This window comes from Spea bombifrons, chromosome 2, assembly GCF_027358695.1.
Source record: "Spea bombifrons isolate aSpeBom1 chromosome 2, aSpeBom1.2.pri, whole genome shotgun sequence".
Lineage (NCBI taxonomy): Eukaryota > Metazoa > Chordata > Amphibia > Anura > Pelobatidae > Spea > Spea bombifrons.
The window spans coordinates 115,261,644-115,333,732 of NC_071088.1; the positions used below are offsets into that span (position 1 = coordinate 115,261,644).

A 72,089-nucleotide genomic window follows, 5' to 3' on the forward strand; every position below is an offset into this window, starting at 1 on the left:
ATTAAGCGGTTGGTGAATTGACTTACAGCACGTTTCTCCGATTATATGCCACATTTGTATGGACTGACAGGGCATTGCCATTCCTGCTATCAGTTTAGGCTTCAAGAACATTGACTGGAAGGAATTCTAAAATCAGTAAAAAAAAAAATTATAATAATACCCCATTAGTCTGCAGTGCATATCATGTATGTATGTATACACACACACACATATATACACATATATATATATATATATATACATATATATATATATATATATATATATATATATATATATATATATATATATATATATACACACATACACACACACACACACACAGTATGAGCGCTCTCAAATGTGTGAATGCATGTAGATACCTGTCAATACATAAAAATGTAACTTAATGTAAATGTTTCTGAATTACTGAACGTGTAATGAGGCTTAGCACTAGCGGTAGGCTGTGTGCACACCTGGAAAATATGGATGTGACATTAATTTAACAAGAAAAGTTCCAATGATGCAGAAAAAAATGCAAGGCATTTCAAAAGATAAAAAGATAAAAAATGTGAAATAGATCTTTGGAAATCTCCGTATTATCTACGGATTATTTTTTAAAGGATTGCAACATCTCCGTGTTACAGGAAGGAGGGACAAATAAATCAGTTGAACCCTCTGGATGGGACAAGTGCACGCTGACCACAAAACAGTAGAAACCGGTTCCTTAAGTGCAGCCCAGAACTCCCATTTAACTGTTATTGCTGAATAATAATAAGAAGAAGAAAAATCCCATTGATCCGAAACGGGTTTATACACAGCACATGGTTCCTATAGACATCAGCAGCTAATGTGAACAAAATGTTTGCCTATCCTGTAACTCCATTCCCACCCTTTCTCAGCCCCCTTTTTTTCTATGCCTCATGACCCAAAGTCTCCTTTCTAGTAACATCGTTACCCTAGCAGTCACGCTCTTTCCATGCCATCATCAATTTTTGGCAGTAACTATCTGTCAGTGCTTCCCATAATCAATTATTGATAATTCTCATTTCCCAAGGAGACTCCCCAATATTTTAACTCCCCAGCATTTAGTCTTACTACCCCCCCGCCATAATATACTTTACCTGGGAACTAAATCACCCTTCACCTGCCACAATGCCTATCTTCCACAGTAATTGGTCCCTCTACCTAGTCATACTCTCCTCTATTCTTTTTCCCGGATATATATAATTTCTATTATCATCTGTCACTGCTCCATCTCAGTCCCAGAACCGTATCACTGGAGTGTGCCAGTGTGTGACATCATATTTCGGCATTATCTCCATTACTCAAACAGTTGGGGCTACGAGGGATTACGGACAGATATTGGTGTCTGCTTTTTACTATAACTTAAATAAAATCTCAATTTTAAACTATGGTACTCAAAACAGGAAGGTTACTAAACAACTCACTAATCATCAAATTATTAGAACAAATGGCAATTACTTTATTACAGCCCAAAGCATATGCAGCATATTAGAATTATACTAACTAAAATACCCAAGAACGGAACACAAACATCGCCTCGATCAAATTTCTCAGTAAAGTGCAGTAACCCTAAAGGGAAATTTAAATACGAATTTCACCTGTACAAAAGTTACATTTGTAACTTTACAAAAAATATTCTAGATTTAAAAGCGGAAGTTGTCGTTCACTTGCCCAGCTATTAGGATGGAGAATTTCTTTTTTTGCATCCAAGCAGACAAGTTAAATATCAAAGTGCCCACAAAGATGTTCTTATAGCCGGGTAAACGTTACTGCAACGTCTGTGTCCAAACTTTTACTTTTTAAAGAAGTCAAGCGTATCAAAATATCAATAGTAAAAATATCAAGTTGGATTCTCGTTGGCTTCTTGGTGCATCGAGCAGATCAGAACACAACTATGGGTACAAATAACGGTCAGTGACAGCTAGAAATCTTACCCTACTTACATCAATTGGATTTTGTGAAGCAACCCTCAAGCCCTCATATCAGTTGCAACCCAACATTTATTTAAAAAATCACTAGGAAAATGCAGCAAGTTTATATAGAACTGTTTTTTTAAGTGAATGTATGTTAAGGTCACCCAATGATCATACTTTGTAAAGGTTTCTGTAGCTTTCTGTGGGCACAGGGCAGAAGGATGAAGAAGTCGTGTGGTCTTCTTTATGTCGGTTAGGTAAAACACATACCTAATTCACATGGAGATGACTCGGATTTCTTGCCTCCCATGGCCCTCTCTTGAAGAATGTTCTCCTGCTGCCTTTGGTACTCTGCCACTATTTGACTGCTCAAGTGGCTTCTCCGATTAGATAACAGCTCTTCCGACTGGGCTTCATTGGTTGGCACTCTTTCCTACGATTTCAAAAGCACATTGAGAAGCCAATAGAAAGTATGCAAACATTATTAAGTGATTTTTCCAGTAATTAATCCAAGACATCGTAAAAAAATGACATTTATTCTAGAACTAATGGGAGAGTAATCCTAGACCTCGTTTCTTGAGCCAGGAATGGAGGAATTTTTCAAGTGCTTCAATTTTCTGAAACAAAGCATTCTACACTATACATGCAATCTTGCAGAATAAATTCTATACACAAGTTATAGCCGCCTATTTCAGCATTGCACAATCATATAAAACTACCAGTTTTTATCATGGTAAGAAAAACATAGTAAAGAGATATAAACAAAAAGCTGGTTTATGGATCTGTATTATTTGTTATGCCAAGAAGGTTTCAACCTTTTAATTATATGTGGGATTGGCAGCATAATGCGAAGCTTCTTGTTATAGGTCCCAAAAGGGTTACAGGCATGTTTTAAGCAATCAGTATACAGTTAGGAAACAGAAAACCAAAATAAGATGAGCCAGGCTTATTACGAGGGATTACGGTGATTGTGTTTTCTTGAAATTGCACCAAGTTACAGGAAAAGCCACAATACAATTGTATTTATAAAAATAAAATATATAGCCAATTATTTTTATCTCATTCAATATCAGATATTAGCTTCCTTGATAACATTCAATAAGATTGGCAGATGGGGACAATCAATTACATAAAAAAAAAAAAAAAAAAAAAAAAAAAAAAAAAGGTTTGATGGTCTGATTATAAGACGAGTGGTATTTTTCAGAGCATTTGCTCTGGGGAAAAAAAAAAAAACCAACATCTTATAATCGAGCAAATACGGTGTGTGTATATATATATATATATATATATATATATATATATGTGTGTATATATATATATATATATATATATATATATATATATATATATATATATATGTGTATATGTGTATATATATATATATATATATATGTGTATATGTGTATATATATATATATATATATATATATATATATGTGTATATATATATGTATATATATCTATATATATGTGTATATATCTATATATATGTGTATATATCTATATATATATATATATATCTATATCTATATATATATATATATATATATATATATATATATATATATATATATATATACACACACACACACATACATACATGCATACATGCGCACACACACACACAATCTCACAAAAGTGCACCCCTCACATTTTTGTAAATATTTTATATTTTTTCATGTGACAACACTGAAGAAATGGCACTCTGCTACAATGTAAAGTAGTGAGTGTACAGCCTGTATAACAGTGTAAATTTGCAGTCCCCTCAAAATAACAACACACAGCCATTAATGTCTAACACCTCGGCAACAAAAGTGAGTACACCCCTAAGTAGAAATGTCCAAATTGGGCCCAAAGTGTCAATATTTTCTGTGGCCACCATTATTTTCCAGCACTGCCTTAACCCTCTCGGGCACGGAGTTCACCAGAGCTTCACAGGTTGCCACTGGAGTCCTCTTCCACTCCTCTATGACGACATCACGGAGCTGGTGACGTTTGGCTCCACCACCTTCCGCTTGAGGATACCCAACAGATGCTCAATAGGGTTTAGGTCTGGAGACATGCTTGGCCAGTCCCTCACCTTTACCCTCAGCTTTTTTTAGCAAGGCAGTGGTCGTCTTGGAGGTGTGTTTGGGGTCGTTATCATGTTAGAATACTGCCCTGCAGCCCAGTCTCCAAAGGGAGGGGATCATGCTCTGCTTCAGTATGTCAAAGTACATGTTGGCATTCATGGTTCCCTCAATGAACTGTAGCTCCCTAGTGCCGGGAGCACTCATGCAGGCCCAGACCATCACAGCCATGCAGACCAGTTTGATGCAGTGTGCGGCATATGGTCTGAGGACTGACAGGCTGATCCCCCACCCCTTCAGCCTCTGCAGCAATCCTGGCAGCACTCATACATCTCTGGATATGATGCTGAGCACGTGTACTCAACTTCTTTGGTCGACCAAGGCGAGGCCTCTTCTGAGTGGAACCTGTCCTGTGAAACCGCTGTATGGTCTTGCCCACTGTGCGGCAGCTCAGTTTCAGGGTCTTAGCAATCTTCTTATAGCCCTTTATGTAGAACAACAATTCTTTTTTTCAGATCCTCAGAGTTCTTTGCCATGTTAAACTTCCAGTGACCAGTATGAGAGTGTGAGAGCGATAACACCAAATTTAACACACCTGCTTCCCATTCACACATAAGACTTTGTAACACTAATGAGTCACATGACCCCGGGGAGGGTAAATGGCTAATTGGGCCCAATTTGGACATTTCCACTTAGGGGTGTACTCACTTTTGTTGCCAAGGTGTTAGACATTAATGCCTGTGTGTTGTTATTTTGAGGGGACAGCAAAGGTACACTGTTATACAGGCTGTACACTCACTACTTTACATTGTAGCAGAGTGTCATTTCTGCAGTGTTGTCATGCAAAGTTTTTGGTCGTCTTGCATGAACCGCACGTTTGAGATCTCCCCAGAGTGACTCGCTGATATTAAGGTCAGGAGACTTATCGCCACTTCAGAACCTTCACCTTTTTCTGCTTTAGCCGTTGGAGGGTCAACTTGGCCTTGTGCTTAGGGTCATTGTCTTTCTGGAAAGTCCAAGAGTGTCCCATGTGCAGCTTTCATGCGGAAAATGCAAATTGTCTGCCAGTATTTTCTGATAACATGCTCCATTCATCTTGCCATCAATTTTCAAAAGTTTTTCTTGTCGTTAGAACTCAAACACACCCAAAACATCAGTGAGCCACTGCCATGCTTCACAGAGGGGTATTCTTTTCGCTATAGGCCTTGTTGACCCCTCTCCAAACATGGCTGTGACCATAAAGCTCTATTTTGGTCTCATCACTCTATAGTACAGTGTGACAGAAGCTGTGAGGCGTGTTAATGTGTTGTTGGGCATATTGTTACTGGGCTTTTATGTGGCATTGGCACAGTTAAAGCTTATTTTTGGCAACTTGACCATGCAGCTCATTTTTGATCCTCCTTGAAACAACCACACTGTCTTTTTCGAGAGCAGCCTGTATTTCTCCTGAGGTTACCTGTGGGTTTTTCTATGAATCCCAAACAATTCTTATGGCAGTTGCGGCCGAAATCTTTCTTGGTCTACCTGACCTTGGCTTGGTATCAAGAAATCCCCGAACTTTCCACTTTTTATTAAGTGATTGAACACTACTGACTGGCATTTTCAAGGCTTTGGATATTGTTTTATACCCTTTTCTATCTTGGTAAAGTTCCATTACCTTGTTACGCAGGTCTTTTCATAGTTCTTTTCTGCTCCCAATGGCTCAGTATCTAGCCTGCTCAGTGCATCCACATGAGAGCTAACAAACTCATTGACTATTTATACATAGACACTAATTGCAAATTAAAAAGCTACAGGTGTGGGTAATTAACCTTTAATTGCCATTTTAACCTGTGTGTGTCACCTTGTGTGCCCGTAACAAGGCTAAAAATTCAAAAGGGTATGTAAACTTTTGATCGTGGCTATTTGGGTGATATCTGTTATCATTATGATTTAATAAGGAGCCAAATAACTATGTGATAATAAATGGTTTCATATGATCACTAGCCTAAAAGACATAGGCATGATCATATTTTCAAAATCAATGCCAACATTTTACAATTTCTGGCAGGTTATGCAAACTTTTAAGCAACACTGTGTATACACACACACACACACACACACACACACTCACCAACCCAGGGGCGGGAAAAAATGGAAAATGGGCAGGGAGCAGGCGTGTCAAAACCTCACTCCCGCGACCCGGAGAAGCCGTGAGCAGCGGGAGAGTTCCCAGGTATGTATAGGAGACAGACATATACTAGAATACTGTCTTCAATATACCGTATTGGCTCGAATATAGGCCGCACTTTTTTCCCCCACTTTAAGTCTTTAAAGCGGTGGTGCGGCCTATATTCGGGGTCTAGCGCCCGACGCCGCGCAGGCAGCGGGGTTAGGATACAGATCCCCCGCAGCGGTGCAGGGGACCTGCATCCTACTCCCCGATACGCTCAGACAGCCTCCCCTGCCAGCACTTCCCACGGGGGGGGGTGCCGGCACGGGAGGTTGTGTAAACGATGCGTTTTACCTCTGCCCACCCCCGACTTACCGGAGCAGAATCCCGGGTGTCTTGCGGGGCCGGCAGGGGACATCTACGCAATACGCGTATACAACTTCCGGATGTCCCCCGCCGGCCCCGCAAGACACCCGGGAGTCTGCTCCGGTAAGTCGGGGGGCAGAGGAGGACAGTGGCAGCATATCTCGGGGGGGGGGGACAGTGGCAGCATATCTCGGGGGGGGACAGTGGAAGCATATCTCGGGGGGGGACAGTGGAAGCATATCTCGGGGAGGGAGGACAGTGGCAGCATATCTCGGGGGGGGCAGAGTGGCAGCATGTTTTTTTTGGTGCTTTTTTAAAGAAAAAACTTTTTCTTTATAAAGCACCAAACTTTTAGGGTGCGGCCTATATACGGGGGCGGCCTATATCCGAGCCAATACGGTACTATAATTATTTGAATTCAATAATGCACTTACATTTGGAAGATAAAAACAGGCAAATTCTATAGTCTAATGGAGTTTTTTCAGAAGCCCAAACAAACTTTAAAAACAAATGTAAAAAATCATAATCATAAAATAACACGCCCTAAAATGAGCGCATAGCTACATAAAAAAAATATATATTTAACCCCTTAACGACAATCCCCGTACATGTACGGGGTTGCCGTGCAACGTGTTAACGACAATGCCCGTACATGTACGGGCTGCCGTTAAATAGCTGCATCGCCGCGATCGCTGCATTTTTGCCGCGATCGCTGCGTTTTCGCCGCGATCGGCGGCTTTGCAGCATCCACGGAAGCCTCACAAGTGAGGCTGACCGTGGATCCGGGGAGGGCAGCCCTCGGCAGCCCTCCCCGGAAGAAAAATGGCCGCCTGGCTAAAACTGCTTAGGAAGCGATCGGAATTGCTTCCTAAGCATAAACTGTGTTGCTGACATGCCTCAGTATCGAGGCATGTAGCAACACAACCCCCCGACCCCCTATCGCCTTGCGATTGCTCCGAGGAGCAACCACAAGTGCCATCCTGTGAATGACGTTGCCGTCATTCACAGGATGGCATTAACAATAGATCTGAGTTCACAGAGGGTCTATCCAGACCCTCTTGAGAACTCTCGAGCTCCTCCTGCAGGTTGAATGCAGGTACTGCATCCAACCATGCAAGGTCAATGGAGCCCAGCTCACTAATGAGAGTGACTAGTAAAAAAAAATAAAATTAAAAAATAATAAAAAAAAAAATGGTCAAAAATGTTTAAAAAAAACGTTAAAAATATGGTAACATGTAAAAATCCCCACTGTCACCAAAAAAAAAAAAAAAAAAAGTTTTTAATAAGCAAGTCCTAAATTTTTTTATCTTTACAAAAATTCCATCATGGAAAGAGTTAAAATATTGGCATTACAAATGCCCATAGGGTGTCTAGTATTAAAAAATATATGATTTGATGGGGTAAATTGAATTGGCCGGGTTCAAAGATGTCCCAAATACGGGACATGGGGCAGATGTGTAAATGGCAAAAAAATACACACCTCACAAAGGCGGCCTTTTACCTCCCAAATAACCCTACAAACCCATGCATGGGGGGGTATCGCTGCGCTCAGGAGATGTTACTGAACACATATTGGGGTGTTGTGTGACACGGACATATACCAGGAGCGATAAATTTATACCTGAAGTACAACATGTGTGAAAAAAATACAAAAATAATTACTACCATAAAGTTTCACAAAGGGTAGTGGTAAAATTAGTGCATTGAAAGGGTTAAAATACCAGCATTTCAAATACTTTGGGGTGTCTAGTTTTTAAAAATATATGATTTGATGGGGTAAATTTCATTGGCCGGCTTCAAAGATACCTGAAATGGCACATGGGGGGGGAATAATGACCAGATTTGGAAAAAAAAAAGGTTTTGAAATGGCAAAACGCTACCTGTACTTATTGCCCCATAACGTGCAGAAAAAAGCAAAAAAACATTGGGTATCTATTTAGCAGGTTTTTTCATTAGTTTTTGCAGATGAGTAAAAGTTTTCTGTTTAAAAATTGAGAAAAAGTAATTTTTTAACAAAAAATCCCCATATTTTATCATTTTTATAGTAAATTATATGATATGATAAAATGAATGGTATCTAAAGAAAGCCCTGTTTGTCCTGAAAAAAACAATATATAATATGTGTGGGAGCATGAAGTGAGAGAGAAGAAAAATCACAGCTAAACAGTAGCACTGAAAAACGTTAAAAGAGCCATTGTCCCGCAATATACTACGAGTAAAAACCCCTATTGTCCTTAAGGGGTTAAGACACTATAGTTTTTCTCTTTTTATTTATCAACCCTGTCGAGGTTTATACCTAATTTCAAGACATCAGGTTGTTATCCTGTCTGTCTATCTATACATTTACTCAAGCGCATAGATCATTTTTGCTTGTTTGTGCATTAAAAATGTCTGTTTACCACTGAACTGGTCGATTATATATATATATATATATATATATATATATATATATATATATATATATATATATATATATATAGCAATTAATAAAAGCAACAAATTTGGTAGCACCACTATGATCTTATAAACAAAACCTTTCATGGGTTAATAGCGTCTTGTCTCAAGTGTTCCAATTGCAATGGTGTTTTATTATATGATACATTATAGTGATGTATTCCCTTGCTTGTATACATACACTGCCTGTTTATTGTATGTTCACCATTACTTTCATTACATTGCATATCACATACAATTAGAGTACAGGTTAAATTGAGGTTATTTATTTAATTTTAGAATAAGTCTAATAGGAAGGAAAGAATAACTCATTTTAAAGTTTAAAAGCAAATTATAAATACCTTATATATTGGTTTACATTTTGAGCTCTTCATGAAGTGGGATTTGGATTTAAAATGGCTATATGCCATCTACAGCAACAACATTTTTTTTAGAATATCCCTTTTAAAAGACAATGGAGATAAAACATATAAGAATGGATCATATTCACGTAGCGGTCCCACTCGGCTATCCTGGAGAGTAATACTTCTTAGGCACCAATAGGTACAACATGGCAAACATTTAAAGTTATATTATAGATAGCAAATAGAAAAAAGACTGAAGCAATGGGTTTTAACAATATGACACCAGTTGTATTTATGATGTATTAATTTATTAATAGCACAAAACGGTCCATATTTTATGTTAAAATGGATATACTATAGTCAGCTATCGATATTTTTATTTATACATTTATCGAGTAATTTATACCACCTTTCAATGTTGGATGGTGAAAAAAAAAAAAAAAAAAAAATACATGTACACTGGCTGTATGTGTTTTATGCTCTTTTTATCATGTGCATTACAGCTTTGGCAGAAGTAACATCTTGGCACACTTTCATGCTCTTACGCCATTAAACTCATTGTGTTTATTTTTATATCTCAGCACTGATAGCAATGTCTGAAAAGCTACCCACTGACCTGTGACATGTAAATGGGTGCGAGATACTTTTCCTCCCAAGAACAAACTGAAATTGAATTTGAAGAATGGTTCGTGCAATAGAACTTTCTCAAGTCACTTTTCATTAAGGCGTGCCACCACTGGAAGGATTCTTCAGCAGGAAGATCTGAGCTGGCCCTGCATAATTCAATGGGTGAAGAAATGACACTGATTTTCTACAGAGTGAGCTCACTGATGAGACTTCATAACGCATAGGTAGGTCAACAAGTTGAAACATAAAACTCTCTTGGCAACTCTCCCTTTAGAGGAAAAACACCAAAAATGTTTCATAGAAGTCATTCCCACCATATAGGATCAGCTTCCTCTGGGTTTTCAGTCTCTCACCTACACAGCACAGTTTTGCTAAATATCTGTCAGGAACTGGGTCCATACAGACGACTGTAATGACCCAGAGCGCCCAAGGATGGAGAAATGCAGGGATTCCACATGCAGAAGCGGAGTCACAGGATAGGGCCTGGTGAAGGGCAACTGCACTCACCCGGGTGGTGAGCATCTAGGGTTGTGCAGCCACATAGCAGCTCCCTGACATAGCAGCGGATGATGACTCAACAGAGCAGAACTTGGAGATATCCTGCAGGCACCCTGGAGCAGGCATGAGACATAGCACTGGAATCATGTGCAGGATGCTGCAGGCTGGGGGTAGCGAAGCTAAGCAGAGTATATAGCAGAAACATAACGGGCAAGGGACAGGGAGACCAAGCGAGAAACATAACCAGACAAGATATGCATAATACAGGGCACAACAGGGAACAAGACAAGGAATACTCAAGATCCGACATGAACAGGACAGGACACCCCTCTACCAGGGATACAAGACAGGACAACAAAGCACAGAGCTGACAAGACTGACCAGGCAACACGACAAGAATACACAGAAACCACAGGACCAAACAGGACTAGCCTAGGACTATAAAGATAACAATTGGAGATTGGCATAGGCATAGTATGCTTAGCCCACCACTATGCCAAAGTACTCCAATATTCGGTGGGTCCTAACGCTAAGCCCTGCCTACAGAGGTACTAAAACAAAACTAAAGCAGAAATCCAAACACATATCAGAGAGACATACCTGTAGACTGAGACAAACATAATGGGTGGGGCACACCTTATAAAAGGAAACAGAGCTGAAGCAAAGAGCAGAACTAGAAGCAAGGAACGGAAGATCAGAACAGAGCATAAGGAAATCTAGGAATGGGTTGTAGCAAAAAACTGAGAAACTGTAGCTCCACAGCCCGGGTAGAACGTGACAATATCATTTAAATTCTCTGTGGTCTCCTTCCTTTGATAATTCTGGCCAAGGCATCAGCATGTCACCAAATAAAAAAAAAAAAGCTACCTCACCTAAGAGCCACAGAACAATTCTCCTTTAATTTCATTTAATAAAGTTGACCACCCTCTTCTCGTAAACGGATCTATCCATTAAAGGGTGTGTTAAATTGGAAAACAAACTTTAGCATTAGTATAGTAATTAGTACAGTAATTTGATGAATACTGAATAAAAATTTAGAACTGTATTTGACAAAAGTACTAGATTTACCCTCCAGCCATCGTATGCGTTTTAATGCATGAAAGAGCGTCACCTTCTTATGCATAGAGAGCTTTGGCTTGAACTGATCTCCTGCTCAGCAATGCACATGCAATGGTACCAACCTCCAGTCATGTGAGGTTTCTAGACGATTTAACACACTGCCTGTGTAGAAAGTGCTCCCACTCCTTTTGATGGGCATGCTTTGCCAACGGGTGTGACCGAAACATAATTAGGAGAGGCACCCACATACTTTTGGTCATATACTGTACATCTTGCACCATTAGCTTTTTTGAAGTTAAGGCTGCAGCATCTCCCACTTCTTAAGTTGGTGTTCCAGGACTGCTAATCCTCAGCTTGCTTAAATATCACTCCATCGTTCACAGTCTCTAATAGCAAGAGGACTATTCCCCCTCCTGGTCCCATCAACCCTTGGAAGTTTTGTGATATCCATTTGCACTTGCCCCCTTCCACCTCCAGGTATCATTCCTACAACAAAAACACTTTTGCCATGGAACGGTTTTAATTGTCATGATTAACGTTGCTTTTCTTTGTGGTGTATCTCACAACAGTTTACGAATTATTGTAGGTGCTCTGCTGACCCACAGTACAGTACTTATGTATGTGTTTTGATGTTTAGGGTGTATTTTATAACTACTATTATGGCCTGTACAAACATTATGCCTGTATATACTTTGCAAAGCTGTCAAGGTTTGTGTTCTGTAGCATGCCTTGTATAGGGTACATGTTTGCTTTGTTGTTTTTGTTTCACATCTGTTAATCATAAACAAAGGGTTTATAAATAAGTCTACTTTGCTAAAGGTTGACCATTTACCAGGTCATCTTGACTTTGCTGTCTATGCAAATCAGGATATTAAGCTTTGCTATGTGGATTGACAAAGAGCCATGATTTATACTTTTGATGTCCCCGTTTCTTTTAATAACAGGTCTGAAGAACCTCAGTGTTTCAATAAGTACCTTGTTTAACTTCAACATACACCAGGACATCAGCAACACACCACCACGGGAACTAGGTCTACTCTATAATGAAGGACACTTTAGGAATTTTCATTGTGATACATCTGAGGCTTTTCCCAGAAAAAAAAAAACATTTCAAGGTGCTTTTGGCAAACTTGTAGTCTTTTCAGACTTGCTGAGCTAACTGGAAACTTGCTTCCCGGGTTCAGTGAGTCATCACCTCCAGAGCAGAGTCCTTGCAGAACTCAATGGGAACTCAGCCGGCAAGCTGTCTTAACTACCCACCCAATGAAAAATCTAAGAAATGGGAATTATCCTCTATGTAAATAGTCAAAGCCTTTGCCAAAACTTTGCACTTCACAGTTTCTGACATAATAATAACACAGTCAGTGTAAACTTACTGGTGGCTTAGGCCTGCTAGCACTAACATTAATTTATATATATACACACACACCGATCAGCAATAACATTATGACCACCTGCCTAATACTGTGTAGGTCCCCTTTGTGCTGGCAAAACAGCCCTGACCCATCGAGGCATAGACTCCACTAGACCTCCAAAGGTGTGCTGTGGTATCTGGCACCAAGACTTTAGCAGTAGATACCTTATGTTCTGTAATTTGCGAGGTGGGGCTCCCACGGATCAGACTTGTTCATTCAGCACATCCCACAGATGCTCAAATGGACTGAGAGCTGAGAAATGTGGAGGCCAAGTTAACACCTTGAACTCGTTGTGTTCCTCAAAGCACCCCTGAACCATTTTTTGTTTTGTGTCAGGGCGCATTATCCTGCTGTAAGAGGCCAATGCCATCTAGGAATGCCGTGTGCGTGAAAATGTGTACATGGTCCGCAACAATGCTTAGCTGGTACGTGTCAAAGTAACATCTACATGAAATGATAGGACCCAAGGTTTACCAGCAGATCATTGCCCAAAGCATCACACTGCCTCTGCCAGCTTGCTTTCTTCCCATAGTGCATCCTGGTGCCATGTGTTCTCCAGGTGAGCGAAGCACACGCACCCGGCCATTCACCTTATGTAACAGAAAACGTGATTCATCAGGACAGGCCAGCGATTTCCATTTCTTCATGCCCATCGTAGGTGCTTTCCTCAGCAGACAGGGGTCAGCACGGGCACCCTGACTGGTCTGCGCAGCCCCATACCCAACAACCTGCAACACACTGTGTGTTCTGACACATTTCTATCACAACTGTTTTGGATCAACAGCAATTAAGAGATATGGGGAAGTCTGAACTTGATGGACGCATGTATTTTTCAGCCTATGTCTCTATGTAACCACCATTAACTTTTTCAACAATTTGAGGTACAGCAGCTTTTCTGTGGGATTTGACCACACAGGCCACCCATGACCCTGTTGCCAGTTCACCGCTTTTCCTTCTTTGGACCACTTTAGAGAGGGTCATCACAATTTGGCAACCTGTCAAAGCACTCAGGTCCTTAGACTTGCCCATTGTTCCTGCTTCTAACACATCAACTTTGAGGGCACAATATTCACTTGCTGCCTAATATATCCCACCCACTTACAGGTACCAATATACCAAGATTATCAGTGTTATTCACTTCATCTGCCAGTAGTCATAATGTTATGGCTGATCGGTGTAATATATATATATTCACAGTTTCTCAGATGGCCTTTAATTCTATGTGTCCACATCTGTTCAACATATGTTCTTATAAGGTGATCAGGACCTTTTAACATAATCGTAACAAACCTATAACTTTCGCATATATACTACAGTATGTTCTCTAGCTTGTTATACTCAGCATTACATAATCCCACTCCTGTAAGAATCAAATTAAAAAACTTGAAGTCCAAGCTCCCCATCATCCAACAACAGTTCCTATCATCAATCCATAACTCTAGAAGCCTCCAAATAAAAATCACGTAAGGCTTTTCTAACAGAAAAAAAAATCTGGTCTCTGACCAAATACCTACATGTATCAAAGCAATAAACCAATATGTCAACGTTTACAGATGATGTACTTGGTAAACTTTCATAGCTCAGCAGATTGTTCAGATGTCATTAGGAACAGACTTGAACAGCACACAAGACACACCTGTAGACGTGACTTTTCACAGAAGCTCCATGTCTGTAGAATGAAAAAAAAATGATTGGCAAAGGAAAATAAAAATGTTTTATCAGCAAGAACATTAATAGGTTTAGAAAGTTCCTAACAACTGCATAGTGAACAGGGCCATAAAAGGAATTTAATTATTCAATGTATTTAAATCTTTGAGGAAAGGCATAAGTAATTTCAAATGATATTAAAAAAAAAAAAAAAGAAGAAGAACACACACTTCATACATACAGAAACTTTAGAGACAAATCCCACCAGTAATCTATAGAGACTATACCTTACAAAACATTCTTAAAATTAAATCAAGCTTGTGAGTCTCTTGGGTTAAAGTGCAAAGCAGTCCCACTGATTGAGCTCTTGGTAAGCAATATAGCCATGAAGAATTAGATAGAACTTGCCAAACTTTGGCATGGTGGCCATACAATGCGACAGAAACCCCAATATTTATCTCAGACTTTTTTTCCCCCAATGGTACTCACTGGGTATATGCAGAATTTGGGGGTGGGGGTTATTGTTCTTAAGTAATTGGACCTAGCTATGTGCACATAATGTTTGTGTATTGGTCTGAAGTAGAGGACTGCATTGGGAGACGGGTCCCGCGGGACCCGCCAAAAAACTTGCGGGCGGTCAGGCACTGTACCTGCGGGTCCCGGTAATCCCGCAAGGCTGTCTTCTCGCTGCTCCATAACAGTGTCCCCTATCTTGCTCCGCCCAGGAACAAGGTGGAGTCACGTGATGTGACGTCACTTCCTGTGACTCCACCTTGTTCCTGGGCGGAGCAAGAGAAGAGACGCTGTGAGGGAACAACTTGCGGGATTGCGCGGGAAATCAGGTAAGGAGGCGGGCGTGATTGGCCACAAATGTGGCGGGAGCGGGTGGGATTGGAACACCCACATTGCGGGAGCGGGATTAAAAACAGCGAGAGCGGGATTAAAAACAGCGGGAGCGGGATTAAAAAAGCAGTCCTGCGCAGGGCTCTAGTCTGAAGCACCTAGTTATTGATGGAAACCACATAAATTTATATGTTGCTTGGTTTTTACCTATTTGAGTGTTATCCGCTTGTTTAGTCACATTATTTTTGGGAAATCACTTTTTAATCGAAAATCTTTTTTAAATATGTACAGAGGAAAAGAAAGGAAGGGGAACGATAACTAATAAGATGATCAAAGAATAACGGAAGGATGCAAAAATCGACAAGATAGCCTAAACAGGCAAACATCTGCTATAACAAACACAGAGCTGCATGGCCAAGGGAATCCAGCTTAAAAAGGTACTACAGTGAATGCATAAATCAAATACTGATGGCCAGGGCCAGTCCGGGGATAAAAAGATGTCCCTGACTCTTTAGGTCCAGTGGCCGCCTGATGACGTAAATAAATGAGACACGTGGCATTTGGCTTAACATACCCAGCCTTTGATCATCTGAAGTGCTTTTAGCAAACATGGAGGTTTTCAATGCCTGCCCATTTTCTGCCATAATAATAAAGAGCTATTTTGTCAATGTAATCTTACTCAGAAGGGTAATATTTGCTGGTCTAAGTGGTCATGCCTGCTAGCACAAAGCTATTATTTCAAACATCGAATACTCATTGTTTTTAATGGGGACATGCCATGATAATTGTCTCACTCTTCCACATCTACGTGATCACCTAGCTTACATAGGACTTAACATAATTATAGTATGCATGTCGCTTTCTGAAATCCTATGTTTTACAGCTTAGTATACTAAACAAAAAAAAACAAAAAAAAAACATGGTACTGTGTTAATAGGTCATCTGACCTAGAAACTAATTTCTTACATTGCGGATTCATAATTTCTAACCTCAAATTCTGGCTTTCCACTCATAACAGCTACGGGACTGATCCCAAGCTCCGGTGATTATGATGTCCCTTACTAATAAATTGTATCGTTCTAGGTGCCTATCACCCGTCTCTTCCAATGTTTTCTACCTGGCACCTCTAGAGTTGTCTAAATCAAAAATGGTAGAATATTCTTTTACAAGAAGAATGCTTGTCTCTGAACAAACAGCTACATGTCAAAAGCTAACAGATGTAATTAGAAAATTTGTATAATCAGACTGTGCAGATACCATTAGGAGCCGACCAGAAGAGCACATTACACACACACACACACACAACTTTTCAGTAATAAGAGTTGCTTCTCCGATATTTGTAGTATTTTGTTTTGCTCATGATTAAGTACATTGTACAGTAGTTGGACCAAACCATGAGAGCAGGATGTGCACTTTGTTATAAGATCCCCTATACCTAATTATTATTAGAACAGTACATGTTACCACCATGTATGTTATTAGCTACCAATTAATCCACCAGCTTGTCGTTTGCATGGATGAAACCCCACTTTATTTAACTTTGTTAGGTGAAAGGCATCTCACAGCACAAACTCCACTCAAACTGTGCCTGTCCACACTTTAAGATCAGTTTCCTTGTTTGAGCTTGTTGTATCTCATTCAGGCTAGACAGGGTATTAAACCCTTGTGGTTTGCAATTAGCAGGAAGAGGATTTTCCCCGGTTGGCATTAGTCTCTCTCCACCTGATTACTTGCTGGTCAATGTGCATGCGCACACACTGCTGACACAGGTGCAGACATCAGTGGCTTCCATATCTTTTATTTATTTAGCGACAACAATTTACGCAGCGCTTCTTACAATACATATATAATATCTTCAAAGACAAGACTAGAATAGAGGACCCGGCTCACAAGCTTACATTTAAGTATATGGGCTGCAGGTGAATCTGAATAGCTGCAATCATTATAAATGCACTACTGCCGCTAAAAGATCAATACAGTGGATCAATAGTATACAAATATATCTAATGCATAATAAAAATGTTATCAGATCTTTAAGAGTTGGTTCATTTCACAGATGGAAATAAATGGAGTTACTATGAGATAGCCAACATCGATAAATTCCACCACATGTGCATATTTATATAGATATATATATATATATATATGACACAACAGGGTTTACTTAATGTTAGCCGTTTATAGGACATGGACAAAAACCATTGTGTGTTACAAGTGATTTGGACCCTTTGTGTGCATCATCACTGACATTCAAAGCAGTGCATTTATATTAACATTGTATAACGCTATGCATTAAGTGGGGTATCACCAGATAAATTCACTGACATAACAAAAGTGCACAAATCCCATAGCTTGAGAGGCGCAGCATTACATGCATCACATACCCATTCCAGTGATTGAAGAGGACAATGGATACTTTGGGGAGCTCTTTATAGAAGCATAAATAATTCTTAAGGCTTTAGCAACAGTGCAGAGATTTTCAGTGAAAACCCCCAATCTAAAACACAGAGGGCTAATAAGCCACTAAACTGAAAACCTGCTTGGCCCCATCACTTACCTGCATTGTAGAGAGCAGCCAGTTAATATCTTCACCCAACACTTAAAGAGGTCCTCCCACCCCCACCTGAAGATGGATACTTCATTTAGAGGATCAAACCAGTATTTTATGTTACTTAGTGACTACCGGTAGCAGCAGGTGATTATCTCTCTACCGAGTCCATTAGTATAAAGGGAATGGCTGGGAAGAGAGGCACAGGACCAAATCCTCACCAGGCTGCTGCGATTTAGAGAAATTGATGTGCTACCGAAAGATCTTGGCACGTTTTACTTCTACATAACTACTGGGGTGTCTAGCATAACAATGACTTGTTACATGATAACTGGCTCCTTTCCGGGCTCCATTTATGGGTTTTCTATGCATTCTGTAAATGTGTTTTGGAACAAAGCATGTGAACAAAGTGTCATAGGCTGTTTGATTACCGGCCAAAAATAATAAATCTCAATTGCAGAGCCTCAGTGAGCTGTAAGGTAATGTATATGCCTGGGATCATCTAGGCTCCTGCTACCTGGAGCTCACCCGCTTTTGGGGAATGCCGCTAGGCAGTCCTGGTAATGCCGGTGGGCGGCCCCGGTGATGCCGAGTGCTGGGTTAAACCCACACGCAGGAAAACTTTCTGTGGTTAGGTAGGAAGTAGACAACAGCGCTCCTGTGGCCCAGATTTTCTCTATGATTATCCAGAGCCTTTGGGCAAAACCCAAAGCGTTCCCTCATGGATACAGCTCCATGGTCCCAATATACGCTATGGAGGTACTGTGATGTGGTGTTGGGCTAAGCAATATATGGCCATATAGCGTGAAGGAATCCCCTATACTTATGCCTGATATAGTAGCAGTATGTATCTGCTGGGTGTGAGCTGATCTCTTCGGTTTTATTACTGGGACACCTGGCAGCACCTGCCACCTGCGCTGAACGTTACCTGTCCCTTCCCGGGGTGGGCAACCTGTTTAAGGGATATTTCCCAAAACACACTGCGTTAGCGGACTGAACTGTGTCAGAATCTCTTACATTATTCACTGCTTAATAAAGAGGTGCTTTACTGCCCCTAAATTATGCTATAACTTGCACAATCTTTACATTACTCCCTATATACAAGCTTTACACAGAGACTAATTTCTACGTATTTACTACCGAAACGCACCTAGTAGCAAATGTACTGTACAGCTGTCCCCCCTCTGTGTTATCATTTGTGACCAGTCAACGTGCCCTCGTCGGGGTAGAGACTTTGCCATCAAGAAAGATGGCCGCCGCGGCGGCTGCGTGGATGACGTAACACTGTAGCGCCTGACCTCGGCTCCGTTGACCTTGTCGTTTGAGGCGGCTCTCATCCTAAAACATGGCGCTGTACAGGGTGAAGATGTGCCGGTCTGTTTTGGATGGAGGTGATCAGCGGCTCAGAAAATGTGTCTTAATGCTGTGAGTAGATAGAGGGCCTGTCTGTCATCGGGAAAGGGGTTGGGGCGGCAGAGCAGCACCGGACATAATGTTTGGGTGGATCCTATATGACAGTAATATTTTATAGGCATGTGGCTCATGATAACATAAGTTTAATAATAATTCTTAATCTGATTGCAGCCAGTGGGTATAATGTAAACATTGTAAGTATTGTCTGATGTGATATACCTACCATTCATATACATTCATTTGTACAGTCCTATACCAACCAGCTATGGCCAATTAACAGGCATGATCCTTTGTTTGGGCGTGCTGCTTTTAAGAGTCTGTAAGGCATTTGTTTGTGATAATAAACAAACCACAAAATATTTTTTCTTTTTTTCCTCTCCAAAAAAAGTTCTGGTTCAATAAAAAATCTTTATTTAATGATTAGTTTTTGTTAATCTATTAATGTCACGTAATGTTCACGTAATGGTCATTGTGTGTTCGCAGGTATCAGCCTTGCCACCTATCTACCAATACCAAACCCAAGAGCGTGTTCTCTGTAATAACGTCAAAAGCTAAATACATAAACACCAAATATGAACAATTTTTGGAAAGAAAGTTTCCAAGGTTTTATTTGTTATACTCCACCTTTACAAAAGGTAAGCGTCTCCTAATCTAATTGCGTTATTGCTATCAACGTAACAAAAAATACATATAATGTTACACGTTAATATGGCGTCAGCGCTGTAGAAGCATGCAGTCCTTCAGAGCCAAGTCTTACTGAATCTTTAATGAGGAGAAGGCATTGTTTTTGGTTTGCTTGGCTGTATGTGATCACGACCCAACTTAAGGGCAAGGGAAAATGATCTAATTTTTAAAAAATATATATTTAAACTTTCAAGCAGGGCCCTCTTTGCCTAATGCATTGGTTTATCTTTCTAATAACCTTTTGATTATATGTATTGTAAGAAGTTCTCCGCTATGTAAATAAAAAAAAAAATATGGCTTTAATTTAGATGTCATCTTCCTGTCTTCCAAGACTGCCTATTATGAACTGAATGAAAATGAATGTTTTTATAGTACGTTGCTGTAACTCTTTCCTTTGCTCGATTACTTCCATGGCTCGTACAGGTTTCAGGATGTTGTTGATGGATGCAAAAGAAGTAGGGATGATCAAACAAAAAATGAACTATCAAGGGCTACAGTTTCACCAACTGCCTTACAGGGAAATGGAGAAGTTGAGACAGGTGTGTTTTTTTTGTTTTCTTTAAACATATAAAGCCTTTACCTTTTATGTACCAAAATAGCCTCTCAATACACCCTACTAACTATAGTCACTCTATAATTACATTACGGGTCCTGCAGACCTGTCAACGACTGTGTATACATGATCTGCCATTTGAGGCACTAAGCCATTTAGAAACCTTGTGGCAATTGTACATTTTATTTAAATATTTAGATCTAGATTGTCCTTCATTCACCTTTTTCCCCTTCCAGTTTCGACAAGATATTAGAAAAGCTGCACCTGTGGTTATTATTTCCATTCCACCCTTCGCCAACTACCTAGTTTTCCTCCTAATGTAAGTAAATCAAAAGCTTCATCTTTCCATGTGTACTGTAAAGAGATATCCATACATCCTATGAGCCATTCTTATAGAGCCAAGCATAGATTCAGAGGGTGCAGGACACATCAGGGCCAAGCCATACTCTGGGTCCAGATGACCGAGTTGCACGGGCACTCCATAGGGATACTTCATCCGTTGGTCTGGAAAGAGGTTTTTTTGGGAACTGTTCCTAAATATACCTGTGGCTTCAGTAGGTTGGCTCTTAATTATGAGTGGATGACTTTCATATTCTGAAATTGAATAACATTTGAACATTGAAAAGCATGATTTTTCATACAAAGCATCTTTTTAAATTTTTTTTCTATTTCAATAATTTAGAACAACATATACAAAAAGGAAGACATAAACATTGTCTTTTTATGCAGTAATTCACCTTTTTTGATGCTAAAAAGCGCTGTGCAGAAGAAATACCGCATTGAAGTCACCCTGGGATAGCTAGAGGGCTGTCTACTGGTATACATCGAGCAGAAGGTTCATGGTTTGTAGGGTGGTTTTATTTAAAAACAAACAAAAAATCTAATATATTTGGTCTCAAAAATAATCTACCACATAATATGGGAGTAGAACATAAAAACCGTGCTTGTAAGGCTTGAAGACAGGCTTAGAGAAGCCATACCTTTAAAGTACAGTAAGTAGCAAATGATAAAATATTGTAAACAGTGTGCCTTAATGTATTAATTTGTTTAAAAAAAACTAGATCCAGGGAATTTAAAAAACCATAATTTCTGTTTTTCCCATTAAGGTATTTATTTCCCCGGCAGTTGTTAATTCGTCACTTTTGGACCCCTAAACAGCAGGAAGAGTTCCTTGACATTTATCACGGCATGAGACTGGAGGTCTATGATGATGTCTTAGACGGCTTGTTAAAAGCAGTTCCTCAAGTCACAGATCAGCATCTCCAAAGTCAGATGATCCAGCTGTGCACACAGGTACTCATTTTATCTTTGGTCTTCATTAATTTCAAGTCCTTTACTTTTTTCTTTGATACGGTCCTGCATACAGTGGTGTGAATTTGCACCTTTGCAGTTTCTTTTATTTTTGCATATTGGTCACACTTAAATGTTTCAGATCATCAAACTAATATTAGACAAAGATAACCCAAATAAACACAAAATGCAGCCAGGCAGGATTACTGCCACCACTGTTGACTCTAAACATCAATGAAATAGACTGTCTTGCAAAAGGTCTTAAAAAGCAGCACATAAAGAAATTCCAGAACTGATGAGAAACAAGGCCATTGACATCTATCAGCCTAGGAAGGGTTACAACGCCATTTCTAAGACTCTGGGACTCCAGTGAAAGCCATTATCTACAAATGAAGAAAACTTGGATCAGTGGTGAATCTTCACAGGAATGGCCAGCCAATCACAATTCTTGCTAGAGCACCCCCAGAACTCATCCTGGAGATCACAAAGGAACGCACGCTAACCGCATTCCTCACTTGCCTCAGTTCACAATTACAAAAATGGCGTCCATGGGAGAGTTGCAAGGTGAAAACCACCGCTGAACCAAGGAGAATGCAAAGGCTGACATTTGCCAAAAAACATCTTGATGACCCCCTTCTTGGACTTTTTGGAAGACACTGATCTGTTACATCTGGCGTAAAGCTTACACAGCAATCCACAATAACAACATCATAACAGTTCAACATGATAGTTGTAGTTTGATGGTCTGGGGCTGCTTTGGTGGGACCTGGGTGACTTGCCATAATTGATGGAACTCGTGAATTCTGCTCTCTACCAAAAAATACTGGAGAATGTCCAGCCATCAGTCTGTGACCCAAAGCTCAGGTACAGTTGGGTTATGCAGCAGGACAATCATCCTAACCAAACAAGCGAATCCACCTCTGAATGGCTCTAAAGAAGCAAAAAGAAGGGTCTGGAGTGGCCTAGTTAATGTCCTGAATTGGACCTGATTGAGATGCTGTGGCATGAAATTAAAAGGCAGTTCATGCTCAAACTTTACAATGTCGCTGAATTAAAACCGTTCTGCCAGGAAGAGTGGGCCAAAATTCATCCACAGCGATGTAAAGGACTCCTAGTCAGTTATGGCAAACATTTGATTGCAGTTGTTGCGACCAGGGACGGCCCAAGACAAAATGCCGCCTGGGGCGAAGTTTAAAATGCGCCCCCCCCCCATTATCTACCCTTCCTCTCCCTGCAGCCCCCCCCAATTATCTACCCTTCCTCTCTCCCCCCCGTACTTACCCTTCAGCAGTCCTGTGGTGAGTCTCCCTGCTCAGTCTCTGTGCCGGCTTGTAATGCTGAGTGCCGGAAATGACGTCACTAAACATTACAAGCCGAGACCGAGCTAGAGGGCTCGCAGAGGGAGAGAAAGAGATAAAACCACTCGGCGCCCCTCTCTCTCCCTCTTTCGGCTAAAAAAAAAACAGTGGGTTGCCCCACTTGGCTCCATTGTCGGGCCGGCCCTGGTTGCCACTAAAGGTGGCGCAACTGGTCGAAATTACTTTTTCATATGGGTTATTAATTTAAAGGCTGTGTTTTGTGTTTACTCATGTTGCCTTTTATTAAAATTAGATTTAAAACATTTAAACGAGGCAAATAAGCAAAATTAAGAGATCGGGAAGAGGGCAAATAACAAGAATAAAATAACGAGTTGGCATGATACCTCAATATTTGCTTTTTCATATCAGTTCAAGTTGTATGAGATGGCAATGTTTTGACTCTATGTAAACCTATTTATAGAACTCTTAAATGTACACCGGCTGATTGCTAATAGGATATAGGGCTGTCATTGAGGAGGAGCCAAGCACGATCGCTTGTGCTTTTAACGTTGGTATGGCAATGTGTCTACCTTGTGTATTGTAGGTGAAGCACGGCTCCCATCCGCAGGTGAACGACATCCATGCCGTCCGAGCTGCGTTCTCAGGGCCACCACTGGGTATGAAGAGTCTCGGTCCTCAACAAATGGTACAAGGCTATTTTTTTTTTAATAATGTTCTTTTTCACCTTTTGGTTGGTAAATATGTAGTTGTTTTCTATGCAATATAAATTAAAAAAAATATTATTTAAATACTATAATACAGTTAACTAGTTACTGATTGCTAAAGTATTCGGAAATGATATTAGATACCGGTGCAGAATTTCATAAGGCTTACAATGCATTACGAGGTAGAGCACTCGGCTGTTGGAAGCTTGCATTATATTAGAAAGATTGGGAGAGAAGGTAAACGGAGAAGAAACTGGCTCAATTTCATAGTGATTGCTGCAGGAAATGGTTACTCTCCTCCTTTCACAATGTAGATTGTGGAGTGTTAGCAGTTATAAAGATGCCATAAATTCTATGTAACTTGACAAACCTCTGATGTCAACCAATAATGATTCTGCTTGACTACCATATGAAGGATTCTTACATATACTCCATTTGAAATATGGCAATTATGAGTTTATTAATTAATGTTGAATAGGTCTAGCTAAAACTGTTCCAAACTGTAATCACAGTCACTACCAATCTTTCTGAGATACCTCCCTGTTTTCCCCCCACATTCATGTTTTTATCGCACTTTGATTTGCACTTCGCTAGACTCCCTGTGATCATTATGAAATGAAGTAATGCTTCTGCATGTCACCTCTCTGCTTTACAAGCTATGTGCAGTGGGCTCTCTAGGTATGTTTGTGAATCTGTAGCTGTAATTTACAGATCGTCTGTCTGTCTGTCACACAGAAATCTCTTAGCCGTGTTATGTTCCTGACACCGCATTTGCCAGCATTTCTTCTTCAGCGTCGGCTTGGGAGCCATATCTGCGAGATACACAACCTGGACTGTGCTCTGCTCCAGCTAGGGGTCAACGAGCTCTCAGAGGCGGAATTGAAGAGGGTAAAAATCTATTAACCTTTCCAGTACACAGCCTGAATAACACAAAACAACCTGGTGTTATCACCGTAATACTTTTTATTTTTTGCATTTAAAGAGGTAATAGTGGTTGGGACGTAATACTCTTTATCTACTGTTACTTATTGATATTGTTTTGTGGGATGACGGCTATGAGCATGTGCGAGACTAAAGAGCAGATTTCCCATAGACCTCTTAAATATCACATTATCATTAACAAGCATTTTACTTACTGTATGTGTTCTGTTTGCCAGGCGTGTTATATTAGAGGACTGAATGCCGGTCAGCTTGGTATCGAGGACTGCAGAAAATGGTTAAGCTGTTGGCTTCAACTCTCCAGTAGGTTAAAAGGTAAGGATTGATGTATATCTTGGGAAGATACGGATAAACGCTATTGCAGTAAAAAAAATCCTTAAATGTTTATGTTGGAAATTCCGTAATTTTAACACTCATTTTTTCTTTATAATTTTTGGGATTTGCTGTTCTTTTGTATGTAAAATGTTTTTTGAAAAAACTTTAATTAAAATATTTGTAAAAAGGTAAGGATTGTATCGGTATATAGTAAAATGAACTTAAAGCATACACAGAAAATGGTTTTATGAAGATTCAGCCAGCATTTTACTGTTTTTTATTCCAGTAGAATTATTTGCACCTTTATACTTTTCCAACTAAAATTTTAACTTTTATTAGAATTGTGCAATGTTGCGACCTAGAGATATAAGTTGTTATACTAGAATTTTTAGTTACCGTGATTTTCCTTTAAAACTGTATATTCACGTAAAAATTAATATAATTTAAGGTGCTCTAATAATACAACTTCTGTACCATTATTTTAATGGAGGTGTAGTGGGTTTGATATCAAAAATTATTGAATCTTGCTTTGAGGAGAAGGCTTTGACTTGTGATGTGATTAGGTTGTAAGCTTGCGAGCAGGGCCCTCTTTGCCTAATGTACCAGTTTGTACCATGTTTCTGAAGGAATAAATGGGAAAAATGTCACCAAGTATTCACTTTATTTCAAAATGTGAGTCTTGGTAGAAAATGCAGATGTTGTAGAAACTAGAATTATTACCAAATTTTTATATATATATATATATATATATATATATATATATATATATATATATATATATATATATATATATATAGTATGTTAGTTTACTGAACCTAGAAGCTGAAAACATTCACATTGGGGGCATGTCTAAATAGAAGTGCTATTTATAACATTAAGCATGATTGTTCTTCTGCTTCCATTGAGTCAAATGTGGCTAACCTAATATTTCATTTAAATAATGAGGTTAGTGTGATCTAAAAATAATATACAAAATTGCAGCTTTAGTTTTTGTACTCTAGAGCAAAACTCCTAATACTGAGATCACTTCATGTACCGCGCTGGTTCTGGAGCTTTTCATTTTCCAGAAGCAGAAATGGAACGGATTCAGGGCCGGACTGGCCCACCGGGATACCGGGAAATTTCCCGGTGGGCCGGAAGGTCCGTGGGCTGGGCGGCCATGAAGACAGCGGCTGAGCTGCCCCCCAGGCTGCCCGAATTCTAATCAAAGCGGCCGCTGTGTGCTGATGCGGCCGGCCGGCATCAGCACCCAGCAGCCGTGTGCGATGGCCGTTTAGTGATGGGAGCAGTGTGAGGGGTGAAAGCTCCGCCCCCTCACACTGACCTTTCACCCCTCACGCTGCTCCCATCACTATGCGGCCGTCAGATCGCTGGGAATGTAATCTAAACGGCCGGCGCGAGCTGATGCCGCCGGCCGGCTCTGCTTTAATACTTTTTTTTTTAGTTTTATATGGCAAGCCGATCCAGCTTACCATATAAATAAAAAAAAAGTGTTAAAGTAGCTTCGGCCGGCGGCATCAGCACGCACCGGCCGTTTAGATTACATTCCCAGCAGCCTGATGGCTGCATAGTGATGGGAGCAGCGTGAGGTGGAAGCTCCGCCCCCTCGCACTCAGACTGCTGCACCACCGGATGTCAAGAGAACAGTGTGCAGCTACCAGGAAGTCAAGAGAAGTAGAAGGTGAGTAAAAAAATTTATTTTTTGTACTGTATAATGTTTTTTTGTATTTGTGCATGTGTGTGTATCGGCATGTGTGTGTATGTAAGTGTGTCCCACTATATGCCACTCTGCCTCCAGAAATGCCTTATACCCCCTATATGCCACTCTGTCCCATGATATGCCTTTTAACCCCCTATATGCCAGAGTGGCATATAGGGGTATAAGGCATTTCTGGATGCAGAGTGACATATAGGGGGTCAAAAAGCATATCTGGAGGCAGAGTGGCATAAAGGGGGTTAAAAGGTATATCATGGGGCAGAGGAGCATATAGGAGGGTATAAAGCATATCGGGGAGGCAGAGTGGCATATAGGGGGCATAAGGCTTTTCTGGAGGCAGAGTGCCCCATGATATGCCTTTTAACCCCCTTCATGCCACTTTGCCTCCAGAAATGCCTTATACCCCCTATATGCCACTCTGTCCCATGATATGCCTTTTAACCCCCTATATGGCAGAGTGGCATATAGGGGGTTAGAAGGCATATCATGGGACAGAGTGGCATATAGGAGGGTGGAGGCATATCAGGGAGGCAGAGTGGCATATAGGGGGGTATAAGGCTTTTCTGGAGGCAGAGTGCCCCATGATATGCCTTTTCACCCCCTTTATGCCACTCTGCCTCCAGAAATGCCTTATACCCCCCTATATGCCACTCTGTCCCATGATATGCATTTTAACCCCCTATATGCCAGAGTGGCATATAGGGGTATAAGGCCTTTCTGGATGCAGAGTGACATATAGGGGGTCAACGGCATATCTGGAGGCAGAGTGGCATAAAGGGAGTTAAAAGGGATGTCATGGGGCAGAGGGGCATATAGGAGGGTATAAAGTATATTGGGGAGGCAGAGTGGCATATAGGGGGCATAAGGCTTTTCTGTAGGCAGAGTGCCCCATGATATGCCTTTTAACCCCCTTTATGCCACTCTGCCTCCAGAAATGCCTTATACCCCCTATATGCCACTCTGTCCCATGATATGCCTTTTAACCCCCTATATGGCAGAGTGGCATATAGGGGGTTAGAAGGCATATCATGGGACAGAGTGGCATATAGGGGGTATAAGGCATTTCTGGATGCAGAGTGACATATAGGGGGTCAAAAGGCATATCTGGAGGTGGAGTGGCAAAAAGGGGGTTAAAAGGCATATCACGGGGCAGAGGGGCATATAGGAGGGTTGAGGCATATCAGGGAGGCAGAGTGGCATATGGGGGGTATAAGGCATTTCTGGAGGCAGAGTGCCCCATGATATGCCTTTTAACCCCCTTCATGCCACTCTGCCTCCAGGAATGCCTTATACCCACTATATGCCACTCTGTCCCATGATATGCCTTTTAACCCCCTATATGGCAGAGTGGCATATAGGGGGTTAGAAGGCATATCATGGGACAGAGTGGCATATAGGGGGTATAAGGCATTTCTGGATGCAGAGTGACATATAGGGGGTCAAAAGGCATATCTGGAGGTGGAGTGGCAAAAAGGGGGTTAAAAGGCATATAATGGGAGAGAGTGGCATATAGGGGGTATAAGGCATTTCTGGAGGCAGAGTGGCATATAGGGGGTAGAAGGCATATCAGGGGGGCAGAGTGGCAAGCCTGGGGGCAGAGGTGCATAACTCGGGGGTAGGTTGTCAAATGAAAGGAAATAAAAACCAAACATGTCTCAATCATAGCTTTTATTAAATATGGAAAAAAATAGTCTACATGAATTAATAGAGAAATAAAAGTTTCTTACCTGAATATCGTGAAGAATAATGTGATCAGTGTTTAGTTCCACTGAATAAAATGGAACTTTTTCATCTAAAAATGTTTGCAGTAGTAAATGTTTTGATCCCATTATGTGTAATGTATTTCATTTATTAGGGCCTTTTAACACTTTTGCTTTCTGGCATTTTAATACAAATAATGAGATAAAAAGAATGGCACATAGTGTGACTCGGGTATGTATAAGGAGTGCGTGTGGGTATAAGAGCTTCACCGTGAGATAAACTATATGGGGCTGCTCTCCAAATTTTTCCAGGGCTGCTTTTCAGTCCCAGTCCGGCCCTGAACGGATTGCTTGCCCCGGAGCGCCCTCTTCTGCTCTGTCTGTAAAGTAGAAAAGGGTAACGGGAGACAGGAGTTTTTGGCTGGACAGTAATAAAAATTTCGGCCTCATAATGAAACTGGATCAGGATAAAAAATTACCCCATAAGGATCTGAAACAATATCTTCATATATAATGTGTTTCATCTTTTTGGACCCTCAGTACCAGATTTTACTGCCTTGCTTGTTTTCCCGGTCATATTCTTTATGCTGCACAAGTGTATTAACTCTCACAGCATTGAATATATTTTACAGTATGAGACAAATAGTTAAATTGTGTGTTTTATTTTAATGTACAATGGAATCTTTGTGCATTTCTATAGTATATCGGTCCGTTTCTTCCTAAATAACCGGAGCTTTCTGTTTCTTCCAGTGTCTGAGGCATCCTTGTTGTTGCACAGTATGGTCCTCTTATCTACCAACTACAGCCACTCCTTAAAGCAATGATTGCACTAGGGCTCTTGGACAATATTCATCAATGAAGTTATGGTTTACAGGTTAATGTTCCAAGACTAACCCTTGCTGGTGGAAAGCTGGCTTTGAAGTTCTGGAGCAGTCATGGACAACAGGGAGATTTCTCTTCCTTTTCTGTGCTGGAATAACGCACAAAAGCCATAGTATGAAAAAAAAAATTGTAGGTCATGCCACTTGAAACAGAGAAGGGACCAAGCTATACACAAATCATTTAAACAGGGTTAGCCTGTTTAAGAAAGCAGACAAAAAGCACAGATCCTCCAGGTCAACCCATGCGAGTGGCGTTACAGTAGGTGCAAGACTCAAGCCATCACCAACTGAGGTCCTGATGCGGAGATGCCATGCACTCACAGATGGCCTACTTCTTGTCTCTGGTGAAGATGCTGATGATCCTAAATTGAACAGAACTGTACAATTGACACTTAATCCCAACTAAGTGTTTGGGACCCTTTCATTGGATATTGTGCAACCGTAACACACCAGTTTCCATTGATCAGTAATCTGCTACATATCACTGTTAGAGTTTCAAGTGCAAGTTTTAATTACTATTTTTATTTCAAACATTTTGTGTAATGTTGTTTAACTTGCTGTTAACTTGATATTTAGTATTGCATGGTTGTGTACTAAAATTCTGCTTCCCTCACAGAATACATCCGTTTTTTAAAATGTTTTTTCAGGCTCCTTGTTCATGACCGATAATGACATTTTATGTTTTTTTTTAAATTGTGTTCAAGTTTGAACCAAAAGGTGCTTTGAAATAAAATATGCTAAAAATGTACAGGAGCATCCTTTGTCAGATTTGAACGCATCGCTACAAAGCAATGTTGGGATTTGACAAATGGTTTTAAGAAAAGGGATAGAAAGAGCACATTTTGTCCATTAAAATAACATGGCTCATTTAGAATGTAATATCTTCATAGCTGTACAGAGGCCCTTTATCACTCCCATCACTCCCGTGTTCCAATGGCACGTTTCCTAATGCAAGCTTGAGTTTAAAAGGTTAATTATAACATACCTGCAAAATGATTTTCTACTGATCAGCTAGAAACGTCCTTGTTTTTCCAAGAACCGCTGTTTGAATGGTAGTGTATATTTATACCACATATATTGGCACGGGTTTGCATACCAGCCATCATATGCGCTTCATCCTTTTTACATTTTTGTTTGCACCTTGTGCAAATGCATGGAGAGGTTCTGCAGAATCGGTTGAGTGCTGGCGAGGGTGTAATATGCAACAACCCCCGGTGTTATAAAACAGGGCCACGGAAGGTGCATGAATTAAGACCCTCAGCTGCCACTAGGTGCGCTTGAGCACACGTGCTTGCCACCACTCCTCTTTGCAGGTGGCAGGAGGTGCTGTGCCAGCCAATGGGTCTCATACACTGTAGCATTGGATTACCTATTAAAGCACAGGGGCTCCCAGGCACAAGCCAAGTGTGCCTAGTGAATAACCTAGCACTGGTATAACCACGTAATGCAATACACATTTCTTTGCACATGCATTTATAGATACACATCCACATTTTCTTTTTCTCTCTCATACACACACATGCATACAATGTGGTTGCAGATACTTGATTAGAACACCACCTTTTGCTTAAATGGTAATGTGTTTTACCATCCAAATCTGAAATACATTTATTGTATAAAAATACTAATGGAACATGGGGCATCATCCGGTTTCCAGAATATTAATGAGCAGAGCATTCTGTTTGCCTCTTGTATTATTAGAATTAAATTCATTCTCTGCTAAATTTGCAATTCTGATAAAATCAAAACATCTGTTACTTATGCAGAAAAAGGTACATTTGCTAATAGGGAAATATCAGCTAATGGTGATCTATGTATTGAGATGAAAAGTGGCATTACATCCAGAACACCACTTCTCAGAGCACAAACTCACAGGGTCCTTTATATTCGGAAATGTTTAGTATTAAAACAGTCCAGCTTCTCTCAATTCTATGCAATATATCAAATTTATAGAGCAATCAGGAATATATTCAGTAGTTTACATTGACTAAACCTGTTTTAATGTCTCCTGTTTTAGCTCTCATCTCAAATAACATCTTGGTAGATGTCACTTCAGTTCCCCTTTCATTTTTATGGGTTTGACCACCAAATATAACGCTGCCCCAAGTTCTTTCCATATAATAATTCACATCAAACGCACTGAGCAATTATGAGCGGATTGAAATCTCATAGAATGCCAGCATTAAAACTGTATAGTGTCCTGCTCGGGGTACCGGAAAATCTTAAAATTAAATTTTGATTGGAGAACATGACCTGGCACACATTGTCTGCAAGTGAAATATTCCAGGGTCGTATCTGCTCGGTTGCTTTGAATCAAATCAATGGCGTGAACATGATGTTCACTCTACCTATACTTTTGTAGCTTCCATCAATTTCGGTTCTCCTACTGTTTCAATCAAAACAATGTGCAGGTATCATAGCCGTTCCAAAGGAGTCAATTCTAGCCTCAATTTCAATAGCCTACTTTGGCAATGAATAATCTAAAAATTATTCATTATAAAAATTATAAAAATTATTCATTATAAAAATACCTACATAGGCTATGGTTAAAAATGCCTTTCCGTTCATACTCTGTTAATTGATGTAAAGCTTTTTTTTAGTTTTTGTTTTTACCAGATTTGCACGTTCAATGGACAATAAACAGAGAACAGAGTAAAGCTAGATGTGTTATTTGGAAATGCAATGGACTACATTTAATATCTGATGACAAAAGTCTGAGAAGTTATGAAGTTTCAGCATAATTTTGTTTATTTTTTCCATTTAAATATTTTTAAATACAGAATTATCACAATTCATAAATCCTATAAAGGAAAAAAAAATGGCAGGGAAACAAAACAAGACAAGCTTTGGATTTACACAAATGAAAATGTATGTACAGTTTTGGAAAATAACAGATGTGCAAGGACTGGGTAATTGATTTATGCAAGCATCAATAGAAAGAGAAGCGAGTGTAAGTGAAACGTTCTCCTTGCAACCCACTAGCCATTAGTCCATGCTGGACCTGGTGGATGGAGAGATACAGTAGGCTGCTGGCTGGGTTTCTAAGAGCAGGTTGCCAACCCCGGACACGTCTTCAACAAGGTCTTGCAGTGAACGGTGCAGAACTGGATATAGAAATAGGGTGTCCGAGAACAAATTCTGCACAAATATAAAGCCTGCTTTAAAAGGAACGAGCAGGGTTTTGAAATCTAAGGGCCTGATCTTGCGCACACACACCTCCGTAGACTCTCCACAATTCTGGCAAAATCTGGTTTGGCATCACATTAAACACGGTTATTCTAAGGATGCAAAGCTTCTTCCCATAAATAATGTACAAATAAATATAGCATACTCGATATCGTGTTCTAGAGCTACACAGAATAAAATCTATACAGTATGAAATTCTTGCACAAACCCTGGATTATTTTATTATTCTAGCGGTGCAAGTCAAGGATCGGGGTCAAAATGTATTGTAACAAAGCAAGCACTTATGAGTCTTAATACAGAAACATTTAAGGAAAAGCTTATTATTTCAAGTATAAATCAGGCGCACAAAGCAGTACATATTCACAATCAAGAACCTGGAACCAACAAACGGGGAACAATTGAGAACTGCGTTTATACGTGTTCAGATGCCTTCAACACCAAAACTTTCTCCTTGTAGACATATTCATAGGAAGGGAACAGAGTGAAGACTGACAGATTGGTGTTTCCTAAAAGTAACTGTGCTTACACAACCCGACATTACCCACGCTTTCTCGTGTAGTGAAATATCTCCCTAAGGAACAAAGCAATTCAGTATAACATCAAGCTCTTCATCTGCTTGATGGACTGTCGCTAACCATAACCATCAAATGCATGGGAAGTTAATGAAATAAACATTAAATCCAGATTTTCAGAAACAGAGTTCTATTCAATTGTAAAGGGATGCTCCTGCCATCATATGCCCTTCAATGCATATTATAGGTTCCTGGACCCTTTACAACTTCATGTAGTCCATTTTGCTTAAGCAGATAATCAGTGGCAAGAAATTTCAGATAATATAGGAAGAAAGAAGGTGATGTACCATGGCAGCAAATGTGTAAGGTATGTGTGAGTACTTTAATACGAGTTATTCTATAGTAGAGGTGTCAGGGACATCAGAGCGTCCCTTTAAACAAATTATAAGCTTTCCCTTAAACATGAGTTTAGGTAATATGTGCACAACTACCAGAATATGCTTTCCTTCAAGTTCATCTGTCTGAGAAATCTACTCTTGACCCCAGCACTGGAAGCCATCCCTCAAGTTATTCGGATACACATTTTCCAGCTCTTGTTCACATATGATGCACCCTGTGAATACATAGCCACCACTTTTCACCCATTTGCCATGACTATCCAGTAAAGGAGGCTATGTTGGCTCCAAACAGGTTACCCCATAACCATATCATGGTCTGTACTGAAAAAGCAGAGACCTTGATCAGTGCGACAGTGAGGCATCTCAGCGGGACGGTGTCCCATCACTGTGACTTGTCCTGCTTAAATGAAGCACTTAGGAGGTATGAGCATGTACACCTCTACCACTAGCCATTGAATGCATCCTCACTGTTCCTGTGCTGTTATTTAAGTACATTTTAGTGTAAATCAGATCTGGGATAAACTAAAATCAACAGTTCCTCTTTGGGCTTACTAGTAAACGTACCGCCAAACGCACATGAGAGGCATTTAAGGTCGCCAGTAATTTAAACAAGATCATTGTTGACGTTTTCCATTAATAAGAGATAGCTGGTTGTGTGAAAGCTTGGTAAGTGGTAAGCACAGAACACGCTTTCACACAACCATCTCTTATTAATGGAGAACGTTGACTTATTTTTGCGCTGTGATGCATGGCTGAATTGCTGGGACACATGATCAAAAATACAAGGGTATAGAGGACAGAACTTCTCACATTTGCTGGGGTAAGTAACCCGGTAGATACTGGAAAAACATAAAAAAAGTTGTAGATAAAGCAAGTTGGCTGAAAGTCTTGAGAACAAGGTAAAGCCAGTACTGCTACTTGGCAAAACCAAGTTAGCTTCTTTTACAACCGAGTAGAAGATCATGAATGGCTCCAGTGAAGTACCAACAATGGTAGCTTGGTCAGGGTTAGTGAATTGCATGTAGAGAGCCATGTAAATTTGCTAGGACCAAATGCAGTTTGTAGGCACGATTACACTACATCCAAGTTAGATCATTAAAAGTCATTAGGGATGGTTAGGAGAAGCACCATTTGGGTCTCCCATTGTTAGGAAGAGCACACAGGACAGCGGTTATTTGGCCATAAGTACCATAAGGCCTGCCACAAAAGCAATCTGGCAGATAGATTGGAGGCGTAGGCTTATTTCACAGCTTTAGCTATGGAGTATCAAGGGCCAACGTAGCCCTTCTCAGTGCACAGAATCTTAACTAACTTTATACTTTAAAAAGTTGCCCAACCTGGTGGGGAATTCGTGAAGCAACTAATATTATACATTTATCATTTCACACACAAAGCCAAATATGCTTAGCCAATGACAGTATATTAGGCTATTCATCTGATTTATAAACTTCAAAACAATGTCGGCACTGCTAATAACTGAATAAAAAAAAACTCACTATTAAGGTACGATCATCTATTTCACACATTAAATTACAGCAGAGTGATGTGATGGAGCGTTACTTTACAGCGGTCAGCTACAGCCGTCCCCAAAAATGTAATTTACTTTGTGTTATTGCTTTGTGGACACAGTAAAATAAAAGTGTATGTTGCCAAACAAAATATCTGCAGAACCATGTTGCCATTAAATCATTTAACGTTCATGAAGCCTCTTCAGATGGTCCACAGACTGATCTAAACCAGTCGTACATAAGTTTACCATGAATTTGCCATGTTAAAGTGCAAGTTAGTTTGAACTGGTGACCTAAGCGGCTGGTTTTACCAGAGGCAGACGTGTAAATCCAAGGATACTAGTTCATCGTTCCTCTACATCTGATGAAGTAGTTTTGCCCCACAATGGCTAAAGAGGACCATTCACCGACACAGCTACTTTATTAAACTACCTATAGCTTGTCAAACCGTCACCACATGTATGCTGCGATTTGTGGCAAACACTAACATATCTAACCACTTTCCTGCCTTATAGCCCTCTCCTTCTCAAGCCACCGAGACCAAGACCATCAGATCCGATGGAGAAATAATTTAACAAAAATGAAGGTGACTTAATTATTAAATCAGAGGACAGAAAGTTAAAATGTTTCTAGCCATAGTATACACGGGAAATGGTTTTCTAATACATATACCTTGCTTATTTGAATCAGTCAACATCATTAAATAAGTTATTTAGCGAACAACTGTAAAATGTAGTATTCAACAGATCCATTTTAAATAATGCAGTTTATTCAGAACTGGAATAGACTCCGGCTTAAGGAGGTCCCTTAACTACATGAAGGCATTGAAAATGCATTTGTCCAACCTAAAGAATTAGAATTTTCTATACAATAAATGTGTATTATATATGTGCATACATATATTTAATACATACACATCCGATGTGAATCAACACATCTAAAAACACGGATTACAGATTGATTTAATATATAAATGGTTTCCAAACTTCTAAACTTGCTTTGCTGTAAGTAGTGTGCAGTTTGAAATAAACCACATTGTATTAAAGAAACATTCACATACACATTACATCACATTACTTGTTTGCCCATGAAAAACTTTTTTGAAATGCATCTCTTCAATACACCAATGAACATCTTAACCAAGAAATATTCATAATTCATCTGGTTCAATGTGAAAAACAGAAAAAGGTGCACGTTTATATATATATATATATATATATATATACATATATATACATATATATATATACACACACTTATCAAGTGGTGTCTGGGCATTGATAGCATTCTGTGCATTGAAAGTATTCTGAAAATGGATGTTTTGAATGAAGCAGACCACATCTGAATACACAATTGTTCCCCTACATTGTCCAGGTTACAAGATTAGCAGCTTAAAATGGAGGGATAGCGCATTCTGCATGTTAGTCCCAGGGTGTCAGCCTTGTTTGTGAAGTTAAAGTGCCGTGCATGGTTAAAGGCAGCTCAGAGCTCCAAAAAAAAGTTGACATTCTGGGCCAAGCCAACTCATTAGCACCATATTACCCGGCCCTGCCTGTGTAGTCTTCGCTAGCAAAAAGATTATGTCCACAATACTCACATAGAAAAGGTCCACAATTAGAAACTCATATACGGGGTCCCCCCTCCCACATGCCTTCTTACGCCAAGAAGATTCTTTGGGTGGAACTTCTGCAGTGCCACTGCTCTGTTAATTTAGGAAAATCAAGGTCTAGATACTAAACCTACTTGACGGTAATTGAAGGTTTAAAATATGAAAATACTGCGAAAAACTAATTAACAAAAATGTCATCCAGCAACATGGCCATTAGAAGAGGCAGATTACAGATTAAGCGCATGGACTAGAAGAATGGTAAAGCCGTCCTACCCAAAGCTCTACTAAAATGAAAACAAAATGGTTGGGGTAGGGGAAGCGACTCACAAGCAGAAGAGCGGGGACGTGTAAAAAAATGTATGTGATAAGTTGTAAGTAGAGAGGGAAAGAGTGGCGTGTGCAAAGTAGCTGCCAGAAAGTTTCACACAGTCAGGGAACTATCCACAGAAGAAAAATGCTGGTCTGACCAGGGGGTCTGGCTGGCATTCTCCTCCAGCTTAGCCTCTTCATCCACTATTGCTTCGGGAACCCTGTCTGTTTGTGCCATAGTTGCAGAAATATCCTCTGCTAATTCAGAGGATGACCCAGCAGGCTCTGGCACCAGGCCCGCTGCATCAGAACAGGTGGTTATCGTGCGATTCTGAACCTTTACCAAAACACTTGGCTCTGTGGCTTCAGAGTGGCCAGATTGTGTCATTTCTGACCCAGTGTCCAAGCCTGTATGGTTGTGGTTATGGTCATAAAGAGATACTACATTGCCCTCTGTGTACTCTGGGGGTGAGGCTGGTCTCCCAGAGTCCTCATCAGTAAAGCAAAGGACAGAGGAGCCAGCAGGAAGGAGGACAGGAGAGATAGAGGGATGGCAGGTGGATGACGGCAGCGTCATAGGCGTTTCCAGAAGACAAACTTCAAGACTCTCCACACTGGAATCCAGACTGAGACTAGAACCACTAGAGGCTTCATCACCTTCATCCAGCAACCTCTGGCGTTCCTCAGCACTCTGTAGGTGACGAACAGCAGCCTCATTTTCCAGGTGATAGTTCTCAGCAATAAATTCCTGGAAGTCCTGTGTTTCCGGATGCGGGGTAGTTACGACAGAGTCTTGAGGAAGCTCCTCTTCAACAAGCTGTGGTCGTGGTTGCTGCCTTTTGTTCTCCAGCTCAAGTTTCATGATTGTGTGGAGGTAGTGAGTCCGTACACGGATAGGGTTAAATTCTATACGCCCGGCGATATTACTGCATCCATCCCGAGAACAGCCACACGGAAAGGACATGCGATCCACCTATGAAATATAAAGGAAAGGTAACAAAAAACAATGAGATTCACATCGAAAATTCTACCCCTTAAACTATGTAAATACGTTTGCTGTACACCACCAGTGAATCACTCACTGTAAACAGATTTGCAAGAGCTTGAAACCAATACCGAGCAATGATCGTAGGGGTAACACCTTAGAGAGCAGAGCTCACAACTAAAAAATTTGAAAAGTACAGAAGGCATTGTTACAAAGTATTAGAATAGAAGCGGTATGGGGGTGGTGCATAAGCTGGTCCTGTACATGCTTAAATGCCTTCATGGAATAAGGATGCGTCTAGATAGGCGAGCCCTCCATTGGGCTCCATAGCCTTGGGATTTTGGGAACCAACTACCAACTCATTTAACCCAACTGCCTCTAATGTAGAAATCTAGGTAGCATAACAAAACGTAAACTGTGAAACAGAGCTGTGCTGATCAATTTGTTCACTACACGGATCTTCTACACTACCCCTCACCTTTCCCTGTTCCTTATGTTTATTCTCACCCCATTCCCTCAAGGTTGTAAGCTTGCGAGCAGGGCCCTCTGCCCCTAACGTATTGGTTTGTCTGTCAATTCTACTCTTATCATATGCCTTAAATATATGTATTGTAAGAAGCGCTAGGTGCTATATAAATAAAAAATATTAATAGATGTATGATATGCAAATTTTTCAAGACAGAGGCCGAGATTACCATATAGAAAAACGGTGTAGGAGAATGTGTTTGTAAAAAAGTATTTTTTACATGAATCCCTTTCAAAAACAAAACATTTAACAAACCTGGCATTTGATTCCAGCCTGACTACAGGGACAAGCTTCTGGATCACAATACAGTCTGCAGTCACACCCACATTCTTCCCTCGAGAGACGGATGGCTCGAAGCTCCTGCTTTTCTTCAGCGTCAATACGATGAACACCAGCTGCTCGGAGTAGGGCTCGCCGCCTTTTAGTCGGTAGAGGCTGAAGGAAGAAGTAATCATCCACTTCTACATTGTCCACGTCTATGTCCTCATCAGACACGTCCTCCAGGGTGAGGCCATCAGCCTCCTCAGACTCCACAGTACCATTCTTGGTCAACTAACCGGGATAAACCATAAATCAACAAATTACGACTAACTCATATCAATTATAAATACATTTCATGTCTATCAAAACCATTCCTCATAACAGTTGATTTTGGTAGTTCACTTGTAGCTGATCATTTTCATTGCTAGGTTTACTGCGGGATCTCATTTCTGGGCAACAGCTTTAGCGCTTTTTGAAGACAATGGACATTTTTAAAGGTGCAGGCATGAAGGAATATTATAAAACGGAGTATTATCTAGCCATTCTGTAGAAATTCTTGTGACTTTTGACTAACCTACTGGTTGGTAAATCCCCTCACAGCTCAATGGGGGGGGGCACATAAACCCGAATCTAAAATAAGACCAATAACCGACTGAGGTCTGAGTCTTCACATCATGAAAATAGGAAGACTTGAAGAGCTGAATTTGTTGCCAAAATGATGCACATTTCTATGTTTCTGTGTACGTTTAACACTATAAACAGATTACGTCCATAAAACTCACACAGGGAAAGGTCCATTTGAAGGCTCCACAATTGACCTTGGATACAAACTTACACAGGCGTAGAGAGGTCTCCACAGGCCTACAAGATGATTTCTTGGGTGGTAACATCTACTTCTGCAGTAGCACTGCTCTGTTACAATTACGTTTTGAAAACCAATCTCTAGATAACATTGATACTAAACCTACTTCACTATGACTGAAGGTTTGATATGTGAAGATATTGCAACAAGAAGGTCATTCATCCCTGTGTTAGAAGAGACTGAGGTCATTACATATGAAGTATAAGGTCTAGAAAATGGTAAAGGCACCTTATTCGTCCAAAGAGAAAACAGAAAATGTATAGGGTACTCAAATTTTTTTCATATTCAGTGTTTGTTTAGGGGGTTCCCTGGGACACTACTGGAGTTACTGGAGTTTGAAGGAGAGTTGTGGTTTGAACTCCGTTTTACATTATCACTATACTAATTTCTGTGAGCTTCATTTGCTGGAAGTGCTCAGCTGGCCATAAATAATGCATGGTTCAGGGAGTTCTCCTTAATTGCGAGTTATACAGGGCTTGCTCAGCCATTCTTTTCTGCAGAAACTTGCCAGTGTTGGTCCACCATAAGGAATAGTGAAAAGTTAAAATCCCAACTCTCCCGCATAGACCCCATTAACTATACATAGACATCATATTTCTGTTCTTCTAGAAGCCACTGTTTCTTTAACCCCTTAAGGACCGGGCTCATTTTTCGTTTTGTACCCTGTGGGACCGCAGCTGTTTTGACACTTTTGTGGTGCTTGTGTTCAGCTGTAATTTTCTCCTCACCCATTTAGTGTACCCACATAAGTTATATATTGTTTTTTTCAGGACAAGATGGGCTTTCTTCAGATACCATTATTTTGATCGTATCATCTTATTTACTATAAAAAAAATAAAAAAAACATGGTGAAAAATTGAAAAAAACCCACATTTTATGACTTTTATTTGAAAAATCTTTTACTCACCTAAAAAAGCAAGTAAAAAAACTAGCTAAATAGATTCTACTACTTGTCCTGAGTTTAGAAATACCCAATGTTTTTATGTTTTTTTGCTGTTTTTTGTAAGTTATAGGGCAATAAGTACAAGCAGCGTTTTATGATTTCCAAATCTTTTTTAACAAATCTGGTCATTCTGCCTCCATCTCCTCTTTGGAAGATCTTTGAAGCCAGTTAACTCAATTTAACCCCCTCAAACCATATATTTTTGAAAACTAGACACCCCAGGGTATTCCAAATGCTGTTATTTTAACCCTTTCCATGCACCAATTATAGAACTACACTTTGTCAAACTTTGTAATAGTCATTTTTTTTCACACAAATTGTACTTTAGTTATAGATATACAGGTCCTGATATATGTCACTGTAAAACAACCCCCCAATACGTGTTCAGGAACATCTCCTGAGTACAGCGATACCCCACATGCATGGGTTTGTCAGATTGTTTGGCTGGTAAAAGGCTACTTTTGGGGCATGCGTAATCCAGGTGGTCATTTGGTCATTCTGCCTCCATCTCCTCTTTGGAATATCTTTGAAGCGGGTTAACTCAATTTAACCCATTCAAACCATATATTTTTGAAAACTAGACACCCCAGGGTATTCCAAATGCTGTTATTTTAACCCTTTCCATGCACCAATTATAGAACTACACTTTGTCAAACTTTGTAATAGTATTTTTTTTCCACACAAATTGTACTTTAGTTATAGATATACAGGTTCTGGTATATGCCACTGTCAAACAACACCCCAATGTGTGTTCAGGAACATCTCCTGAGTGCAGTGATACCCGACATGCATGGGTTTGTCGGGTTGTTTGAGATTTAAAATGCCACATTTGGGAAGTGCGCTTTTTTTCTCCATTTTGGTCAGTCTGTACCTATGCCCTATCTTTGAGCTTGGCCACTCCAATTTACCCCATCAGCCATTTTTTTTATATATTAGACACCCCTTGGGTATTTGAAGTGCTTTTATTTTAACTCTTTGTTGAGATTTTTGAGAAATTTTAGCACTTGCTCAAAATAATAAACTTTATTTTTTTATTTTATTTTTTTAATACTTTTTTTATATTTTTTTTTACACATTTTGCAATGTACTGGATGGTTCATCTAGTGACATCAGTGCATAATTATTTTTAAATGTTAGCACATTTTTTTTTTATTTTTTTTCCATTTTTTATTTTTTTTTATTTTTTTTTTGAATATTTTACTAATCACATAGTGATTAGAAAGCTGGGCTCCATTGACTTGCATGGTTGAATGCAGTACCTGTATTCAACCTGCAAGTGGAGCCAGAGTTCTCTAGAGGGTCTGGAGACCGTCTAGCTAACTCTATCATCTTTATTGTTTATTTTCCCGGGCCGCCGCCATCTTGCTTGATGGCGAAGATCACCGGCAGCTGCGGCTGTGACCGCTCTCCGGAGCGGTCACAGCCCATCCAAAGGTAAGTGTTTGGTGTCGCTGGATGCCTCCTGATCGAGGCATTCCAGCGACACCATTTAAGTTTAGGAGGCGATCGTCGATCGCCTCCTAAACGCTTTTAAAACGGGCGTCCGCCGCCATACAATGTATGGCGGCTGTTGACGCCTCGGGGAGGGGCCAGACATGGCCCCCGATGCCGATCTCGGCGTTACTGAATGCCTCGACATCGAGGCATTACAGTAACGCCGTTTAAGCGAAGAAAGTGATCGTTGATCACTTTCTAAGCTTATTTTATTTTATGACGGTTCAGGACCGTCAAAGGTCATTTAGCGACCTTCATGTCATGACGGTCCTGAACCGGCAAAGGTCGCGAAGGGGTTAAGGGACCTGTATAACCATACGAATAAAGATGATCTGAGCTCCTTTTCATGAGGAAGGACAGAAATGCAGTACAACAGCCATTCCACAGGGAGGTTTCATCATGCACACCCCAGGGAATCAATGCAGTAAAAGTGAAGGTGCATGATGAAAGATCACATCCAATGCTTCAAGTCCGTAGCCATCCCTTTCACCATTATGAATAGCAAGTCTGCTATTGTGACGTGCAGCATGACTGGGATAACCATGTTTTTGGACTGCTGCAGGGAAGCTTTACAACTGTCAGGACTTGCAAAAGTCCATCATACAAAGATGTTTTAGATCAACCAGACCTACACGCTACAGAATGCATTCCAGATAGCTACATTTACCAATGTTGAGCATGAGGATATCTAAACTACTAAAACTAATTTGTTGATTTTACTATATGGATATATTCTATGAAGGTATCCATCTGTCCATTAGAAATGATGACATTCTACATTAAAGGCTAGATTTTGGTACCTTCATCTTGCGTGTATGCAGCTTTTCTTCCTTCAAGTGCTCACGCAGGATTTCGCGATGGGTCACTTCCTGTTCCTGGGCAAACTCACAGAGAGTATACTTGCGCACAGAGTTGTGATGTTGTGCCATTCCAAGGGAGCTACCGCCTTGGCTGGGGACGCTGGTGAAGCCTTGCCGACGGGAGAAGTAGTAGACGGTCACTTGGTCAAAGCGCACATTCTTCTGTCGTAACAGTTTCTGCCGTTTTAGTATAGATGTCGCTGTAAGGAGGTGGAATTAAAAAAGTATAACTAATTAAATGTTACACTGTTTACAGAAAACTTAAAAGGACAGATCAAGTGCTCTGGGCCCTTTTCTGGTCTAAATACCACCTTATTTGGGTGACCCATCACACTTTATTTAAAATAGGCACAGGTTACTCAATACACGTGTAGAACCCCACCACAGTAGAGCTCTCATCAGGACAGATTTGGTGAATATAAACAATTTTTATTTAATTTCCTACTCAAAACAAGCCATATCTCTGTAGTATTCTTAGCTGCCACTGCCGTGTCTGACTCAATGCATCAGCAACACTTTTTGAAAAAAGTATTCCTAGCACCACTAGCCACCTTCTGACATCAAAGAATGCCATCATGTTCTGCAAAAAAAAAAATGGCACTCACTTTCCTAAAGATATTTGCTTTAATTGTGCCATGTATTAACAATATTGTTCTAGAACTGCAGAAGAAGCATCCAGAACTGGATGAAATGTTCTAGGTAAGGTCTTCAGATTTTTAAGTTTGGAAAGCAAGGCATGTGCATTTAGTTCTGTGTTTTCAGAGACAAAAACATATGAACTGATTGACAGCTTTACCCATTTACTTCAAACTCTGCACACTTTTCACTTGTGCCTCCCTTCCAAAAATGATTGTATTTTGTTTTATTGGCATCTGGAATGTAAATCCAGCCATTTGTGCCTTACATGGGATCTATGATGTAACACAGACATCACTCCAGACACACCTTCCCCCAGCAACTCAACTCAGAGAGCCTTCAATACACGTTCCTGAGCTATCCCTCAGACATCACTCCAGACATACCTTCCCTCAGAAACTCAACTCAGAGAACATTCAATACATGTTCCCGAGCTATCCCTCACAGACATCACTCCAGACACACCTTCCCCCGGCAACTCAACTCAATCCTGTACCGTGGGACTAGCCTCTCCATAATGGGTCCATTCTCCATGCATTCAGGGGTTACTTACGTATAAATCCAGTGGAGGTGGGAGCATTGACACTGTCACAGCTCTCTGCGCTGTCACTGTTGGAGATCTCATCATCAGAGTCTTTTGGTGTAGAAATTGGGGATCCTGCATCTACCTCTTCAAATTTTCTTTTCAAACTTCTGCTTGTGATTGCATCCATTTGTTTCACACGGGTCTGCAAATCATAAGAAAATGTTACAAGTCTCAAAACCAAACCAAACCTTCTTAATTATGGGTGCAGACAGCCTATTCAGAAGCACAGGAAGAAAATGGGATAAAGATGCATAGTATCTTTTAGCTAGACGACGGCGGCTCCTTGGTGATCCATTAGCGCAGGCCTGACGAACCCCATGACGCCCACGGTTTGGTTGAGGTTGCCATCGGGAGTCCAGCTGATCAGTCACGAATGCCATCATGAATCCGGTGAAGGAGGTGCCATGAGACGCCCAGAGGGGTGAAATAATCCATGCTACTTGACCCTGCTGGGTGCCTCAGGTCACTCGCTTCACAGCACACCCACAGGAAAGCATAGTTTGCCGGAGTCGCAATGGCAGATGATAGGCAGTTGCGTATATGTGTGTGTATACTATAGTGTCAGAGTCATTGTGTATGTTTGTATATACGTAGGAGTTATAGTTATAGTGCTGGAGTTAGTGTGTGTACGTGTAATCTGTGTACATGTATAGTCTGTGAGTGTTACCCAGTGTGTGTGCATGTGTATAAGAGTGTGGTGCTAGTGTGTATGGTGTTTATGTTACAGTACGGCATTAGCATGAGTGCGTATGCCAGCATATAGTGTTAGAGTGTGTGTAGAATGTTAGCGTGTGTGTGTTACTGCAGTGTGTTACAGTATGTAAAACGTATGTTAGTGTACGGCAAGCTTGACAAACCCGGGTGCCAGGCTGGGTAATATACGAAAATAAAAACATGAATGGGGAAGAAAAGGAAAAGCTATCAACCCCCGCTGTAGCGCCAAGACTTAGGCTGTTTGTGGCACAGATCTCCATACACTGCCCCCTAGAGCCTGCCCTTTGCAGTGCACCGAAAAGAAACAGTATGCTGGAAATGTACCCCACACCTGCTCGCATGTAGGTATTAGCCACAATCCATCAAGAGAACTGTATTCTGGAGGCCAGTCATCATGGAATATATACACCCCGATGCATGGCAGGGATCAGTAAACATCAGCAATATAAGATGCTACCATGTAGATGTGCATTAAACAGATAGCAGCTGCAATTGGTGCATTCCTGGATTTAAAGTGTTCTTACTTTAATGATAGTAACCAATAAACAGCAGCAGTCCATATGTCAATATTTCACATACATTTAATACTTTTCATGGTAAACATTTACTAGTACAGTTTGTCCCGCCATTCTCTAAATCTTGTTGTGTTTTTGTACAATACGCCAAAGATGGCATCACTCAAAGCTTGCACATTATAAAATGGCACCAGATTGGCAGTTAAGTGAAAGCTGCCTGAGCGTGATAGGAGTCACCAAGCGGAGCTGCATTATTGCAAGAGGAAAATCAGGCTTCGCCCTCTACCATAATCACAAAAGGAGAAACGTTCCCCGCTCGTCTGTCGGATAGTGAGCTACAGGGGCAGGGAGGATCCATGCCGCCACTCTGTTCTAGCTACAGTTTTACAAACGGAGGACGGTCGTCATAGCAACTGAAACATACGATTTGCAAGGGGGAAAGGGTGGGGGAGATTCCCGTCACCCAGCAGCAGAAATCAGAAGCCGCATCCAAGCTAAACATCACATAGCGGGGAGGAAACGGGACAAGGGGAATCCTACCACATTTTACATTTATAAAATAAGCATATTATATATTATTTATACGCAGCTATTCTTACAATACACACATTCAAGGGGTAAAAAAGCGTATATATTGGATATTTGTGTTTCAAGTACTTAGTTTATCCCTTTCAGACGTCTAATATTATATTAAACTCGCCCTGTAAGTGGTATTTTATCTGAAACAAAATTGATCATGGACATACAGCAGTACACGGCAGTCTCCCCGCATGCAAAAAACATCAATCTACACTTTTCCTCAACGGATTTGGTCCCAAGTGATCTTTCTTGTCCAACCGCAATATCTGCAGTCCTTCCACCCAACAGCTTACAAACAGTCTCTATGCTTTTATAAAATATTTATATAATGGTTGTAGGCCAAAGACTTGGATGGTTATTTGAACGGGAAGCTTGCTTTATGAAAAGATGTTCTTCATGCTAGAAGGCCTGCGTCTCATACGCCACCTACAAGCTTCCTGCACACGACCTTTCCATAAACAATAATATTTTGTTGAGTTAGAGGAACGTGCTATGCCTCCGTATCAGAATGCGTTCTACAGAATTGCAAACAATGGTTGACAGCTAGTGTTTAGATACCCAAGGGCAATGAATGGAGAGGAGCTGGAACCAGGGTCACACAAAGGGTCAATATAACTAGTCCACATATAGTACCAAAGCTGGGGAGAATATCAATTGTGACGCAGTCCTGACCAATAAACTTTCTTCTGGACTGTATTTAATACAATGTTCTTTAATGCTTTAAACGCAAGTAAAATTAAATAATGCTATTGGTAAATTGTACTAATTAAATTAGAGGTGGGGGAGATGATATTTTAAATTTACAACAATTAACATAGTAAAATGTTTTTATAGTCAAACTTTTTTTTTTTAGGGCAGGTAGCGGCTTATAGTACTTTCTATACATTTGTTTTCCCACTCTGCATAAAAGGAACTGGGGGGGAGGGGGGCAAAAGTTCCTTTTTTCGGGAAATGAAAATATAGTTTATGCTAAATTTGATAAAATTCTGATTTGTTTTGGGATCAATAAATTGGCTACTAAATTGCTTTTTACCACCCAATTGTTGCCAGCTCCACATGAACGCTACAAGCCTTCTTGTTTTTTTTTTTGTTTTTTTTTTCCGTGAGCACTTTCTGAGGCGCTGCTGAAAGTAAACAGGAAGTAACAATTGTGATTGAGTTTGTATTCCCCCCAATATAATGCAATAAGCAGATTTAAAAAAAAATAAAAATAAAATGCAAATAAATTCAATGTATAACATTCATATAATCATATATAGAGGGGGATCTTGCATTCTTGTGTTTTCATTTCAAAGCTGGTGAAACGTAGCGAGGGAGAGGCACTCTCTGGATCACATCCAAGTTCGTGTTGCACTGAAGTAGGGGAAAGGTTATATTGTACATTTATTCTGCCAGCTTCCTGATCACTTTTACTTCTGTTAAAGGGACAGTCTAGCCATCACATGAACATTAATGTATATGATAGGGATGCAGCTTTTATCTCCTATTAATCTCTATATTTATCAATCTGTCCACAATAACCAATTCCGTATTACAGTTGCTGGATTTGAGAACCTTGTGCATCCTTTAGCAGTACAAATTGTACTCCCTGGTCAACTATAGAACTGCTCCGCTGTTTGCCAAAGCCAACCGCCAAATCCCACTGCTTGGGTTCAAGTTACTCTTAGGGAAGAAAACAATATGTAAGCTCACTCATTAGGCACTAAACTGGACATCCCATTTAAAATAAAATGTACTTTATAAACTAAGTTACATATGGTTTTGGAATTAAAAGTTCATACATACATACCAGAGGTACGAGTCAGGGCCTACTTACTACAATTGTGTGAAACAGCATTTTCCATTTGTCTTATTTTCTGCATTGTTGCATGTCGATTTTGGTCAGATCGATTATATAGAATTTGTTGGAACAAAAGGTTTCATACCATGACATTAAGTTACACAGCCATTTCTAATGATATGGTCCTCCAATGAACCACTGCCAGAGGTTTGGGACAACAGTGGATCGATCTTCTGACCATCCTGCCAAAATCTCTAAGAGCAACACATACAGATCATCCAGGAACACACAAAATGATCTCACAGCAACATCCAGAGATCTGCAGGCCTCCCCAGCCCCAGAAAAATGAAGTGTATGTGACTCGATTATTCGAAAGACAAGGTTTCACCAGAAAAGTAAAAGCAGGAACTACTGCTTGTGTTGAGTTCCTAAAAAAGTCTCTGGATGCTTGTGAAGAGTTGAGTAACATTATTCTATGGACAACAAGTAAAAAGTAGAACATTTTGGGACAAGGGTCCCATACTGTCTGGGGAGAAGCAAATAATGCATTCCATATAAAGATTATCAAAACACCAGTGGTCAGGCGTGGGTGGTGGCATTATCATGGGGGTGCTTTGTTGCATCAGGCCTTGAGCAACTCATGTCTGAACCATGATTTTGGCTTTGTTTCAGAACTCTGTAGGAGAGTGTCAGGCCATCTGCCCATTAGCTGAAGCTCAAATGGATAATGCAGCAAGATGATGATCCAAACACATGGGCAAATCTAAATAACTGGCATATGCATCATTTGAGTTGTTCCTCACTCAGATGGCCTCCAATATTAGGTTTTGGCTGAAGATCTGTGGCAGGTAACACTGCCAACTTCTGTCTGTAAGCGAGAACTTAATTCCACTGTGTTTTATGAATGTTCAAGTAGACATACTAAAATTCCTATACAAAACAATGGCTGATTAATGTTCGGTATATGAACAGATGGGGCATCTTAAATAACACCCAACTGGATAATCTGCTCTCCAGAAGATGACACACAATTAAACCTTCTCAGCCAAACCAGGTGGCACAATTCTGATTTATGGCAACTCACACATTATATATATCTCGTGTAGTTTGCCAATATGGGAGGTACATTGCATGTGCACATTACACACACAAAAGGATATATTATACACACAATATACAGCTATATATAATCGATGCAGGTTTAAACTCTATGCCAAGAGACATGGCAATGGCAGATGGAGACGTATTAGTAAATTACGTAACAGTTAACTCATTGACTTCTGTAAGAGCAGCAGGGAGAAACGCCACCGGAAAGCAATAATCTTCAAGAGGCTGTGGTGTGGTAGGGAGAGCAAGATCAGCTCTCATTTAGCTCACTTGATTATATGTATTGTCATTTATGAATGATGGATTCCCAGCAAAAAGAATGCCAAAGATCATTAAACTCAGAAGTGAAGACCATCATTTCTCCAGTTCTGGCAACTCCTCTGTCTGAAAGGGGCATCTTGCATTTTACCAGATCCCTTGGAAGCCACTTATTCGCAATCTAACAGTCAGTGCAGGCAGAACCTGCGATGTTCATCATCTGCTCCAACTTTAACTTTATATACAGCTAGACAAGCCTAAGCTGGCAATTAGGTCGGTGCTGTGCGTGTGTCAATTGTACCCTTTTGGCTCGGGTAACCTTAAGAATGTTGGAGCCACATGCTGCAAGTGCAAAGGTTAATTTTTAATCAGGCGAGCCCTGCAGTGTTCTAGATACACAACCATGTCCTCCATAAAGCTCCGCTCATGAAAATCTGACTCCTCGTGGTGGTTTTGCAACCAATTCTATGCCTTTAAAGTATATGGAAACTGGTTTTATTCACATTCCGGATTAAAAAAAAAAAAAAAAAAAAGATTCTATATCATATCTATGGGATGCTTCCAAAAGAAAAAAAAATATTTATCTAAGAACTCCAGGATGCAAACAAAGCTATGTAAAAATCATGCATCAAACAGAGCAAGTAAAATAGTTTGAACTGGTAAATGGGTTAAGTATTTGTGTGTACATTTACTGCACACCAGTGAAGCCAGTGTGTTAATGGGTGCCATAATGGATGCAAAATGCATTCTTCCCTTTAGACTGTGGGAAACAACTGAAGTACAAAGTTTCTCTACCAGAACACTGTTAAGTGAAGTTTAATTTTGCATATTTTAAAACTTGACATTTCCCCCCTAGCTACTTAAGCATGTTGTAATAATTTAGACAGTTAACACTTCCATAACCAACGTGGTATTAGAAGTACCTTTTTCTAGTGTTGTACAATGTCCAAACCCTTGTGAGAATAATCTATAAATCCAATAATGTTGATATGCTTGCAATGTTTTGTCTCAATGGTCCCGCCAATGGGGACTGAATGCTCAAGCACAACCTTCATAAAGGTTTCTTGGATTCAAATAAAGCTTGAATAGGTTTGAATTTGGGAAGTAAGATGTGTAGACTTTGTACTTCATTTTAGTGCACATCCAGAAATGTCTTCTTTCTAGATATTTTTCATCTCAGGTCCATCCTCAGGCCAGATGAGCTCTTAGGAACAGAAAAACCACCTACAACCAACAGTTCAATGCGACGTGGGTGTGACTGAACGCATTTAAACTAAACTCCCAAGTGATACTCTAAAATTAAAGACAGAAAACACAGATAATCAACATTCATTGGGATTACGCAATAAGAGCCAATAAAACCACTTACTGCGACATTTAAGTCTTTTTTTTTTTTTACAATTACAGCAACCCCTTAATTAGCCGCATTCAGCATGGCTGGGTGGGAAACACCCAAAAGGCACGGCGAAGCTTGCAAGGCTTTTAATACAAGGGATCTATTTATAGTGTCTTGTAAATGTATTCGGAATTACAAAAACTGTAGACCACAGTCCTATGAATTTAAAATAAAATAAACATTTTTAATCATTTAGCGACAATGGTTTTATTTTGGTGGAAAAAAATCCAAATCCAACAAATTTTTCATAGAGCCACCTTTCCCTGTATAACAGCTTTCAAGCTTTGCAGTGTCCGTGTGAATTTGTCCCATTCTTCTGGACAGATTTGCAGAATGGACTGCAATATTTTAATACCTTGAACAGTCACCTTTGAGTTCTTGTGTCCTCTAATGTTGCTTTGGGTCTTGTGTCTTGGATCAAGGACCTACATAATTGTGGGCTGGAGCAGGTTCTCAGTCTTCTAGCCAAATGCCCTTTTGATAAGAAGCATGCTCACAGAATGATGCTGCCACCACCATACTTTGCGGTAGGGATGGTGGTATGGGAAGGTGTTGTGTCACACACAGCAGGGCTTTGTGTTTTGGCCATAAGCCTATTGTATAATCCGACCAAACAGCTGTGGTACACTCGCTCTGGGAACCTGCACACACACTCCTTCAAACTGTACTTGAGTAACTGTTGCTTTCTTGCCACTGATAAAGATTAACAATCAATATTATTGAACCACGCTACTGAGTTCAGGACTACTCTATACAAAGCGTCACACATGTACAATGTAGTTGGGTAAAAACCATGACACATTATGACCAGTGTTCCCTCTAAGCTGTGCGCTCGCACATAGCTTTTTTAGAGAGCGCACATGTCCAAAAATTGTGCGCACAGTAGTTTTTCCCAAAAAAAGAAAAAATAATATTTTTTTTTAAACTTTATGCGGCACGGATATTGCGCGCACAGAATTTTTGCCCTGTGAAACTTTTTGCACAAGAGAAATTTTCTGCGCACGCCAACTAAGAAAAATTAGATGGAACATTGATTATGACAAGTTGATCTAAAATCTATTCAAAGGAGTTTGAGGTGCCTTTTATTTGACCAGAGTTCATACGGTAAGACAAGGTGTAAAGAAATTGTGTCCCTTTTCGGTTACCACCATTTTATTACCGAATAGTAACGTTTAGGTACTTCACTTTCTAGTGTGTACTCTGAAGACCTTTGATCAGGATACAATAACTAGCAAGGCAATGTCCACTTAGTCTTTTATATCATAAAACAGCACCATCATATCTGCTGAGTCGTACAATGCCATTGCACATAGGGATTATTGTCTGCCACTCCAGTAAACCACATGTCTCCTGGGCAAAGTGTGCTCAAGAAAAAGCGGCGTCAAGATTTCCCAGTACTGAAAAACACATAAAAATGAGAATTCTGGCACATGAGCATTACTTTGGCTGCTTATGGCAGAATACACAGGATACATACTTAGCTTATTCCGCGAGTGAACTAACTTAAAAAGTATGAATAGAGGAGTTATCAAAATATACAAAAAAATTCAACATGGTATCCTTTTTTTTTTTTTTATTAAACACGCAAAGGAAATTTACAAAGATCAGTTACTTTTTACACAGCTGATGAACCATGTTTGTATGACCGCAATCTGAAATAAATAAAAAAAATTTAAAAAAAAGATACAGTTCATCTTCCTAGGACTGTTAACTACAATCACAGACCAGTACTTCCACGCTACAGGAAGGGTTAAACAAGGTCACCGCACAATAACTAGCTGATATATGGCCCGAGTCCTGCAGTCGGGGATCTAATTACATGACTAAACATCCTGTATTTCCATCCCTGCAACACCTCCATGACACGAAGTACAGAGCGCTTCCGCTCAGCCTTGTCTTACTCAAGCTTTACAATGCTGTCATTTGCATTTATGAAAACAGAAAGCCGGGACATTTGCCCGATCCAGTAGTCATCACACACCGAATAGCAGCTTAGATGGAGAAAAACACGCGTCACTTAAAGTATTCAGTGTTAGGGATCACCCACGTCTAATTCATTTAGCCAAATGGAAACAAATGGAAAAAAGGCCCATCCCTAAACATAATAAATCAAGAACAATTAGAGATTGATAAGGGAAAAGCATACCAATGTTTTGGATACATTTAACATATATGTTATTACCTGCATTCCCAACTGCATGTCTATGGTCCCATTAAGGTATTCAGGAACATCAAACGCCTTTGCTATTGACATGTAGAATTGTACTGGTGTACCAATAAAATGTGAAATTGGCAACACAAGGGAATTATTTTGGAAGTTAATGAATTAAATGTTTCCAAGAGCCATAAGCATCGGCATTTAAAATAAATGGTTAATTTGTTAACAATTGCACCATTCACGTTTAATAGCATTCCCTTGGTAGAGTGTTCTTCTGTAAGATGAGACATTCAAAGGAATTCCATGTGAGTTATTGTGCCTTTGTGGTCTTCTAGTATTTGGCTTAAGATGAGAGAACCAGCCTATATGTTTTAAGAGTGCATAAAAAGTCCAGAAGTCCCACTGGAAAAAGTTATCTCCACCTAATGATTACAGTTAATGTTGATCATATGCACGCTTGGAAACGTTAATGCCACCACAAAGTCCCTGTGTGGAGACACAGCTAACCATGGGAGGGTGCGTGGGAATAGAAAGGAGTATGGCAAAGAACCGGCAGAGCTTCACATTAGTTCCCCATACAGTTATCATGCCGACCCTACTTTGTTACTATCACCATAGAATTATAGGATTCTGTATATCCGAGGTGCAGGGCACGCGGTACCTTATCTGTACAACAACAGCTGCAATTTATACAGATGAGTCCAGATGTTGGATACATAGTTTGGCACAAGTTCAATTTAACATGTCCACTTTCATCGACTGATGGTTACTTTGTCAACCATTTAAGACGCAGTTTTGGTGAATGCACTATCCATCACGAATTTCCGGACTCCATAGACCCAATCACCACCATTTTTGAAAACAGGGAACAAAACAATTAGGTAACCTAAAGAGTATGACAAGCTAGCAGCGGCATAGCAATTCTATTTTGCATGTAGTTTATGCAAAATTGATGCCAAAATGCATTAAAAATGGGAGGGGGCTAAACTGTCTCTTTAAAAGCCCTTTATTAAAGGAGAACTCACATTTGTATTGCCAGTAGAAGATAAAATGTTATTTTTTTCTAGTTTTTTTTCAATGACTTCTATTTTTTTTTTTTTGCATATTATGTTTACAGGCAGCTGTATATCTGCCATTTGTACTTGTTCTAGATGTTATATAGGCCCGATCAACAAACACTCCTTATCATACAGACTGTGGTAAACAATACAATGCCTCAATCCTAATCAACCGGCTGGAGACACTGATGACAGCCTATGGATGAACTGGATTCATTAACATTGCGGTAAAGAATCACCTCAGTGTGATGTTTAAGCAGAGAAGGTCACCCAAAATATCACATGACTGACAACAATGGCCGCCTCCAGGTCTACTTCCTGCATGAGGCAGCAAACTTTCTCCCTGCCATTAATTTTTGGTGCAAGCTGATTCTGGAAGCACTCGCAAAAAGGTATGGAGAAACGCAATTGTTGCACCTTTTTTTAAGGTAAAATAGGTTTAGAGCTATTTGCAATTGAGGAGCTATTATTACACGGATTGGAAAAATACAGAGCAGTTCCAACAAACGCAGAAACACTTGCCCTTTAGGCTTCTTAGGTAAAGAAAAGAGTTTGCATTAGCTTTAGTGAGGTCCATGTCTAACAGACTTTTAGATTCTCTCTTAATTCTCTTTAGTGAATAACGAGAGGATTTAAAAACATGTTCAAATGTAAACATGATGTATTTTACATATCCATGAGATCCCACTTTAATACATGGTTAAGATACATAAACAAAAAAAATATATAAAAATATACTTTGTTTCCTAGCTTTGGCTCTCAAGCCCTTCCAGAAGTTTCAAGATATCCTCCCAAATCTAGACAACTGGTCTTTAGCACAGGTGGATCTGTCAGAAAGCAACCGAACGACTGAATACCACGCCATGACATGGAGATTCCAAAAACCTGAACTATAAGGACATATTGTAGGACAGTAGTGGAATATCTTCTAAAACGAAACATTTTTTGCTGCAGTAGGCATCATGTGTTCACGCATCTGCTATAGAAATAACAGTAGTTGGTAAAGAGCTCTACTGCTTGCTTGAGCCAAGAGAAACCAAAGCCTCCAATCACCCAAGAGGCCAGCCATTTTTGAATGTAGACAGCCAAGTATATTCCCTTGTTTAACCAGACAACTCCTGAGATCAGACAGATCAGCGCCACTAAATAATTATATTGGGTAAACAGCGACACACAACATATGCATCGGACCAGGTGAGAGAAACCAGAAAAAAATCAAACACAACTAAGTGATTGCATCACTTGCAACAAGACTCAAATCATGTACATTGAATCTTGGCATGAATCCCAGAAATGCTTGAATACCAGAGCAGCGGGATTGCAGAGGACACAGACAGCGAGAACATAGGACAGGAATATATGGCAACCAAATCAGCCTCATCACGGCAAGATGGAGAAGCGGCTTTACGCATATGAACGTTGTTACTATAGAAAGACGCAAGGTCTTTACGACACATTTCAGCATTATATCAGATGCATCTAGATGGCAGGGGTCTCCTCGCCTGTTTCTGGATGTAAATAAATAATGTTGCGCACAAAACCACAGTGTGTTGAGCTTTGCTGAAGTATATTGTCAGATGTAATTAAAATCACACTCTTGGGACAGCACAAACTGGAGCTGGTAACAATATGTAGGAAGGAAAATGCTAATTGATCACTATGAAACAGGATGGAGCAGTTGCACACCATGAGCCACCCAAGTATTAGTTGAACCCTGGATGAATTAATAAAGAGAAGATTAATCAGATAGCAGAGGTTTCCTGGAAAAACACACCATTTTGGGTCATGTAGTTTGATTTCCACCTCTGGACAACATCTGTAGCCTTTTTCCTAAAACTATACCAAAGCATCACCGGGGTTACAGAATCCAGCAGTCGGAAACCTACGGCTTTGAGAAAGTGCTTATTCATGGGCTCTGGAAGCCTAATCGCTGAAAATGTGAAACAACAAAAATGGTTTTAATTAAACTGATTAAGCCCAAAACGATTTCTAAAACCAACAAGGCCACTCGGTAATTAAATCTTAGTGCCAAGAGGCCCCAATGGAAACGACTACTACGAAGGCGACTGTGCCAGACAATACTAAAAATAACAAAAAAACACATATTCCCGATGCTTGAATAGAGAGTCCTTCCGAAGACAGGCTTTCAACCATGTGCAATTAGTAATTAATAGCATCGTAGCAAGAAAAAGGTTTTGTGTGAAAAAAAGTTGAATATCGCATTTTAGACCCAGAGGCCTTTGCACAAAAAATAAAATTAGGGATTTTGACTTGTTTTTTTTAACAATCTTTGGTGTCAAAAAGAAAAAAGGGGGGTTTTAAACAATTTTTTGTTTTTTTACAGCGTTACAAATATGTATTGCCACTCAAGTTTGGAAAATATTTTGATGCATCACTGTGTGATCCATTGGAATCCATATTATTTTATATGAAAATGTATATGGCCCATGAAACATCTGTTACCAAGGTAATCACACGCTCCTCGTGATAAAAATAATAATTTAAATGATTCTAGGAAGTGTGCCCTCCCTTCCCCCAACATATGTTGTATGTCACAGTCTACTATTTAAATACCCCCTTCTGAATAATGTCACACCGAGCACAGCGCTGCCAACACACTAGCGACATGCCCATTACCCAAGTCTACTCTGTGTGCTGGAGTAACTGGGCTGGGCAATACAGTGGAATAAAATGTAGCTAGTGACATCATAGATAGGTCATCAAGGTCACCAAAGCAACAGAACACAGAGATGCTGCAGAACCTCTGTTAGGGCTGCCAATTCCATGCAGTGGGGTAAATACCTTAATAAAAGCCCACCATCCCAGCCCCAATAGCAAATGATTTCTGATGAAGCTCAGTTGTATATAGGAAATTGCAGGCCATCAAACCCCTAATACATAACAACTGATTTGCCCTGCAGCTTAAGAATGCCATACATTGCTACATATATGTACATGCTGCTTACATACAACACATATGCACGAAGTAGGATGAGCAGACAAAGTCACCTAGAAAAGCATGTGATCTTTAATGTGGAGGATCCACAAGCAATCTTAAATGGATCGTTACAGAGCTGTGATCAGCATCTCATAATATAGAATCTAAAACAGCATGAAGGATAATAGAGTTTAAACATACAATGAAAGGAATCGGAAAAGCCCAGCATTCCACACCCCGAGTCAGAGGGATTTAAAGCCCCAGCCTTCCTGGAAAGCCTAGCTCAATGGCAGGGCTTGTTCTAATAACCGAATGCGACTGCACAGCCGAAGCACACAATCCGTATTACCTACTTCGGAAGGCGAGCTTTCTCTTCAACGCCGATTTCCTCTGATCCCCAAATCTGGAAGATGGAGAGGGTATCTTTTTTTTCTTAACAGAAGGGCGAGTCCAAAAAAAAAATGAAAAGGAAAATGATCGGTAGTTATGGGAGTTCTGAGAATGTAGGAGGAAGAGCGAGGAAAAAAGGATCCGAGTGCAGTGTATACGGATGATTTCTGATCACGGATGGCTGGATCATTGGGGTTCAGGTAGTTTAATCGAAGCCGGGGCGGAAAGGCATCGAAAACCGAGCAAAAAAAAAATAAATTTAAAGTCTCGAAATGTTAGTTCTGAAATGACGTCTTAATCTCATCTCTTCCCCGATCGCCTTCACGAAGTGATATTTTGTACGGTTTTGTTGAACACTCCCTCAGTCTGACCTACCCTTAAACATGGAAAAAAACGGATTTATTTTTGTAGGAGGAGAGGGAGGCGCATTAAGCTGGAAACGACTGAATTATATTCTTCCAAAGAATGAGTTACGTCTAAATATTTATGTAAAACAAAAAATAAACGGGGTAAACGAGCTGAGTCCTGCCCGATCCGCCCCGGCTCGACACAACGGTAACAATGGGCTGCGAACTTTACATTGTTGCCACTTATAGGCATTGTGACGTCACGGGACAAACTGGGGCATGTCGGGTAATGTAGTTCGTGGCGACGCGAAGGACGATGGGAGATGCTGCAGTGTGTGGGAGGGGTATATTTGGCTGGTCAATGGTACAGGCATAACGAGACGGACATTCAGTAATATCGTGCGTGATATCGCCAGCTGGTGTCTTAATGTCCAGTATCGCCCGTTTGGGTTTTATTTTACGCCAGGATGGTTTAGGAATACCAATCTGTTGCCGGTTAGGGGTGTTACCATAGTGCTGCTCGCCCGAAGAGTCTCGCGATTTTTCTCATAGTTTGTCCCTTAGCTACCGATTGTGTGGTTACCGTGGGAACGCGCTATTATTTTGGTTTTCTTTCGTTCTGGCCAATGTACGAAATTGGTTTACCTCAGAACTTTATTTTAGAGCTAATATTATTAAACAAGTGACCGTTTATTTATATGTACTGCGTGCTTCAATGTCATTTCAGGACAAATCTGGGAAGAGGGGTAATTGTTTTTTTCTGCTTTAAAATTTGCCACTTTTGGTCCAGCCTTATAGCTTAAGGTAGCCATATGCCCATGCAGGGCTGGACTAGGAAAGAAAAGTGTGTCTGGCGCTTTAAGGCCAGCATCCACTAAATAAAGTGCTGTCTCACAGTGCGAGGTTGGGTGCATCTATCCAGCAGCTGCGCATTTAAGGAGCTGCTCTGTTCTGCTGGGTTACTGAGCATTTGCCTTATGGCTAGTCCCGGCCTGATTCCATACATGCCCTTCTATGAACCATCTAGAATATGCATCCTGCTGCAAATGGGGTCTCCAGAAATGTACATAACACTCTAGTTCAGGTCTGATTAGAGATCTGTAAAGAACCACCTCTAGTTTTGCTACTAATGCCTCTAGCTATACAACCAACCACCCTGCTTGATTTATCCGACGCATTGTTTATTGCCTGCTAGACTTGTGCACGTGGACCAAACATGAATTGGACACAATTTTTTGTTTATTTTTTTGGTCCATTTATTTTCAGACAATGAATTTCGTTTCCTGCCCTTGTAATTTGGAAGATATTCAGAGAGCTTTTTCCTTTCGGAAAATAAATTCATTGTCACTCGCGCTTCTGCAAAAGGACCGAGGCATCTGCGCACACACTCTCCCTCGATTGAAGGAACGTGGGAGAGGCTATTCCCTTTGTGTGCGCCGTGGCTCACTCCCTTCCAAGATGCCAGAATATTGCCAGACGGATTCGCGGAGAAAAGGTGCGGGAACACTTCTTTCTCCGCAAATCCACCTGCAATATTCTGGAGTCTTGGTGTACTTCTGGGAGAGAACGGGACAAAGGCAGAATAACAAGCTGGAGAAAACTATACAGGGACATGGGACATATACAGGGACACGGGACATATACGGGGACACGGGAGCAGTCAGTAGAAAAGATAGGGTGACATTGAGAGAGACGGTGCATAAGAGTGCGAGAGAGATTGAGAACGTGAGATCCACGTGATGCGGACAAAAATTCAGAGTTCCTTTTTTGTTTGTTGCATTGGGAGTCTTTCTCAGATGCACAAGTCTATTGACAACCTACGTTTAGGTCCTCGCAAAAAAATGCATTATAAAGCTGGGCATATGCCCCCTTGGTATAAAAGCGGCCGGGATCCCCTGGCTGAGCAAGCAGTACATCGGATAGCTATTAACCCTGGGACTTTCACGAATGCATGGTCTGCAAAATGTCACGTGACCATATGATCCCTTGTTTTATTTTTTACATTGAAAATAAACACTAATATAGGACTCTATTCTTACCTTTTGTGACAAGACTTTATTAATCATAGGTTTCGGACTTAGACAATCACTTAGATAATGACTTTGTGGGTGAATTACCAGATGTAGTGTGTCTTTTTTTTTTTCTTCTTCACTTTCTGATGTTTTGGGGACATCTGTTATGAATGTACTTGGAGAAGTTCTCCTTAGCGCCAACATTGTCAGAACCAGACTTGTGCTTTCGTCTTCGGGTGAACATGAAAACGAACACGAAGAGTGCGTTTTTGTGTTCGTTCCGAAGAAACATATAATAGAATTTAGTGGCGGTAAAACGTAGGCGAAGACGAAGACACACACCACGAAGAATCTTTGCGTTAGTCTTTGTCTACTAATCTCCCTGGTCCCTTCCCCATCTAGCCTACCTTATCACGGTAGGGGTTGACGGAAGCGGAAATCTGTAGGTTCGGCGTCAAGGGGCCGTGCAAACGACTCTATTAGTCGCCTGCAGGGTCCTCCTGGTTGATGCCAGAGGAAGAGCATGCAGGCGACCAATAGGCTCGCTCGCACAGCATTTTAGACTCCTGATGGGGAACCTACGGATTTCTGCCCCTGTTAATTCCTTTGCATTTTTACTGTATGGTTGTTAAACTATGATTCTCATTTTCTGTGTTTAATGTGCCCAAACAAATAAGACATCTTTTCTAAGGTCGAGTGGGAATTCTTGTGAAACCACAGAAATACATAAACCGTAATAATTATTAATGCTCATATCTAAAATCCTATTTAAAAAGGGAACCCCCCCATGGATTGCAATTTAATTTCTCCCACAAAATACTGCTGAACAATAACTGTATAACTATATATTGAGGTAGGGGTAAAGGTGCATGGAGAGGTTTTGTTTTGCCTTTATTAAACTTTTTTTTGTTTTCCTTATTGCATTGTTGTCAGTGCAATAGGGATAGAGATCCCCATGATGTACTTTGTTTTTATGTTCTTTATTTTGCATTTTATATTTTTCGTGGCTCTAATCTTTTTCTTTGTGCTAATAGTAGGAATCAATATTCCACCTGCTGGATTGGAATAACCAATCCGTTAACCAATGGGACTCCTGAACCATTGGCTGCGACAATAAGAACGTCCTGCTTCTGGATACATATGTGATGACGTACGCATGTGCATAGATTGTACTTCCGGCCAGTGTTGCAGGGGAACGGGACACGCATTACTCGCTTGTGTGCCTTGGATTATGCAGATTACCATCTCTGAACGCACATGTCAAACCTTGAAGCAGATGGGCTACAGCAGAAGCAGCTCACGCTGGGTGCCACTCCTGTCGGCTAAGAACAGGAAACTGAGACTACAATTCACACAGGCTCACCAAAATTGCACAATAGAAGACTGGAAGAACGTTGCCTGGTCTGATGAGTCTCGATTCCAGCTATGACATTCAGATGGCAGGGTCAGACTTTGTTGTAAACATGAAAGCATGGAGCCATCCTGCCTTGTATCAACAGTTCAGGCTGGTGGTATAATGGTGTGGGGGACATTTTCTTGGCACACTTTGGGCCCCTAACTACCAATTGAGCATCGTTTCAACGCGACAGCCTACCTGAGTATTGTTGCTGACCATGTCCATCCCTTTATGACCACAATGTTTCCATCTTCTGATGGCTACTTCCAGCAGGATAATGCACCACGCCACAAAGCTCACATCATCTTCAACTGGTTTCTTGAACATGACAATGAGTTCACTGTACTGGAATGGCCTCCACAGTCACCAGATCTCAATCCAATAGAGCATAGAGGGATGTGGTGGAACAGGAGATTTGCATCATGATGTGCAGCCTACAAACCTGCATTAACTGCGTGATGCCATCATGTCCATATTGGACCAAAATCTCTGAGCAATGTTTCCAGCACCTTGTAGAAAGTACGCCACAAAGAATGAAGGCAAAAGGGGGTCCAACCCAGTACTAGCAAGGTGTACCTAATAAGGTGGCCAGCAAAGTGTATATAACTCTTTGTTCAGGAGAGGTTGGTATTTTATTCAAATCCTGAATAAATTCATGGCTTCTCTGCCCTGCCCGAATAGGCCCTGTGTTTGGGTCTTTCCTACTGCAGAATCTTATTTTATTGCTCTTCTGGGCAACTACTTAGTTTTTGTATGATGTGCTCCAACAAGCCTGAGTTATCAGAGAAGCCCAACATTCCTTAAAACACTACATCTAAGTGTAAGCACCTGGCTTGCATAAGCTGTAAAGCTTCCTTATCTGACCCCAACAGGAAGAGCAAGAGATAAGTTGGGCACTAATATTACAGAATGGTTGCATGCTGAATTGGAAGCGAGTTCTGAACAGTTCTGTAGTGCTACAATGGCTTTGTCTCCTCAAGTCCTAGTGTCTTTTCCAGAGCAAAGCGTTCATGCTGCCTGCGCTCCACTACCAATATAGGTGCAGCTGTGGAATCTGTTCATATGGCAGCTAGAGTTCCAGCCCTATCCACGAGGTGCAGAAGAGCTTTATGACTGAAGACTTGTAGACAGTGCTTCAAAGACACAGCTATTTGCCATGTCTTTTGGTAAAATATGTTTTCTGCAAGGAGCTAGAATCACTATTTGAGTACACAGGGAATAAGTGCTAACTACCCCAAAAGGGATAAGCAGCTTGATTTCCCTGCTGCTGCAAAAAACACATGACGTACAGGTATGTCCTACGGGTAATCTTGTCGCACCATTCGCGGACACACCTATAGTTATTGCTTGATGGATACTATCGGTGCAAGCACTAGCTTGTGGCATTGGTGGAGTCAGTAGGTATATGTTAGCTGAGAATTTCTATGTTGTTCCTAGTAGCATGAAGAGGAAATAAAACAAATCTAAGAATATTGATGTTCTTTGCCATTTCCCAGTAGTACTAGTACTTTGACTTTCATGGGCTGTATGTGCAGTCTACTTTTGTGTACAACTGTGTTTTGGGTGCATTTACTAAGGTGAGTGGGACCTTTTAACCCTCTAAAGCCTTCAAGACATTCCCTGCTATCATGAAAATGTGCCAGAAAACCACTCCTACATGGGTTCCATGAAAATAACTAATCAGTCAAATGTTCCAGTGTCAACTTTTGAAAGACTTATATTTTGTGTTGCCAGTCATTCCGGAACACAATCCTCAATAGCAAATGGTTTTCGGCAAAATCTAATTGCAGAAGAACAAAACAAAAATACATCCATAAAAGTAGATATGTCAATAAAAACAGTTTTTAAAAGTTTATTATGAAATACATACACTTCAGATCAAATGGGACACTTTGGGCTTTACACCTTTATAGGAGCTTTATCAAAACTGAACATTATTCCCGGATGATTTTAGGAGTGTTTTCTCCCCTCCTTTACACAGGGCAAAGAATTCTGATTAATGGAGATACCTGTTTACTGAACACTGACAGTAGTACTTATACATGCAAGCACTTTGTCTCCAACAGCTGCCAATAGTACAGTAGATTTAGTTGTGTGCTTAGGATTTGGAATCCTGATTATTGTTACACTGATTTCAAAGGGTTTTACAAGAGACTTTTCCTTCCAATGACAGCTATGCCGAGAGATAGTCTTTCCACAAGACATCTAGACAGTGCCTCAGTTGGGGGGGGAGAATTACACATTAAAATGATGAAAATAAAATTTAGCTTTCATATAGCATGTAAAGGAGAAAAAACTATAGGGAGATAAGATGGGCATTTAATACATTGTAATGGGTCACATTAAATAATGTTTGTCTTGTTTCTACAATTCAGAGAGCTGACAGTCTTTCGGTAACAGGGCTCACTACCTGCTCAGCAGCAAAAATATAGCAAGTGACAATATGCAGATACAATCATTAAAAAAAAACCTTTAAAAAAACCAAAAAAACTCTTACACGTAGAAAGTAGGACTTGAGTGGAACATTTGGGGGAAGTTTGGATGGCATTACAAAAAGAATACAAATAAATGCTACATTAGAAAATTCATTGACTTCCACTCCCCATCCCATCTAGTGAGATATGCTTCAAGAATATTGCATTCAAGTTCATCAGTGTCCATCAGCTAGTGGATACAAGCTTAAAACAGAGTATAAGTAGGAAGATGACTGGATGTATGAGCTAAAGTAATAATCCTCAACTCAGCATGGTGTTGGTCATCCCTTTCCACACATATACCCACCTGTGTAGGCAAAACCCAGACAATATGCCGTTAACAATGGGAATGCCAGTTTACTAATTTGCTCAGCTTGGTTGCTCTAGACTCTTTGGGAATGCAAAACACATTTCATGCAGGCTGCTCTGAAAGCAAATAGGCTACTATACATGAGGAAATCATAGATTTCAATCTGCATGATAAAGGTTAGCATTTCCATTAAAATCCATAAAACGGAGAGCAACGTCATACAATTTGCCCATATCACATGGCGGTGCAGCTTTTGGCTTTTTTCTCAGGTGTTATTACCCCAAGTTTACTTAATTTTTGATGGGCTCACAAAAGGTCCAGGAACAGTGTCAAGCCACGTATTGCCAGCACTTCATTTCAGGATGATGTGGTAGCTGTCATTAGTTTCAGCTGAAAGACATGGGAAAAACAAGTTTAAGATACAGAACAAGCATAAAATCAAAGTCTGAATGCTAGACGGACTGTACAAGAATTTGTGTTTCTGCTCTGTTCAACTTAGCTTTTGGTGCATAAACCCCTGTAAGGGATATCAATTACTTTTTGTGTGTTTTACTGTTCAGTCAGATCTGCCTTCAGCACAAAGCACAATATAATCCATCACTAGTGAGCAAAAGATGCAGACGGGTACTGATAAAGGGCTACAGTAGGCACAATATTGGATAATCCTTGAGTGCATTCATCTTAAACAAATTATATGTATCGTAAGCTCGAAAAAGCAGGGCCTCTCTTCTCCTTTTGTACAATTATGTCTTATCCTGTTTGTTACGTTATTGTTGGTGTTCACTCTGCCCTACAAAATCAGTTTGTGCGCTATAAATAAATTGAACATATGCAAAATAATTAACACTTTCACAAGAATGCTTCAATTTATTTGAAAAACAAACTGTCCGTAAGCATCACACTGAACCAGTTCTGAGTAACAATGTGTTTAGAGCTTACACGGGGCTTAGTAGTCTCTTCATGTAGTAAATGCTGGAGTGCCGTTCTATTGATGGCCACCAGATGTCTGCAGAGGTTTAATTCTTTTTCCAGGTGCTCATAGTTCTGAACCAGTTGCACCAAAGTGTCAAAGTACTTGAGAGAACTCCCAACATTATTTTTTGCTTACTAATATCTAAATCATTTTTTCCCTCTTCAAATTGTGTGCCCCCCCCCTCATTTTTCAGGCAGCCATTTTATGTGTTCTTATCTTGGCCTAAGACAACTACTGACTCCTTAAACTACCAGTGGTAAACAATACTATGCTTCTGTCTTAGTCACCCAACAGGGCACCGAGTAATGAAAATCTATGGAGGGAAGGACTATAAAGAACCAGCTTAGTGTGGTGTTTGTTGGCAGCTGTGATATTCTGGATGACTTTTCCTGCTCAATGGCAGCCTCCAGGTCTGCAGATAAAGAAAGTCTATTGAAACATGACTCAAAACCAGGTTTTTGTCAATTACTGTATAAATCACGGTATGTAGTTATGCTCAAGCAGAAAAAAAATGACTTATGGAATGTCCCCCTTTACCTCAGATCCTTCGGTGTAAAGCAAGACCGTGTCAACGTCCAGGGGCGGGCTGGGCCGGGGGGCAATTGCCCCCCAGGCCGCCCTAAATCCGGGCCGGTGGGCCGGACGGACGACCGGCAGACGAGCATTCAACGCGGCTGCGGCCGCAAAGTTAAAAACTAAGCGGCCGCGAGCAGGATTGAATGCGGCCGTCATGCGTACCTGGCGGGGGGGGCGGTCTGCCCCGGCTGCCGCTCATCTGAGGGGTGCCACCATGCCGGCACGCCTTCAGAAACGATGCGTGCAGCAACTGTGGCTGTGCGCCGGGACTTGATGTCAAATCCCGGCGCACAACACTGAAGCCACGCCCACCGTCTTCCGCGCTCAGTGCACAGGACAGGAGGAAGAAGAAGAAGAGGAGGAAAAGTGAGAGTGAAAGAAGAAAAGGTAGGAGAGAGTGGATTAGTAAGTGTGTGAGAGTGATGGGTGTTATGCTGAATGTAAGTGTGCGAGAGTGATGGGTGTTATGCTGAATGTTTGTGAATGAGGGTTTCAGATAGCATGGATGTGTAAGTGTTGGGGGATAGCTTGGCATAGGGAGTCCGTAATCACATTCCTTTCATGCCCAGATTCCAGCATGTAGTGGCTGCCTAGGCATGATAGGAGTGTGATTGCTGTTATAAATTATTTTTTGGTCCAACTTCGGTGTGTTAACACTTTTATTGGACAGAATAATTCAATGACAGTATTAATATACATATACATACATATATATACATATATATATATACATATATATATATATATATATATATATATATATATATATATATATATATATATATATATATATATATATATATACATATATATATACATATACATATATTTAATTGCAAACAGCAATCACACTCCTATCATGCTAAGTCAGCCAGCACATGGTAGAACCTGGGCATGATAGGATTGTGATTGTTATATATATATATATGTTAATATTGTTGTTGATTTTTTTGTCTAATTTTGGTGTTACTTTTAATAAAGTATTTTAAAGGTTTTTTTTTTTTTTTCAGTTTTGGCCAAGTGAATGCTGAATTTTTAGTTTCAGTCCAGAATTTTCATTTTGGTGCATCCCTACTATATACTATGCCAGTCACTAAAGTGGTAAGCCTACACCCCATCAATGTTTGGCTTAGTATACAGTGATGGGGGTTGTCAGTGTCTGGCTCAATGTATAGGCACACATTGACGGTGGTGCTGCGTAATCCCTGAGTATATAATGATAACAATTTTGCTGTACCCCTGTCAATGTTTGCCTAACCATAGAAACTATGCAGTTTTAAAGTGCGTGTGTGTGTGTGTGGGGGGGGGTGCCACATACAGGGTCTGCCACAGGTGCCAAATACTCTAGGTACGCCCCTGCATCATGCGGCAGTCAGACCCAACGGCCATGCCTCAGTTCCTCTTCCCACGTCTTAAAAGGGGTGTGATGAAGAGCTGAGGCATACGGTGCGTGCACGCCGGCCACTTTAATTTCATTAGGTGCTGGTGGAGTGACTGCCGCACAACGGCCAATGTCGCTCGCAGCCGCTTTGATGGTGCAATGGGCCAGTTGACTAGACTTGCCCCCCAGGCCTTAGGCTGCCAGCCCTCCCCTGTCAACGTCTAACAAACCACAGAGCTAAAAGCCAAGATACCTAGGACCCGCGGGTTACTTACCTTTCATTGTATCCAAAACAAAGCAAGCCTCATCCTGGAAGTTTTGGATCATCTGGAGGAAAAAAACAAAACAAAAATAAATGATTTCTTTAAAACATCTTGCCAAAAGGAGACCAAAGGTGATCCAGAAGATTAATTTTTTTCTTTGTATTTCTACATCTTTAGCAATGTCACACAGCAGCTTCTAAGGTTAAGGCATTATTGGCATGCATTAATAGAATATCCTTACAATGCCTCCATCTAAAACATTCTACTATTCTCCTGAGTTTAGAAATACCCAATGTTTTTATGTTTTTTTTTTGCTTTTTTCTGAAAGTTATTAGTCAATAAGTACAAGTTTAGTAAGCCTCATTTTACATATTTGTATTATTTAGCACACCAACATTGTTTTTTTCCCTTAAATCAAAATGTGCCACTCTGTATATCGTTGGATAACACACGCACATAGGTTTGCAAGGTAATGCTACAAAAATCTTGCAACGCTCATGCTATTGGCTGACGCAGGAAAAGGTGATAAAATTGCTAAATAAAGTTAAAATAGATAAAGCCCCAGGGCCAGATGATATACAGCCCAGGTACTTGGGGAACTTAACCAAGAAAAAGCCAAACCACTGATTTAAATCTTCAAGCACGCTCTCTAATCTGGAACGGTGCCAGAAGACTGGCGTAAAAGAGAATTGGTACCAATACTCAAAAAGGGGCTCAAAATGTGATTTGGATTGGACTTGTGCAAATCAAAAGAGATGGGCTTAGGTGGCATTTTTGGCCTGGATTGAAAACGGACTAAAATAATTCACCAAGTGGACAAAACTGGTAAGTGTATTCCTCAGGGTTCTACTGTATGTCCATTTAATGATTAATGATCATTAAGTGGACATGATTGATGATCTTGCATTAAGTATTGAAACTATAAACGAGGCTGGGGCTAGGCTCATTGAGCCATGCATGCCAAATACCCACCAGAAGACCTCACATACACATACAAAAGGACACAACTGCCAAAAGGGGAAGGGGAGCTCTAGCTGTCTTGGCTTCGACAAGCACTTTTGACAGACCAGACATTAGGACTTGTTACCTCATCGCTGATAAGAACATGAATGCCAGTAGGCCCTTGTTTGTATATCTGGTTGATCTGATGAGGGCATATACTGAAGAGCTGGGCTATCTTTTCAGTCAACTCCACAGACGTGAGCTCTTCCAAATAGATGGCATGATACACTGAGAAAAGGTTGAGACAAAAAAAAAAAAAAAAAAGTATAATATTCAAAACATTTCTACAAGAGAAAACTTTAAAAATTTGCTTTGAAATCAGACAACCTGCAGATACAAAAAACACTTCCATAGCATGAAATGGTTGATTGCTTTTGATATTCCCTGGAATGCTTTCCATAATGGACACAATTATCTGTTCACTTTAAGGCAATTCAGGTAATCTAGAGATATGCCCCCCAGCAGATGGACAGAAGAGGACCAGCCACATTCAGTAATGTATTCAGACTTTAAAAAAAAAAAGTGACAGTAACAGGTTAGCATTAACTTACCAAAGAAAGCACCATTTCCTGCATCTCCATTCTCATGTTTCTGCTGATGGTGATCCCTCATTTGCGGCGACTCCTGGCAAACGTAAATAGTGAGCCTCGGCCGCACCATCCTAGGGGTTGGAGACGAGTAAAAATCAGACTTGTGCATTAGTATTTGGGCGAACATGAAAATGAACACGAAGGTTGCTTTTTCATTGTTCAGCACGAATACCGAACAAACCAACATGGCGGCGGCAAAACGTATACGAAGACATCCATCACGAAGAATCTTCTAGTTCATCTTTGTTTACTAATCTCCCTGGTCCTTTCCCCATCTTGCCTACCTTATATACGCAGCATCGCAGGGGTTAAGGCAGGGGTTCTCAAACTGCGGCCCTCCAGCTGCTGCAGGACTACATCTCCCATACTCCTCAGCCAGCCCCTTAGCTGAAGGAGCATTATGGGAGATGTAGTCCTGCAGCAGCTGGAGGGCCGCAGTTTGAGCATCCCTGGGTTAAGGGGAGCGGAAATCCGTAGGTTCGCCGTCAGGAGACAGGCCAAGCACCTCATCAGGAGTTAAAGGTCCGTATGAGCGATTATTGGTCGTTCGTACGGACCTTTAACCCTTGGAGCCAAGTTGCGGCACCAGGATTTTAAAAGTGTGCACAAGCAACTCTATTGGTCACCAGCAGGGGGCTCATCTGCCATGAACCAATGGGAGAGGAGCTCCCTGCCAGCAACCAATAGAGTTCCATATTCTTGATCTGCTGCACTGCACAGAATTTGCGTAATTTGATAAGTAACGGTGTCCCCAATATGGATTGGATGAAATGGTAAGTTAATTAAAGTAACTCACCGTCCCTTAAGCGCATTAAATAGTCGAATGCCATCAGCAGGACCACAGATCTGGATAACATCATCCCTAGTTAGCTTTAATAAATCTGCACCTGGATAGAAAAAACAATTCCTTATGTTCAAAGCTTTCTTTAAAAAGGGATGTTACAAATGCCACGTTACCCGTAAAATGACAGCAATTAGCCTGAAAACAGATAAATTGATCACATCTAAATACTTCATACAGAGTGCTTAGAAGCTGGAGAAAAGTTTGGAAAAGGTCTAATCACCATAATAATAGAGTAAGTTGCTATAATAAGAACATTTTCTAAACACTTCACAGGGGACATGAAGCCAGAGTGAAGTTTTTCCATTAACCTTACATTTTATTCATAGATTAAATGTTGAAATTGATATGCCTAGATAACACAAAACATAAAATTCTTAAATCTGAATGTATTTTCCTTGTGCATCCTGCAGAGGCACTAACGAGAGAGAAGCAACTCCTAAAAAGAGCAATAAAACCAGCTCTTACCAACTGCCTCTGCAGTGTAATAAAAAGCTTAAATATCATGAAAACATACAACAGAATAAGTGCCAGGCAGCTCACAGGACTGCCCAAGTCTCCAATGCTACCCAACTGGTTGTTCCCCCGATTGCTCTACCGACAGCATGGGGGGAGCCAGGGATACCGGTCATCCCATGGACCAAAGAAAAAAAAAAAAGGGGGCAAGGAAATTAAGCTCCAACCTGCGGTAGGGCAGGAATAAAAACAGAGGGGGCAGTTGTGTGGAGCTGGTTTTATTGATTTTCTGCCCTACTAGGATGAGGAGTTATATCTCTCGTTAATGCTGCTGAGGATCACAAGGGAATAAAAGTTAAGGACACGCAATGTGTATTTGCTTTGGGAGTTACGTACCTTGTCTGATTGATATAAAGTTGAGTGTTACTCAACACTCTTTTCTCCACATTCAGCAATAAAAGAAAATCATTGCACACAACAATGCATATAATACGAACATCCCCATTTAATATATAAATTAGCAATCAATACCACCCTGGTGTCTCTTTAGCTGCAATTTTGCTTTCAAGCATAGGCTGTGTTTGTAAGGTATACTTGAATATGCTATTGATTGGTAATTCATGGATTAAATGGTGACTTCCATACTATACACATTGTGGTGTGCTACTCATTTATGTTAACATTTATGTGCATAATATATGTTTTGGTATTTTCACTATATTTGTAAAAAAAAATAAAAAATAGTAACTTGTGATTGGAAAATTCACTCCCACAATTTCAGGTTTTCAATAACTCCTTTTTTGACAGATCCAGAAAAGTATTTTCTTAAAGAACCATCACAAAAATGTTTTCTTTGAACAACAGAACTCCATTTCATTCTCCGCTAGCGAAATCCTGGATTTCATAGGTGGTTAGCCCTTAGTGTAGCAGGGGAAGACATTGTGTATGAAGGAGTCTGAGGGGAAGGCAGAGGGTGGTGGGGATTAAGAGATTTCCTCCTAGTGAGTTACCTGAGAAATTTGTGAAAACCCGCGAGAATGCAGCAAATCTATTTCTATGTAGCCACTGTTGTGCCTCCTGAGGGGTTGATGTAGGCAAGAGGTTCTACAAGAGAAATGTACAGAGAGCTCAAGATACTCCAGTCTGAGTAACAGGTACCAAATCAATGCTGGATAAAAAGGGCATTTCCGCTGCAAGAAGAGAAAGCTCGCAGCCAACTATGGGGTAATTATGTTTCACACCTTGGCTTGAAGCGGCAAAGCCCACAGACTAACAAACATTTTGAAGATCAGTTACTTGAATATTACAATGTTACAAAATAATAACAAAGCCGTCTCCACTTGTGATCTATTTGCCCAGTAAGTACAGAGTCTTTTTTCGGATTATCCAGTTTACACAGCAGACAGATGACAGGGTGGGTTTCCAGTGATACAATATCTGAGGTTTCTGCATAAGATGACTTTCAATATCTAAACATGCAAGTAATATCAATTTCCCCTTCTACAATAAAAATGTATTTGCTCATAACGCATAGTGAAATCCTTCAGTGAACCAGAGTAAAGTATTAGCCGATTATGTGAGAGGCAACGGGATTGAGAGAGTGGCCAATAAATGCATCAGCCTCCCAGTAAAAGTGGTGGAGACAAATACAAATGGCTCTTATCTGCCATCAAATTCTATGCTTCGATGTTATATTTGGCAGAAGAGGGCCATTGAGGCTAGCATGTCAATGCATTTCAAACTCATAGTTTAGCAAATAAACCAGTGTCCCCTGCATGTTGTGCTCTATTAAATCCTTTAAATCCACATATCTTCTTTACTAATGGCCAACTAGCAGCTGCTACCATTCCAATCATGCTAGAGAAAGCGGGCATTGTAGTTTATGAGCGACTGGAGAGTTTTCTCCCATGGTTTACACACAACGTAGTAAAGTGGCTTACTGGTTGTATGCATCAGTAAACACTTGCCATTAACCGGTCATTGATCATTTTCCAGTGTTATCTTCACTGGCCATGATGGTTGGTGCCTGTCTGTGCTCATAAAGGGGTAAGAGTATTTGACAAGGTAGCAATGCCAAACTTACATCAGCAATAGGGGCAGGAGGCTCAGGCTGGTGATTTGGAGAACCATTCCTAAGAAAAAAAAAAAACAAAAAAAAAGTTAGTTAAGTGACCGCAAAAAGCTTGAGCACTGTAACTTTTTTTGTTAAAAAAACCCAAAAAACTAATTTATGCAGTTCAATAAATAAGAGACGCCCAATATTCAATTTACTGAAAAAGAATTCTAATTTTTCTGAACAATTGTTGGAGCCTCAATAGCAGTCGCTGCTCAGCCATACTGTATATACTTGAGGTGCATAGAAAAAAAGAGCAAAGAGATGGTTTGGGCTTCTTCCGGGTCTAGCTCGGTTTCCCACACCCTTAATCTGACATCTGTTCTGTCAG

General features: G+C 40.4%; 3 protein-coding genes across 4 annotated transcripts in view; 1 reads left to right on the top strand and 2 right to left on the bottom strand.

The window, feature by feature from the left end:
- The first annotated feature begins 19,238 nt into the window (after nt 1-19,238).
- On the top strand, nt 19,239-29,661 carry LETMD1 (LETM1 domain containing 1). Its single transcript, XM_053455797.1, has 9 exons — nt 19,239-19,366; nt 19,838-19,989; nt 20,462-20,577; nt 20,828-20,910; nt 21,698-21,884; nt 23,784-23,885; nt 24,640-24,792; nt 25,062-25,158; nt 29,326-29,661. The coding sequence occupies exons 1-9, from the start codon at nt 19,287-19,289 to the stop codon at nt 29,397-29,399; spliced, it is 1,044 nt and encodes a 347-aa protein (XP_053311772.1). The 5' UTR covers nt 19,239-19,286; the 3' UTR covers nt 29,400-29,661.
- Nucleotides 29,662-37,023: 7,362 nt separating this feature from the next.
- Nucleotides 37,024-57,579, bottom strand: CSRNP2 (cysteine and serine rich nuclear protein 2). Of its 2 annotated transcripts, none has more exons than XM_053455792.1 (5): nt 56,988-57,579; nt 44,099-44,273; nt 42,850-43,109; nt 38,745-39,041; nt 37,024-37,951 (listed from the first exon to the last, which is right to left on the bottom strand). In XM_053455792.1, exons 2-5 carry the CDS (start codon nt 44,256-44,258, stop codon nt 37,091-37,093), a joined length of 1,578 nt encoding a protein of 525 aa, XP_053311767.1. In that variant the 5' UTR covers nt 44,259-44,273; nt 56,988-57,579; the 3' UTR covers nt 37,024-37,090. The 2 variants fall into 2 exon arrangements, with proteins under 2 accessions (XP_053311767.1, XP_053311768.1); XM_053455793.1 differs by having other exon boundaries at nt 56,984-57,579.
- A 6,278-nt stretch (nt 57,580-63,857) lies between these two features.
- Nucleotides 63,858-72,089, bottom strand: part of TFCP2 (transcription factor CP2) — a 26,822-nt gene continuing 18,590 nt past the window's right edge. The window contains exons 9-15 of the mRNA XM_053455796.1: nt 71,729-71,777; nt 70,656-70,749; nt 69,145-69,235; nt 68,310-68,419; nt 67,844-67,986; nt 66,769-66,820; nt 63,858-63,953 (exon numbers count right to left, since the gene is read on the bottom strand). Of these exons, the coding sequence (XP_053311771.1) occupies nt 63,916-63,953; nt 66,769-66,820; nt 67,844-67,986; nt 68,310-68,419; nt 69,145-69,235; nt 70,656-70,749; nt 71,729-71,777 (577 nt within the window). The 3' untranslated portion in view covers nt 63,858-63,915. The remainder of the gene's footprint in view (nt 63,954-66,768; nt 66,821-67,843; nt 67,987-68,309; nt 68,420-69,144; nt 69,236-70,655; nt 70,750-71,728; nt 71,778-72,089) is intronic.

Bases quoted from the DNA above. Each gene is read 5' to 3' on its own strand.
- LETMD1 (XM_053455797.1), top strand. From the start codon at position 19,287: ATGGCGCTGTACAGGGTGAAGATGTGCCGGTCTGTTTTGGATGGAGGT. The intron at 19,990-20,461 runs GTAAGCGTCTCC...TGGCTCGTACAG, and splicing joins ATACTCCACCTTTACAAAAG to GTTTCAGGATGTTGTTGATG. The intron at 25,159-29,325 runs GTAAGGATTGAT...TGTTTCTTCCAG, and splicing joins ACTCTCCAGTAGGTTAAAAG to TGTCTGAGGCATCCTTGTTG.
- CSRNP2 (XM_053455792.1), bottom strand. From the start codon at position 44,258: ATGGATGCAATCACAAGCAGAAGTTTGAAAAGAAAATTTGAAGAGGTA. The intron at 43,110-44,098 runs GTAAGTAACCCC...ACCTCCTTACAG, and splicing joins CACCTCCACTGGATTTATAC to CGACATCTATACTAAAACGG. The intron at 37,952-38,744 runs GTTTGTTAAATG...TATATTTCATAG, and splicing joins AGGCTGGAATCAAATGCCAG to GTGGATCGCATGTCCTTTCC.